The 60,948-nt window shown below is 58.2% G+C and overlaps 4 protein-coding genes across 5 annotated transcripts; 1 reads left to right on the top strand and 3 right to left on the bottom strand.

The window, feature by feature from the left end:
* The first annotated feature begins 10,466 nt into the window (after positions 1 to 10,466).
* LMTK3 (lemur tyrosine kinase 3) lies at positions 10,467 to 29,447 on the top strand. Its single transcript, XM_045890418.3, is given in 16 exon segments — positions 10,467 to 10,761; positions 11,658 to 11,791; positions 12,044 to 12,194; positions 12,716 to 12,792; positions 13,276 to 13,394; positions 16,928 to 17,015; positions 17,356 to 17,504; positions 18,084 to 18,168; positions 18,246 to 18,367; positions 18,539 to 18,688; positions 19,130 to 20,234; positions 20,236 to 21,661; positions 24,249 to 24,667; positions 25,914 to 26,049; positions 26,415 to 26,552; positions 29,295 to 29,447. Coding segments are annotated over 16 exon segments (4,392 nt in total). The 5' UTR covers positions 10,467 to 10,685; the 3' UTR covers positions 29,312 to 29,447.
* Positions 29,448 to 33,710: 4,263 nt separating this feature from the next.
* Positions 33,711 to 42,035, bottom strand: CYTH2 (cytohesin 2). 2 transcript variants are annotated; one of them, XM_045891865.3, is made up of 12 exons: positions 41,815 to 42,035; positions 40,830 to 40,977; positions 40,674 to 40,740; positions 39,518 to 39,636; positions 38,421 to 38,501; positions 37,813 to 37,925; positions 37,579 to 37,727; positions 36,984 to 37,095; positions 35,025 to 35,101; positions 34,332 to 34,403; positions 34,078 to 34,232; positions 33,711 to 33,989 (listed from the first exon to the last, which is right to left on the bottom strand). In XM_045891865.3, exons 1-12 carry the CDS (start codon positions 41,831 to 41,833, stop codon positions 33,902 to 33,904), a joined length of 1,200 nt encoding a protein of 399 aa, XP_045747821.1. In that variant the 5' UTR covers positions 41,834 to 42,035; the 3' UTR covers positions 33,711 to 33,901. The 2 variants fall into 2 exon arrangements, with proteins under 2 accessions (XP_045747821.1, XP_064437525.1); XM_064581455.1 differs by lacking the exon at positions 41,815 to 42,035 and adding an exon at positions 41,278 to 41,466 and having other exon boundaries at positions 35,025 to 35,103; positions 36,983 to 37,095.
* A 2,121-nt stretch (positions 42,036 to 44,156) lies between these two features.
* Positions 44,157 to 48,550, bottom strand: KCNJ14 (potassium inwardly rectifying channel subfamily J member 14). Its single transcript, XM_045891864.3, has 2 exons — positions 47,849 to 48,550; positions 44,157 to 46,097 (listed from the first exon to the last, which is right to left on the bottom strand). The coding sequence occupies exons 1-2, from the start codon at positions 48,548 to 48,550 to the stop codon at positions 45,501 to 45,503; spliced, it is 1,299 nt and encodes a 432-aa protein (XP_045747820.1). The 3' UTR covers positions 44,157 to 45,500.
* A 4,583-nt stretch (positions 48,551 to 53,133) lies between these two features.
* On the bottom strand, positions 53,134 to 60,532 carry GRWD1 (glutamate rich WD repeat containing 1). The gene is made up of 7 exons (XM_045891863.2): positions 60,207 to 60,532; positions 59,888 to 60,005; positions 59,573 to 59,732; positions 57,256 to 57,469; positions 56,993 to 57,135; positions 56,628 to 56,825; positions 53,134 to 55,236 (listed from the first exon to the last, which is right to left on the bottom strand). The coding sequence occupies exons 1-7, from the start codon at positions 60,391 to 60,393 to the stop codon at positions 54,916 to 54,918; spliced, it is 1,341 nt and encodes a 446-aa protein (XP_045747819.1). The 5' UTR covers positions 60,394 to 60,532; the 3' UTR covers positions 53,134 to 54,915.
* Positions 60,533 to 60,948: the final 416 nt, after the last annotated feature.

Raw genomic sequence — 60,948 nt, 5'->3', positions numbered from 1 at the left:
ACACAAACGTCTCTCTCCCTCGCTAGATAAAATCCAGCAGGCCAATCTGAATTTGTGGCATAGCCTTTGGGCACACCGCCTTCGGGCTTAAGGTCAAGCCCCAGCTTTGTCTTTTCCTAAGTGTGTATGGCCATGGGCCAGCGTCTTGAGCTCTCTGAGCCTCTATTTTCTCTTCTGTAAAATGGGCTGATAAAAATATCTACCTCTGAGGCCTATTAGGATGACATCAGAAGCCTGGTGAATGTTCAGAGGGGTATAAACACTCCAGCTGCTACTTTTCTTATCAAGCTAAACATACCCCCACCCTCCGACCCAGCCATCCCGCCCCTAGGTATTTACCCGAGTCATGACAACATAGATCCATGTCGAGACCTGTACAGAGCTTTGTTCATCATTGCCCCAAACAAAAAGACCCAATAGAAGATGGATACACCTCAGCAATAAAAAAGGAACAAAGTCTTGACACATCCAACAACAGCGATGCATTCCCAAATAGTTGTTCTGTGCAAATGGAGGCAGACTCTAAAGATACGAACTGTATGACCACTCGTGTGAGGTTCTGCCATAAGTGAAATTGATGCACGGTGAAGACAGGCAGACTGATGGTCACCGGGGGGTTAGGGGGCTGATTGGGAAGGGGTGCAAGGAGATTTTCTGACTTCTGCATTGCAAGGAGACTTTCTGGAATGTTCTATATCTTCTTTGGGGTGGTGCTTGCATAAATGTATGCATTTGTTAAGATCCAGCCAACTGCACTCGTAAGATCTGTGAGTGTGACTGTATGTAAATTACACCTAGATAAAAATGAAGTAAAGGGGGCGCTGGTTGAGCATCTGCCTTCGGCTCGGGTCATGATCCCAGGGTCCTGGGATCGAGCCCCACATCGGGCTCCCTGTTCCGCGGGAAGCCTGCTTCTCCCTCTCCCACTCCCCCTGCTTGTGTTCCCCCTCTCGCTGTGTCTCTCTCTGTCAAATAAATAAATAAAATATTAAAAATAAATAAATGAAATCTTTAAAAAAAAAGAGTATCCAATGATAGACCTGCACCATTCAATGTCGTAGACGTTAGTTCCATGTAGCTGTGTAAATTTAAATCTAATAACATGAAACAAAGTTAAAAATTCTGGTCCTGGGTGCCTGGGTGGCTCAGTCGGTGAAGCTTCTGCCTTCAGCTCAGGTCATGGTCCCAGGGTCCTGGGATCGAGCCCCGCATCGGGCTCCCTGCTCAGCGGGAAGCCTGCTTCTCCCTCTCCCACTCCCCCTGCTTGTGTTCCCTCTCTCACTGTGTCTCTCTCTGTCAAATAAATAAATAAAATCTTTAAAAAAAGAAAAATGGAGGAGGTGGCTGTACGCCCCGATCCTGGTCACCCTGGGCAAGGGCCCCTCCCAGCCCTATAGATGCTCAACAACTTGGCTCAGCAGACAAGACCTTCTGGTAACCTCACCCCTGCCCCCTGCTTGGGCTCTTCTCCCCTGTCACCCCAGGCTCACCCCTCCGATCACTAGACACAATTCCCAAGCGCCTCCTGTGCACAGGCACCAGGGAGAGAGCTGGACACAAGATAAGCAATGATCCTGCCCTAATGGGCTCCATAAACAAACGTGCAGGCAGAGCTAAACACAGTGAAAAACCGGGCTAAGGACCCGGAGAAGGCCAGAATTGGGGCTGCAGCTTTGGTGGCCAGAGATGGCCCCTCTGGGAAGGTCACATGTGGGCAGAGAGCCCTGGTTGAAGCAAGGAGACCAGCCAGGTGGAGATCTAAGGAAAGGGCATTCCCTAGAGAAAAAGAGCCAGTGCAAAGGCCCTGGGGGCAGTTTCCTATTACACTGTGTGATTCAAGGAACAGGAATGAGGCCTATGTGGCCGGAGGTGGGTGAGGGAGGGGAAGAGGACCAGACATGAGGGCAGAGAAATATTGAGGGGAAAACCATTTAAGGCCTCATGCGCCATGGGTAAGGAGCCAAAGGGCTTTTACTCTGAGTGGGATGGGAGCTGCAGGAGAGTTGGGAGCAGAGGGGGGTGTGAGCTGACTTAGGTGTTAGCAGGTTTTCCTGGCTGCCATGGCAAGAAGAGACTGTGGGTATATGTGTGTGGGGCCAAAGGAGGGAGGCCCCTGGGGAGGGTACTGCAATAGTCCGAGCAAACTGTGATGGTGGGAGCAGAGGTGGTGAGAGGTGGTCAGGCTCTGGGAATATTTTGAAAGCAGAGCCAGCTGACGGATTGGGTGTGGGCGTGTGAGAAAAAGGCAGGATTTGACAATGACTGTGAGGTTTTGGGTGCGAGCCACTGAACTGAGGGAGGCAGTGGGTGGGGCGGGTGGAAGTCTCCTAAATGTTCCAAGCTGTCTCACACCTCCAGACCTTTGTGCACTCCATCCCCCTGGCCTGGAATGTCCTCCCTTCTCCACTTCCCACCCCCGTCCTCAGCCTCGCCCCTGCTCCTGTTATAGCTGAGCCCAAATACCATCCTTCCCGGAAGCTTCTCTTTCAGTGACCCTGGCTCAGTGCTGAGTGGGTGACTCTCGAGTGACTGGGCAGGGGCCATGGCTTTAATCCAGCAGCAAATGCGTCAACAGGAAATGACCTCGAATTCTTTTCTTCATTCAGCAGATATTTACTGTGGCAGAAACTCTCACAGGCACTGGGAAAACAGCAGGGAACAAGAGAGACAAGTCCCCTGCCCTCAGGGGGCTCTACTGGGAGAGAAAACAATAACCAAAGCAAAGAAGTAAAGATCTAGCATGTCACATCGTGAGGGAGAAAAAAAGAGGGATTCCGTACGTGAGATGAGGGGGAGGATGCAGTTATTAATAAGGTGATCAGGGAGGGCTTCACCGAGAAGGTAACATTTGAGCATAAACTGAAAGGAGGTAAAGAAGGAGACAAGTGGATATCGAGGAAGAGAAAACAGCAAGTGCAAAAGCCCTGGGGTAGGACTGAGCTTAGAATATGGGAGGAACCTGGAAGTTCATCCGGCCAGAGCACTTGAGGAGGGGGGCAGAGAGAGTAGGAGCTGAGGTTCAGAGGGAATGGAGGGAGTCGGGACAATCTTCAGGGCCTTGAGGGCCACTGTAAAGATTGCTTTTACTCTGAATAAGTGGGAGCCACGGAAGGGTTCTGAGCAGAGGAGGGACAGGATCGGATTCAAGTTTCAACAGGATCACCATAGTTGCAGCAAGAATAATTGACATTTGTCGAGCACTTCCTGTTAACCAGGAAATGTGTGAAGTGCTTTGTACCAGTGATGTTGGCAGAAGGCCCCTCTGTCTATCCAGTTGTCTAAGCCACCCTGGTGAGCAATCTAGACACTTCTTTCTCCCTCAGGCCCTGTGCTCAAACCATCACCAAGATTGGTCCAGCCTCCTGTCCAGATAGTTTTCAACAGCTTAGAATTCACACACCACGCAACTGGCCCCCTTAAGTTGTACACTTCAGTGGTCTTTAGTATATTCACCGAGTTGTGCAACCATCCCCACCGTTCATTTTAGCACGTGTTCGCCGTCCCCAGTGAGAAATCCCTTAGCGCCTCCCTTCCCAAGGCAACCACTAACTGACTTTCTATCTGATTTGCCTATTCTGGACATTTCCTATAAATGGAATCCTACAAGACGTGGCCACTCGTGCCTGGCTTCTTTCACTCAGCACAGAGGGGTCGATGTTCATTCATGTTGCAGCGCTCAGCCCGAATTCACTCCCTTTGGTGGCTGAATGATGCTCCGTTGTCCGGATCCACCACGCTCCGTCTGCCCGCTGCCCAGCTGACGGGCACCGGGGCTGCTCCCAATCATGCTGCTGGGAACACGCACACACGGGTGTTCGTGTCACTCCTCGTGGGTAGATGCCTCGCAGGGGGGCTGCCGGACCGCCGAGGAATTCTGTGTGTAACGTCCGAGGCGCCGTCAGACCATCTTCCAAAGCGACTGCACGGTTTCCACCGGCCGTGTGTGAGGGCTCCGATTTCTGCACATCCTCCTTGACGCCTGTGTTTGTCCCGAAGCCACCTTGCTCCTCTCCACTCCCACCTCCAGTAGCGTCCTGGGGCTGCCACCGTCTCCCACCTGCAACTGGAAGTGGCCCCATCCCTGGGCTCCCGGTTTCCACCCTGTCTTTCCTCACACCATCGGCAGAGGGAGCCTGTTAGCCCCGAGGTCAGATCCCTGGGGCTCAGCTCAAGATTCTTCCCTAACTCTTCATTGGCTGAGAATAAACCCCAAGTCCTCACCCTCTGGCCCAGTGAGCCGGCTCCTGCTCACCTCTCTGACATTACTCCTGTCCCTACTTCCCAACCAATTCAGACCCAGCCGCACCAGCCCCCTATTCACTTCTTTTTTTTATTTTTTATTTATTTTTTTTTAAAAAAGATCTTATTTATTTATTTATTTGAGACAGAGAGAGAGACAGAGAGCATGAGAGGGAGGAGGGTCAGAGGGAGAAGCAGACTCCCCGCCGAGCAGGGAGCCCGATGCGGGACTCGATCCCGGGACTCCAGGATCATGACCTGAGCCGAAGGCAGTCGCTTAACCAACTGAGCCACCCAGGCGCCCCCCCTATTCACTTCTTGATGCCCCAAGGACTGTCCAGCCTCACAGTCAACATCCCCCCTTCCCGTCACCGCGTGCTATTCCCTCTGCCCCAGTACTCTTTGCCCCGCTCTCTTCCCAACTCTTTTTTTTTTTTAAGATTTTATTTATTTATTTGAAAGAGAGAGAGCATGAGCCGTGGGGAGGGGCAGAAGGAGAGGGAGAAGCAGATTCCCCGCTGAGCAGGGAGCCCGTCGCTGAGTTCGATCTCAGAATCCTGAGATCATGACCTGAGCCGAAGGCAGACTTTTAACCGCTTAACCAACTGAGCCACCCAGGCACCTCTCTCTTCCCAACTCTTTCCTTCCCCTCTCAGAACCGGGCTTTACTGTCACCTTTCTAGAAAAGCCTCCTCTGACTCCTCTGAAGCATAAGTCACACCCCCCATCCTCCCCCTCAATGCATTTGGCAGAGTTTATTTTATTTTTTTTTTTTAATATTTTATTTTATTTATTTTTTTTAAAGATTTTATTTATTTATTGAATGAGAGAGAGAAAGCACATGAGAGGGGGTAGGGTCAGAGGGAGAAGCAGACTCCCCGCCGAGCAGGGAGCCCGATGCGGGACTCGATCCTGGGACTCCAGGATCATGACCTGAGCCGAAGGCAGTCGCTTAACCAACTGAGCCACCCAGGCGCCCCGCATTTGGCAGAGTTTAAAGTCGCATGTCTGTGTGACCGTTTGCCCAGTGGCTACCTCCACCCTAGGTGGGTTTCCATGAAGATGGGCGAGCATCAGTGCCTGGCCCACGAAGAAAGCAAACTAAAGGGGCGCCTGGGTGGCTCAGTCTTTAAGCGTCTGCCTTCAGCTCAGGTCATGATCTTGGGGTCCTGGGATCGAGCCCCAGTCGGGCTCCCTACTTGGTGGGAAGCCTGCTTCTCCCTCTCCCACTCCCCCTGCTTGTGTTTCCTCTCTCGCTGTGTCTCTCTCTGTCAAATAAATAAATAAAATATTTTAAAAAAAGAAAGAAAGCAAACTAAACCATTCATTCTCACTTCACCCTCCTCAACAACCACCTCCTACCCTCCCCTTTGCATATGCAGTTACCTCTGCCCAAACACACTGTTCCTTCTCCTTTTCTCTAGCTGACTCCCAGGGGACCTCAGGTTCATGTCACTTTTCTCTTGACAGTATTTCAGTTTTTACTGTGACACAGGGAATGAATGAATGAATGAATGAATGAATGAATGAATGAATGATTTTCTTCTGATCGGGACATACATATAGACACAGGGCAGCAGTTCTCAAACCTTCACACTCTTTAAATTATGAAGGACCCCAAAGGGCTATTATTTATGGGGGTTATGTCTATCGATATTTACCATGTTAGAAGTTAAAACTGATAAATGTTCGCAATGTTTATTATTGCATTTTTAAAATAACAATAATAGGGGTGTCTGGGTGGCTCAGTTGGTTAAGCATCTGCTCAGGTCATGATCTCGGGATCCTGGGATCGAGTCCCGCGTCAGGCTCCCTGTTCTGCAGGGAGCCTGCTTCTCCTTCTGCCTCTGCCTCTCTCTCTCTGTCTCTCATGAAGAAAAAATAAATAAAATCTTAAAAAAAAGGGGCGCCTGGGTGGCTCAGTCAGTTAAGCATCTGCTTTGGCTCGGGTCATGATCCCAGGGTCCTGGGATCGAGCCCCGCGTCGGGCTCCCTTCTCCACGGGAAGCCTGCTTCTCTCTCTCCCGCTCCCCCTGCTTGTGCTCCCTCTCTCGCTGTGTCTCTCTCTGTCAAATAACTAAATAAAATCTTTTTTAAAAATCTTAAAAAAAACCCTCCTACTGCTAATAAATAAACAAAATAACAATAATAAACCCATTGCAGTTAACATATAAACCTATGTTAATACAAACAGGGCGCCTGGGTGGCTCAGTTGGTTAAGCGACTGCCTTCGGCTCAGGTCATGATCCTGGAGTCTCGGGATCGAGTCCCACGTCGGGCTCCCTGCTCAGCAGGGAGTCTGCCTCTCTCTCTGACCCTCCCCCCTCTCATTCTCTCTCTCAAATAAATAAATAAAATCTTAAAAAAAAATACAAACAGTAAGTTTTCCAAACAAACAAATGAACAAATGAGTGATGGGGCGCCTGGCTGACTCAGTCAGAAGAGCATGAGACTCTTGATCTCAGGGTCGTGAGTTCGAGCCCCACATTGGGGGTAGAGATTACTTAAATAAATAAATAAATAAATATTTTTTTTAAATAATAAAAAAATATTGGGTGCCTGGGTGGCTCAGTCGTTAAGCATTTGCCTTCGACTCAGGTCATGATCTCAGGGTCCTGGGATCGAGCCCCGCATCAGGCTCCCTGCTCAGCGGGAGGCCTACTTCTCCCTCTCCCAGTCCTCCTGCTTGTGTTCCCTCTCTTGCTGTGTCTCTCTCTGTTGGATAAATAAGTAAAATATTTTTAAAAAAATAACAATAACAATAATAGGGGTGCCTGGGTGGCTCAGTTGGTTAAGCATCTTCTCAGGCCATGATCTCGGGATCCTGGGATCGAGTCCCACATCAGTCTCCCTGTTCTGCAGGGAGCCTGCTTCTCCTTCTGCCTCTGCCTCTCTCTCTGTCTCTCATGAAGAAAAAATAAATAAAATCTTAAAAAAAAAAAAAAACAACTCCTACTGCTAATAGATAAAATAACAATAATAAACCCATTGCAGTTAACATATAAACCTATGTTAATACAAACAGTAAGTTTTCCAAACAAACAAACAAACAAATGAGTGATGGGGCACCTGGCTGACTCAGTCGGAAGAGCATGAGACTCTTGATCTCAGGGTCGTGAGTTCGAGCCCCACATTGGGGGTAGAGATTACTTAAATAAATAAATAAATAAATAAATAAATAAATTTTTTAAATAATAAAAAAAATTGGGCGCCTGGGTGGCTCAGTCAGTTGAGCATCTGCCTTCAGCTTAGGTCATGATCTCAGGGTTCTGGGATGGAGCCCCACATAGGGGTCTCTGCTTCGCGGGGAGTCTGCTTCTCCCTCTCCCTCTCCTTCTGTGTTCTCCCTCTCTCTTTCCAATTACATAAATAAAATCTTTTAAAAAAATATAATAAAAATTAGTGAGAAGAGTGGCATTGTTTTTACCATTTTACAGCTACATCTGTAATGTCTGACTCAACAGGAAGATTTGCTCCTTGTACCTGCTTGTGTTTACTCACGATAGTGCACCCCGTGTGGCTTCTAAGACCCCAGTGTACGCTCATGGATATTTCCCCCACACGGTCGGGCACTCCGCTATGTTCTAGCGTATTCTATTTTATTTCCCAAGAAAACTCTGGTCACAAGCCACAAGTTTGATGTCACAGCTCAGTAATGGCTCACAGCTCAGTTTGAAAAACTCTAGCGGAGGACCTTTCCGTAAGCCCCTGTGACGACCCTGCCTCTGAAGGGCAGGGAACGGGCTTGACTCGTTCGTTGCTGCAAGCCCAAATTCTGGCATAGGGCCTGGCTCAGCACATAGTAGGCATTGAACAAATGTTTGTGGAGTGAATAAATGAAGAGTGAGCCAGGGACAGGGCTAGGACTGCAACCCCGTCTGTGCCGTTCTCTAGGACTCAAAAATTCTGTCCACTTTGTTTTCCAAAGACCCAGGCACCTGCTAACTCTGCTTCTCCGGGAGGCGATGAACCCGAGCCGCCCTTCTGGCTGAACCAGAACTACACTTCCCACAAGTCTCAGGGCTGGGACTACACTTCCCATAAGCCCCTGCTCTCGCCAGGTTCTGTGCCCTTCAGCCACCGGGGTAGTTAATTGCATCTTCAGAGTTCCCTCCCCAACCCCCCCCCAGTTTCGTTCTCTCTACCCGCCTCCTAGTCATTTCACCTTCCAGCCTTGGTCCCGGCGCCCTCTAACCCCCACCCCTCCTCGCGCGATGAACCTGCTTCAGTTTCCCCAAGTGAGACCCCCCCCCCGAGAGGCGGCCCCTGCCCTTCCCCGGCCCCCCCCCCCAGCCCCGCCGCCACGATGGGGAGGGCCGTGAGCCGCGCGTCAGTGCTGCGCCCCTAGGGGCGGCGGGGGCGGGGTCTTGGGCCCCCCCGCTGGGGGGCGGGGCGGGCGCGCAGGGGACCGGGGGGGCCTGGGTCGCCGCCGCCGTGCGCTAGGAGGCTGCGTCGGGGCGGCGCAGCTCCGGCCCGGCCTCACGCGGGAGGGACGCAGCGCAGGTGCACCCGGACGGCGGGGACGTCGCGCGCGGGGTGGGAGTCCGTGCTTCCGGTGTGTCTGCAGCTCGGGGTGCTGTGGGGTGGGGTGTGAACCCCCCGACGGCGGCGGCCTGGCACGTGACGTGTGCGTCCTTGTCTGTCTTCGTCTGGGTCCCTGTCGGACCGAGTTCCAGTCCCCAACTCTGCCACTGCCGGGCTGTGTGCCTTGGGGCAGGTGACCTCACCTCGCCCTGACTCAGTTTCCTCATCTGTACGATGGGGCTGATAAAAGTCCCTGTCTCAGAGGGCCGTTGTGTAAAGCGCTGGGAACACTGCCCGGCGCGGAGTAATTGCTCAGAAGAATAAATGAATAAAATAAACTATGACTGTGTATCTTTTGTATGAAGCCAGCGTCTCTGGCTATGTCATGGCTGCGTAACCTCGTAGGGAGTGTGGGTATTTGTGATGTGTGCGTTTTTGGAAGCGTAGCGCTGGCCTGCCTCTTGGTATGTGGCCTGTGTCCCTGCGTGTGTTTATGGATGTGATGTGTGGAAATGATAGCTGAGGTGTCCTTGTGACCTTGTATGAAACGTGTGCATATTTGTAACGTGTCTGTCCATGTGTTTAGGTATGTGATGTATCTTTGTGTCCAAGTATCCGATGTGTGTGTGTGTGTGTGTGTGTGTGTTTATGTATAAAGCGTATGACTGAGTAGATTTATAAGCGATATGTTCTGTACCGGTCGGTGCGCGATGTATTTGTGTGTGTTTGTACAGCTTTGTATGCACGTGTAATTCTTTGAATGCGTTGTGTCTATGACCACGTATGAGTTGTGACTGGCGACGTGTGACTGGGTATGTGACATGTGTCTGGGCCTTCAGGTGAGTCCAGTGTGGGTCTGTGGGAGAGATGTGTATCTCTCGTGTGCCTGTGAATATGTGTGTGTTGTGTGTGTTTGTGTGTCTGTGAAAGGGGTGTCTGTGGGTATGTGTGTGTTGTGTGTGTCTGCATATCCGTGTATGGGATGCTGCCATCAGTGGGTGTTCTTTGTCGCCCGTTCGTGGAATGTCTGTGTGTTGTGACCGTGTGCCTCGGCATGTCACCGTGGTGTCCGCGTGGATCTTTGTCTGTGGCCTGGGTGTCTGTGTATTCGGGGCTTTACTTTGTGGCAGGTGTGGGTCTTTGTGAAGCTTTGCCGTTCCCGTGTGACGGGGTGCATCTGTGCCGGGGGCCGGCCTGCCTGTGCGTGCCCAGTGCAGCCCGTCGTCCCTGCGTCTTTGTGTGTGACGTGGTCGTGTCCCCGTCTGCCGATGGCTGTCCACCTTTGTATGAGATGTGCTTGTCTATGAGGGTCTCTGCGACGTGTGCCAGGCGTGTGCAGCCTGCGTGTGCCCGCTTGACATCTGCGTCTCGGCGTGGAGCACACGTGTCCATGCTGGTGGCGTGTCACAGCAGTGTCCGGGGCCACGCACTGTGGGCGCTGCGCCCCCCCCAAGGGTCTGCTGGTCCCTGTCTGTCCCTCCTCCTCCCCTCCCTCCTGGCAGCCAAGGCTACTGGGGAGCCAGTTGCCATGACGACGCTCCATCCTCCCTCCATCCTCCCTCCTCCCACCCTTCCTCTGACAGGCTCTCTGTTCCCCCAATCCTGGCTGCCCTCGGGGGCGGGGCCCTCATTCTCCCCCCCCATCCTACCCTCTCCCCCCCCCACCCCAGCAACCCCGGCTCCCCAGCTCCTCTCCTCTGTCCGCCTCTCCATCCCTTCATCTGTCTGTCCCTTCAAAGAGGGGGAGGGGGGTACCTGAGACAGTAAGCAGCCCCTCCCTCCCCCTGTCCTGCGTCTCCTGCCCCTCTCCTGGGCCGGGGGGAGGCCAGGGTCGCGCGGGTCCCCATGGCTGGGGGCTGAGGGCCCGCCCCCCCCTCCTCCCCAGCCGCCACCACCTCCACCTCCCTTCCATCCTCGACAAGATGCCTGCCCCCGGCGCCCTCATCCTCCTCGCGGCCGTCTCCGCCTCCGGCTGCCTGGCGTCCCCGGCCCACCCCGGTGAGTGTGTCCGGCCATCCGGCTGTCCGGCGGCCCCCACCCCCACCCCGGGCCTGCCCGGGGGTCGGTCCGCTGCGCCCCGGCTCCATCACCTGCGTGCGCGTCTCCCCGCAGCCGAGCCGGGGCCTGGGGAGCCGCGGGGACTGTGCCTCTGTCAGCAGGGCCTGTGGGAGGGAGGAAGGCTGGGGGCTGGGTGGGAAGGGGGTCCGTTTGGGCAACATGTGTGTGTGCACACGCATGTGTGTGTGCAGGTGTGTGCAGGGAGCCGGGAAGGACGGGGCCTCTGGGAGAATTGGGGGCAGAGGGGAGGAATACTATTTCTAAGGGGGACACAGCAGAGGAGGCTGCCTCTAGCTTTGGGGGAGACCCAGGGCTTGCGGAGTTCCCTTCTCAGGGGCTTGGGCTGGGGACACAGGACATGAGTGTGCTCCACGAGTCCCTAAAAGAGACAGGCCTCAACCCCCGTAACTAGGGGGTTCCAGCGCGGGGCAAGAATCTTCTCCCCGCCTGCAGTTAGGGGGCTCATCCTCTTGCCCAAATAGGGGGTAATGAGACTGTCCGTTGGAACGTATTTTAAATTCTGAGAGCTCCAGCCTCCACTATTACCCCTCCTTCCTTCAATCCTCACTGGAATTCATCCAAGCCTGCGGTGCGGTGATGGGGGGGGGGTCCCAGATTGGGCAGAGAGGAGGGACCCCACCCCCAACCCAACCACCTGAGAAGGCCTCAAACTACAACTCCCACAATGCCCTAGGCCATCCGGCTCCGCTGCCAAGGAGCCCCTGGTTGCAGAGCATTGTGGGAGTTGTAGTCAATCCTGGCCAGGATGGGAGGGGCATGGAGTCTGGGAGCTTGGGGCTGGAAGCCGGGACCCCAGCCCAGCCCTGTGCCCGCAGATGGATTCGCCCTGGGCCGGGCCCCTCTGGCTCCTCCCTATGCCGTGGTCCTCATTTCCTGCTCCGGCCTGCTGGCCTTCATCTTTCTCCTCCTCACCTGTCTGTGTTGCAAACGGGGTGATGTCGGCTTCAAGGTGAGGTGCATGCGGGGATTCAAGTGGGGAGGAAGACTCCAGCAAGGCCTTGGCCCCCCAACCCAGGTAGTTGGGGGGGAGGGGGGCAGTAAGCCTGAGAGCACCTTCTGGCCTGAAGTTCTGGCAAGATCCGGAGTCTTGGGATGAAAATCGGGGGACAGTTATAAGAAAGACGGGGAGACACACTGACGAGAAGGGTGATGGTGTGTCTCAGCCCTGTGTTCTCCCACCCCTCACCTCTCCCGGCCCCAGGAGTTTGAGAACCCTGAAGGGGAGGATTGCTCCGGGGAGTACACTCCCCCGGCCGAGGAGACCTCCTCCTCACAGTCGCTGCCTGATGTCTACATTCTCCCGCTGGCTGAGGTCTCCCTGCCGATGCCTGCCCCGCAGCCCTCCCACTCAGGTACTCTCCACACCTTGACTAGGATCCCACGGTCCCACGGGACAGAGTGGCAAGCCCTGAGGGTCTTGCCTCAGGGGCCGGGGAGCTGAGGTCCCCCCGCAGCCAAGGGGAAAGGCAGAGGTGGGAGCCGCAGAATCTTGGAAGCGGCCTATAGGGAGCAGAGATCATCTTGATGGAAGCGATCGCTTAATCCAAAACCAGATTGGGGGATTCTTGTGGGGCAATCAGTGGTGAGGTCAGCCTAGATCTCAATCCCAGAGGCAGCCAATGGCAGGCTGAAGTCAAGTCACAGGATCGCGAAACGCCAAAGGGAAGGACGGATTGGATGCTGGGAACTTGTGGGCAGCCAATGAGGAGGCTGAGATCCATCAGGGAATGTTGGGGCAGCCAATGAAAAGAGATTGGTATCTGCTTTGACCCCAGTCCCCACTGAGTTGGAGGGTGGGGGTTGTAAGTGGCACTTGGAAGGGGAGAGAGGCTAAGGGGCCTCCCCTTTTTGCCCCCCCTCCCCCCCTCCCCAGACATGACCACCCCCCTGGGCCTTAGCCGTCAGCACCTCAGCTACTTACAAGAGATTGGGAGTGGCTGGTTCGGGAAGGTGAGTGGGGCTGGGGGTGGGAGGGAGGGGGTCCGTACAATCCAGGGCTGTGCTCCTGTTCTGTGTCCATCCCCCATCCCCACCCCGCTCCCACCACTTCTCATCTGTCCCCCAGCCCACCCAGCGCCCTCGCCTCTGTCCACCTCTCACCTGCTCCCACCTACCCCATCCCCCCACATCTGTCAGTCAGCGCCTCCCTCCTCACTCCATTGACCACTCTGCCTCGCCACCTGGCTCTCCACGCGTCCGTCTGTCCATCCTTCCATCCGTCTCTGCATCCATCGGACTCTGGGCCCGTGAGTCTCTCACCCTGCCTCTGTTTGGTGGTGGTGGTGGGGGGGGGGGCGCAGACAAGGGTGGTGGGATCTGAAAAGAGAGGCTGGAAAGAAGGGGGAGGCTGGAGCCATGCAGTGGGGTGGCGGTGGTCTTGGGGCTGGGGCTGGGGAGACTGCAGGCACTGACTCCCCGGTCCCCCCTGACCAGGTGATCCTGGGAGAGATTTTCTCAGACTACACCCCAGCCCAGGTGGTGGTGAAGGAGCTCCGAGCCAGCGCAGGCCCCCTGGAGCAGCGCAAGTTCATCTCCGAAGCACAGCCCTACAGGTATTGGGGACTTTTCAACGGATGTGGGCCCTGGAGGCCCCAAGATACGGGTTTGCACCTCAGGGAGGTGACATTTGGGAGTGGGAGGAGTCTAGTGTGGGGTCAACCCTGGTTTGAATCCTGGATCTACTTCTTCCTGGCTGTGCGACTTGACGGTCAGGTTCCTTCTTGGTGCAGAGCCAGGGGCCGGATGACGAGGGGGAGGGGAGGACACAGAAGCTGAGCTAGAGGCCCGCCCCTCTCCACTCTGAACCTCAGAATCTTCATCTAGGAAGTGAGTCCGGGAAGCCCAAACATCCTCACGTAGAAGACAGCTGAGAGGATGTGAGGTTTTGTGTTAAGCACTGGGTACATAGGGGTTGTTCCCTTCCTCAGGCCCTTGCTTGTGGGTGAGGAAGGCATCACGGACTGGGGCCCTGAGCAGACACCCAAAATGACCCCAAGGAGCTTTGTCACCTCACCTCCCACCTCTACTGGATTGTTAGGTCTGGGAAGGCAAGACCCTGTCCCGCCCCTGCTTGGTCTCCCCTCCCCTCTAAGGGCTTCTAGACAAGAACTAGATAAACATTTGCTACCTCAATGCCTCATGAGGTAGTAATTGCCCCGTCATCGAAAGGATATGTATACAGAGAACCTTTTTCAAACATTTATAAAAGTGGAACCTACCCTGAGGGATACAGACACTGGACTTTATCTCTCATGCTTTACAACCTCCCATGGCACCCTATTGCCTGCAGGACAAAGTCCCATGCCTCTGTGCAGCCCACACACCCTGCAGAGCCTGCCCCTGTTCCCTTCCCGCCACTGAGCCCCTTGGCCCAGCCATCCTGGCCTCTTCACTGATCCTTTCCCATAACAGTCTCTTTCCTGCCTCAGGACCTTTGTCCTTGCTGTTCCCTCTGTCTAGAATATCATTCCTGGCTACTCAGCCCCAGCTCCAGATAGTGGGCTCCCTTCCCCTCCTTAGGTCTGTGGTCAGAAAGGCCTGCCCTTACACAAACACACACACACACACACACACACACAAGGAGGGCCCTGGGATTCTCCAGCACACCAATTCATGCGTTTTCTTCATAACACGTATATTTCATAGGCTTACTTGCTTATTTGCCTGCCTCTCCCTAGACCCCTGCTGGCAACCGCTAGCCACATATGGCTATTTAAATTTATGTTAAATAACATGAAATCGAATGAAAAATTCATTTCTTCAGCTACACGCAGCACATTTCAAGTGCTCAGTAGCCACATATGGCCACTGGCTCCCATGTGAGACAGCTCAGATCTAGAACATTTCCACCTTCACAGGAGATTCTGTTGGAGAGCGCAGGATGACACTGGCAGTTCGGGGTGGGGGGGGGAGGAGAGGGGGGTGTCCGTCCTCCCTTTGTAGACGTTTGCTGAGCGAGCCAGCAACCTGGGATCAAGTCCCCACGCCACCACTGTTACCAGCTGTGGGACCCTGGGCGAATCGCTTTACCTCTCTGAGCCTCTATTTCCTCTGGATTCAAAGGGAAAAGGCATCCTGCCCAGCACGGTGGCCGGGGAGGATTTGATAGCAGAAGCGGCCGGCCTTGGCTCAGATTAGTAGGCGTGCAGTGCATCCAAGCATTCTTCCACATCCTCCAACCTAAATCCCACCTTCAGAGCTCCAGGTGTATGTCAAGTTCCCAGGACACGCCGGGTGCTTTATGACTAGTTGGCCTCATGATTCTTGGACCAGGCAGGGGTGCGAGGCACAGTTCTCCCAGGTGGAGAAGGTTGGAACACAGGCAGTGAGCCCTGGCCCCTGGCACCAGCCCCCCGCACACCAGTGGCCCCTGCCCCCGGCCAGACCCGAGTGGGACAATTACTCACTGTACCTGGGGCCAAGCCTGGCATGTTTTCACCTTCCTACAGACCCCCAGGCCGGGTATCAGGGCAAAATCCTGCAGTGTGACCATTTTTATTGCGCCCCTGTCCAGGCACTGGGGATGCGCGGCCACCTGAACGGAAAGCCCCAAATTCTTGTCCTAGTGGGGCCCCCTAGTGGAGGAGATACGCAATAAACAAACGAAGAAGGAAATTTTAAGAAGAAAATGTCAGAGACTGACAAGTGCCAGGAGGAAATAAGGCAGCACGTGACAGAGGGGAGCTCTGGAGGATCCTGGGGGAGGTGGGGTTGGCTGGGAGGGATCAGTCGCGCAGGCGTGGTGGGAAGCATGTTCCAGGCAGAGGGAAGAGCAGCTGCAAAGGTGGGAAGGCAGGAAAATGTGGGGCCATGTGAAAATCAATGTGTTGACATGGGAACGGAAAAGCAGTAATAATAGCGAGGATCTTCCACTGTGTGGCGGCTCCTCTCTGGTCTCATTAAATTCCTCTCTACAACCGTCTGGGGGAGTTGCTATGACTGTGCCCATTTTACAGCTGAGGAAAATCGAGGCGGGAAGAAGTGAAGTGATTTCTCTGGGGTTACACACCTGCCAAAGGTGGACTCAGGGGGCGCCCGGCTGGCTCAGTGGGAGCATGTGACTCTTTTTTTTTTCTTAAGATTTATTTATTAGAGAGAGAGAGAGAGAGAGCATATAAGCAGAGAGGGGCAGAGGGAGAGGGAGAGAGAGAATCCCAAGCAGGCTCCACGCCCAGCACGGAGCCCCGATGCGGAGCTCCATCCCACAACCCTGAGATCTCCGCCTGAGCTGAAACCAAGAGTCGGTCGCTTAACCCACTGAGCCACCCAGACGCCCCAGAGCATGCGACTCTTGATCTCGGGGCCGTGAGTTCGAGCCCTACGTTGAGGGTAGAGATGACTTAAAAAAAAAAAAAAAGGTGGACTCAGGATTCAACCCTCCCCTGGCCCCCCAGCCTGACTCTTACCCCCAGTGTGAGGATAAAGGAGGGGGCTTGAGGGCACTGAGGTTTCTTGGGGAAATGTTGAAGCTGAGGCCTGAGGGATGAGGGATGAGGAGGACTCTGCTGAGTGGAGGGCTCGTTACCGAGGGAAGTGTAAGTGCAAAGGCCTGGAGCCTCAGCGGGTGCCTGTGTGTTTGGGGAGATGCGCAGGGCAGGGCGGGGAGAAGCGATGCTGAGGAAGGGCAGGAAAGACCCAGGAGCGAGCCTTGCTCTGTCCCTGGCTGCTGGGGGAGCCACGGAGGGCTGTGAGCAGGCGAGTGGCGTGTCACAGGCTGACCTGCAAGGGAGAGACCGGAGGCAGGGAGGCCGGGAGGAGGCTGAGAAGAGAGTCCAGGAGGTGAGGAGGAGGCTCCAGCCAGGCTGTGGGGAGGGAAGGGGCTGGAGGGGCGGTGAGGTGAAGAGGAAGGGGAGCAAGGAGGCACCTGGGGGTCTGGCCTGGGAACTGGGGGATAGTGGGGCGGTCCTGAGATGGGGACCAGGGGAAGGAGGGTGTGCATTGAGGGGGGAAAGAGTGTGGGGGTGTGGCCGGGAGTCGGGAGGTGGAAGAGAGATTTTGGTGTCGCGGGGATCCTGGGGCGGGACAGGGGTCTGCGGTGGGATGGACAAGGCTGTTTCCTGACCCTGCCGCTCCCCGACCCCCCCAGGAGCCTGCAGCACCCCAACGTCCTCCAGTGCCTGGGCGTCTGTGTGGAGACACTGCCTTTTCTGCTGATTATGGAGTTCTGTCAACTGGTGAGGGTCTGCGGAGGGAGGGCAGGGCGGCGGGCTGGACGGGCTGGGGGCTGCCAGCAAGCCTGGGGTCCTGGGAATCTTTGGCAATAACACGTGTGACGTGCGCTAAGGTCTCTGGAGAGCTTACTGGAGATGAGCTTTTTGCTCAGAGGGCGGGCAGTGAACTAGCATGCGAGGTGGGTTATGTTGTTATGCCCTTCTAAGCAGCAGGGGAAACTGAGGCTCAGAGGGGCTGCCCACTGAGTGCAGAGGCCGCCCCCCCATCCTCGCCTCGGATAGGCTGGATGTGTGGGTCCCTGGAAGGGGGGATGGTACTGACCCCACCCCCCCTCCCTCCCAGGGGGACCTGAAACGTTACCTCCGGGCCCAGCGGCCCCCTGAGGGCCTGTCCCCCGAGCTGCCCCCTCGAGACCTGCGGACGCTGCAGAGGATGGGCCTGGAGATCGCCCGCGGGCTGGCACATCTCCACTCCCACAACTACGTGCACAGGTGGCTGCCGGGGGGGCCACGGGGAAGAGTGGGGGGGGTACTACGTAGGGGAAGGAGGCGAGGCTATGGGGGGTGGGAGGTAGGGCCGCAAGGAAGGGGCTCAACGAGGAGAGAAAGCCAGAGAGTGGCAGAGTCAGGAGGGGAGGAGTCCTGGAGGGGAGGAGTCAGAAGAGGAGGGGGAGGAGTCAGGAGAGGGGGGCGGAATCGGGAGAGGAGGAGTCATAGGGGAGGGGGAGGAGTCAGGAGAGGGGGGCGGAATCGGGATAGGAGGAGTCATAGGGGAGGGGGAGGAGCCCTGGAGGGGAGGGGTCAGGAGGGGAGAGGGAGGAGTTAGAAGGGGCGGAATCGAGAGGGGAGGAGTCATAGAGAAAAGGGGGAGGAGCCCTGCCGCGGAGGGGTCACAAGGGGAGAGGGAGGAGTCAGAAGAGGAGGTGGCATGGGGAGGCGGGGCAGGGGAAGAGGAGCAAAGCAAGGAGGGGCGAAGGGGCGGAGCCTGCAAGGTGGGCGGAGTGCAGGCGAGGCGGGCAGTCCGTCCAAGGCTGTGTCCCCTTCTCGCCTCACATCCTTGCCCGCCCCCAGCGACTTGGCCCTGCGCAACTGCCTGCTGACCTCCGACCTCACCGTGCGCATCGGAGACTATGGGCTAGCCCACAGCAACTACAAGGTGGGGCTGCCCTCCATCAGGGCGGGGGGCGGGGGAGGGCCCCGACCCGCCTGACCCCGCTCCGGCCCGCCCCCCAGGAGGATTACTACCTGACCCCGGAGCGCCTGTGGATCCCGCTGCGCTGGGCGGCGCCCGAGCTCCTTGGGGAGCTGCATGGGACCTTCATGGTGGTGGACCAGAGCCGCGAGAGCAACATCTGGTGAGGGGGTCCCCCCACCCCGGGGCCGCGCGGAGTCGAGGGCGGGAAGGAAGGTGGAAGGGTCACAGGTCCTATGGCTGTGGAAATGGAGGCCGGGGGGGGGCGAGGGGGTAGGCCCCCAGGCGGGGCAGGGCAGGGCTCTGACCCCTCTCCGCCCTCTGCTCCCCACAGGTCCCTGGGGGTGACCCTGTGGGAGCTCTTTGAGTTTGGGGCACAGCCCTACCGCCATCTGTCCGACGAGGAGGTCCTCGCCTTCGTGGTCCGCCAGCAGCACGTCAAGCTGGCCCGGCCGAGGCTCAAGCTGCCCTATGCGGACTACTGGTGAGGGCAGGGCCTGACCTCCGACCCCTGGCCCTCCCATCCCACCCCAGGATGTCCCAGAGCCCCTCACCTCTTCGCACCCCACCCACAGTCTCAGCACTCGCTACACCCCACACCTTTTGCTGTTGGAAGCATCTGCTGCTTGGGAAGGGGTGACACTGAGGCGGGGAGTGGCAGACCTGGTACTTGAACCTGAGTTTCTCCACTCGTAAAAGACCCCTGCTGCTTGCTTGTCTCTGATTCCAGAACTCACAGCCCAAACAGGAAGGCCACCTAACCATCATTTCCTCACATCTGCTTTGCTGTCCCCACTTCTAGGTCTCTGCCCCCCCCGCCCCCCCCCCCCCCCCCCCGTCACACACACACACCCTGGGTCTCTCCCTGCCCCCTCCACACGCACACTGGGACTCTACTCACCTGCGCCTCCTCCCTGTCCCCCAGGTACGATATCCTGCAGTCCTGCTGGAGGCCACCTGCCCAGCGCCCTTCGGCTTCTGATCTCCAACTGCAGCTCACCTACCTGCTCTCTGAGCGGCCCCCGCGGCCCCCGCCCCCGCCTCCCCCACCCCGAGACGGTCCCTTCCCCTGGCCCTGGCCCCCGCAGCACAGCGTGCCCCGCCCAGGGACCCTCTCCTCTCCATTCCCCCTTCTGGATGGCTTCCCTGGGGCTGACCCCGACGATGTGCTCACGGTCACTGAGAGCAGCCGTGGCCTCAACCTTGAGTGCCTGTGGGAGAAGGCGCGGCGGGGGGCCGGCCGCGGTGGGGGGGCGCCCCCTTGGCAGCCGGCATCCGCGCCCCCGGCCCCCCATGCCAACCCCTCCAACCCTTTCTATGAGGCGCTGTCCACGCCCAGCGTGCTGCCGGTCATCAGCGCCCGCAGCCCCTCGGTGAGCAGCGAGTACTACATCCGCCTGGAGGAGCACGGCTCCCCGCCTGAGCCCCTCTTCCCCAATGACTGGGACCCCCTGGACCCAGGAGTGCCTGCCCCCCAGGCCTCCCAGGCCCCTTCCGAGGTCCCCCAGCTGGTGTCCGAGACCTGGGCCTCCCCCCTCTTCCCTGCAGCTCGGCCCTTCCCAGCCCAGTCCTCGGCATCAGGCAGCTTCCTCCTGAGCGGCTGGGACCCCGAGGGCCGAGGTGCCGGGGAGACCCTGGCGGGAGACCCTGCCGAGGTGCTGGGGGAGCGGGGTGCCGCCCCGTGGGCAGAAGAGGAGGAGGAGGAGGAGGAGGGCAGCTCCCCGGGGGAAGACAGCAGCAGCCTTGGGGGTGGCCCCAGCCGCCGAGGCCCCCTGCCCTGTCCCCTGTGCAGCCGGGAGGGGGCCTGCTCCTGCCTGCCCCTGGAGCGGGGGGACGCCGTTGCTGGCTGGGGGGGCCACCCTGCTCTTGGCTGCCCCCATCCCCCAGAGGACGACTCGTCCCTGCGGGCAGAGAGGGGCTCCCTAGCCGACCTGCCCCTGGCCCCCCCCTCCTCGGCCCCCCCCGAGTTCCTGGACCCCCTCATGGGGGCGGCGGCGCCCCAGTACCCCGGGCGGGGGCCACCTCCCGCTCCCCCCCCCCCCGCCGCCACCTCCCCGGGCCCCCGCGGACCCAGCCGTGTCCCCCGACCCTCCCTCGGCCGTGGCCAGTCCCGGCTCAGGCCTGTCGTCTCCGGGCCCCAAGCCGGGGGACAGCGGCTACGAGACCGAGACCCCTTTTTCCCCCGAGGGAGCCTTCCCAGGCGGGGGGGCAGCCGAGGAGGAAGGGGTCCCTCGACCGCGGGCTCCCCCCGAGCCCCCCGACCCGGGAGCGCCCCGGCCACCCCCAGACCCGGGTCCCCACCCACTGCCGGGGACCCGGGAGAAGCCGACCTTCGTAGTTCAAGTGAGCACCGAGCAGCTGCTGATGTCCCTGCGGGAGGACGTGACAAGGAACCTCCTGGGGGAGAAGGGGGCAAACCCCCGAGAGACGGGACCCAGGAAGATGGGGAGAGGCCTCGGGAACAGAGAGAAAGCCCAGGGCCCGAGCAGGGACCCCACAGTCCTGGGCAGCGGGAAGAAAGCCCCAAGCCCGAACAAGGACCCGAGCCTCCCCATGAACGGGGTGACAGTGTTGGAGAACGGGGGACAGAGAGCCCTGGGCATCGAGGAGAAGGTGGCGGAGAATGGGGGCCCAGGGACCCCAGAGAGAGAAGAGAAAGTGCTGGAGAAAGTGCTGGAGAATGGGGAGGTGACACCCCCAAGGAGGGAGGAGAAAGTGTTGGAGAATGGGGAGCTGAGGTCCCCCGAGAGAGAAGGGAATGTGCTGGCGAATGGGGGGCTGACACCCTCAAAGATCGAGGAGAAGGTGTCAGAGAATGGGGGCCTGAGACTCCCCAGGAACACGGGGAGGCTGCCAGAGACTGGGCCTCGGAGAGCCCCAGGGCCCTGGGAGAAGGCGCCCGAGAGTGGGGTGCCAGCCCCAGAGACCTCGCTGGAGAGAGCCCCCGAGCCCGGCGCAGTGGCCTTGTCCCGGAACGGCGGGGAGACAGCCCCTGGCCCCACTGGCCCAGCCCCCAGGAGCGGGGTGCTGGAACCCGGGACCGAGAGGAGAGCCCCCGAGACTGGGGGGGCACCGAGAGCCCCCGGGGTTGGGAGGCTGGACCTCGGGAGTGGGGCCCGAGCCCCAGTGGGCATGGGGATGGCCCCCGGCGGCGGCCTCGGAAGCGGCGTGGACGCAAAGGCCGGATGGGTAGACAGCACGAGGCCACAACCGCCCCCGCCCCCGCCGCCGCCGCCGTCGGAAGCACAGCCGAGGTGGCCGGAGCCAGCGCCACAGAGAGCCAGGCCGGAGGTGGCCTCCTCCGAGGGAGAGCCCGGGGCCCCAGACAGCAGGGCCGGCGGAGACACAGCACCCAGCACAGACGGGGACCCCCCCAAGCCCGAGAGGAAGGGCCCCGAGATGCCACGACTGTTCTTGGACTTGGGACCTCCTCAGGGGAACAGCGAGCAGATCAAAGGTGAGGAGGCCGCTGGGAGCAGGGGGGCGAGGTTGGGGGCCGAGGCCTGGCTGCTTCCCAGGTGCACAGCTGAGCTGAGAATCTCGGGCTCCCGGGGAGCACGCAGGTCAGGCCGGCCGTAAGGAGAGCAGACCCTGGGGCCGCACCGCCTGGGCTCAGACCCGGGCTCTGCCCCCTCCTCGAGCTCTGTGGCCCTGGACAAATGACCTTACTTCTCTGTGCCTCAGTTTCCCGCCAAGAGTGGACGATGAGGATAGCGAGCCCACCCAACAGAGCTGAGGCTTCAGAATGTTAAGACTTCTGAAGACTCCAGCGCAGCCGGGCACACCCGAGCTCCTGCTTTTATTGCAATTCCGTTAGACCCAGGGTCTCAAACTCGGACACTCCCTGGGGGCCAGACAGTACTGGGAGATGAAGGAAGTCGCCTGGGAAAGGTTGAGGGGCGGGGGCCAGGAAAGGAAATGCGGCCACTTTTTTCAGCTCCGGTCGGGCGTGCCCACCTGGCATTGCCAAACGTGCTGCTTTTCCCTTTTAAACCAGAGTTCTGCGTGTTTTAATGGTTGAAGCCAATTCACGCGAACCTTCTCTGTGTGCCGGGCCGAGCTGCCCAAAGCTGGGACCCAGGGAGCTTCAGACTCTGCCCTGCACCCCCCCCCCCATGCTATTGGTGACCTGAAAACTAGAAATGCCTTTTCTGGAAACAGTTTCGGTAGGAACACAAAGTGTTTTGTCGCAGAGGGGGATTGATTTAAGAGAAAGATGAATGGCCCCTGGTTAGAGGTGGGCATAGGGACGGTGGTTCCACCCGAATCACCCAGAGGCCTGATTTCCTTAAACAGTGGTATGGAAGTTCTCAATGGGCGCTGGTTTATATTGGCAATCTCACAGCCCCCCTTGAGGGAAAGGGTATCAGATCTGTTTGCCAGAGGAGACTGCAGCTCAGGAGGGAAGGGTCAGGAAGGGGGCTGGGCACAGAATTCTCCTTCCTTCGAGCCCATGGTATTAGTACACTATCACTTCTTTGAGATTGTTGTGGGGAATTTGCAACCAGCTGTGTCAGGAAAGGCCCCAGACAGCATGAAAATGTCAGGGATGAGCAGCTAAGATACCTCAGAGGATGGAGGGGGGGGGGTGGCGTGGGGAGGGTGTTGCTGGGTGGGAAGATGCTGGGAATAGCCTGCTGAAAAAAAAAAAAGTGCATGAACTCCTACTCATCCTTCAAGACCCCACTCAAATTTCCCCTTCCCTGGGAAGCCTTCCTGATTTCCAAAGGCTATCACCCTGTCCTTCCTGAGAGCTCCTTGAGAGCTCCCTCACAGCCCCCAACCCCATCGCCCTGAGATGGATGGTCAAGGAAGGCCTCAAGGAGGTGACTTTTGAGCAGATGTGAAGGAAGTAAGCTGGGTGGACATCTGGGGGAAGGGTGTTTCGGGTGGAGGGCACTGAGATGGGCACTAACTTGGCATGCTCGGGGAAAAGCAAAAGGCCAGTGAAGCTGGAATGGAATGAACAAAGGGAGGAGAGTGACCCGATCCACACCCAGTCTTTCTCCCTGCTCTGCCCTGACCCTCCTGTCATCCCTACCATTGCCCCGCACAGGGCCCATCACACCATTTACTTATGCACTAATGGAGGAATGAGTGGCCTCCGTTAATTTCCCAGGGAGGAGACAGAGGCTCAGAGAGGTGGATCTGCTTGCCCCGGGGCACACAGCAAGCAAGCAGGGTAGGCTTGGTATTTAAAGCCAGGTTTCCTCCTCCAGGGACTTGGAGTCCTTATCTTCCAGCAGGCTGAGATCAGGGAGTCTTAGGGCAGGGAAAAACACCTGGAGATGGTTAGACACCCCAATTTAGTCTGGCAATTGAGGGCCAGAGAGGGAAAGTACCTTGGTCAACATCACATAGCAGGGAACATGCATTCATTAATCCCACTAATGTTGGCTGAGTACTTCTGTGTGCTTGGGGATGCAGCCAGAACGAGCCCAAGTCCAGTCTGTTCCGTGGCAAGGCAAACATGAATCACATGACCACAGAAATACAGCTACATGCTGAACTCATCTGCTTGGAAGGAGCGGTGCTTGGTGCTATGGGGTGCAGAGCGGGTGGCCCTGCCTGACCTTCTGGGAGAACTGAAGGCTTAAAGCCCAGGCCAGAGCTGGGGGAGGAACAGGACTCGAATTAGAAAAGGAACTTCCAGGCAGAAGGAACAGCCTATGCAAAGGCTCAGAGGTGGGAGGAATAGGGGGGTGGCCCAAGTGGCTGGCTGGAGGTCAAGTCAGAATGAGGTGAGGAAGAGAGCCCGGGGAGGTCAGCAGGGCCAGGGCACTCGGGCGTGGGGCGCGGCAGAGAGAAGTTGGGGCTCTGTGATGTGGACACTGGGGAGTCGTGGGGAGCGTTAACCCCTGGAGTAGGGGGAAGATCCCTCCTAGCCTGCGTGGAGAAAGGCCCCAGAGCAGCCCTTTGGTTCACAAGAGGGGAAACTGAGGCCCATACTGTGGCCTGAGATTACTTGAGGACACACAGCTGGGCAGGAGGGCATGCCTCAGTTTCCCCGGGAGCAGGGGCTCACCGGGTCTCTCCCCTCGCAGCCAAGCTCTCGCGGCTCTCTCTGGCGCTGCCGCCGCTCACGCTCACGCCGTTCCCGGGGCCGGGCCCGCGGCGACCCCCGTGGGAGGGCGCGGACGCCGGGGCGGCTGGCGGGGAGGCCGGCGGGGCGGGGGCGCCGGGGCCGCCGGAGGAGGACGGGGAGGACGAGGACGAGGACGAGGAGGAGGCCGAGGAGGCGGCGGCGGCGGCGGGCGCGGCGGCGGGGCCGCGGGGCCCCGGGAGGGCGCGGGCAGCCCCGGTGCCCGTCGTGGTGAGCAGCGCCGACGCGGACGCGGCCCGCCCGTTGCGGGGGCTGCTCAAGTCTCCGCGCGGGGCCGACGAGCCCGAGGACAGCGAGCTGGAGAGGAAGCGCAAGATGGTCTCCTTCCACGGGGACGTGACCGTCTACCTCTTCGACCAGGTGAGCGGCCGGGGGTGGGGCCCGGGGCGGGGCGGGGCCGGGGCCGGGAGGGGCGGGGCCAGCCGGGTGGGGGCGGGGCTGGGGAGCGTGAGGCCCCGGGAACAGGGCAGGCCTTGGAGGCCTTGAGTGTCGGGGTTGGCGTCTGGGAATGGGGCGAGGCCTGGAGTGAGGGGGAGGGTGCGGTCTGTGGGGAGGGCGCTGGAGGGCATGGGTTGGGGGCGCTGCAGGGTGAGACTGGATCTGGAAGGACGGCGGGGGGATACCTGGTAATCAGGAAGGAGCCCGGAGAGGCTAGGGAGAAAATGCGGAGAAGGTTGGGGCGTGGTCTAGAGGCGGGGGCGGGGCTCAGGTGAAGTTCGGGGCGGGGTCTGCCGACCAGCGCTCTCGTGGTAGAGGCTAAGGGCCGGCTCAGGATGAAGCGGATTTTACCCGCTAGGGGCGGGCCCTGGCGAGGCTGCAGGTAGGGCTTAAGAGATGCGGCTTGTAGTGTTAGAATAAGTGCAGGGGCGGGTTCAGAGATGGGCAGAGCTAATGAACTGCGGCGGGGCTTAGAGAGATGGGAGGATCGTGTTAAGAGTAACTAGGGCTGAGAGGATAGTGTTGAAAAGAAAAAGGAAGGGCGGGATGATGCTTGTGGACTGGGGCCTAGATGGGTGTGGATGGGTCTAGATGAATCTGGAGCGGGGCACACCGGGCTGAGGTCCTGAGATGTGACTCATGAACAGGGTCCTGGGCCCCTGAAGCAAAGGCAGGGTTTGGAGGGCTGGAGCGGGGCCACTTCAGAGGACGGGGCTTAGGGGCTTGGGGGAAGATCGGGGTGCGCAGGATGGGCTAGGGGTTTGGAGGACCAGAGGAGTAAGTAGTTCTGCGCCCCGAACTTGGACGCCTGTGGCCGAGATATCGGAAGGAGTTAGGGGTCATGGAGACAAGGCGGGACTTACGGAGACGGTATTGGGTTAGGGGGCTCCCATGGAAGCATCGCGTTAAGGAGCAAGGAGAGAATTCCTGCGGGGGGCGGGGCTTAGCTGTGGGCGGGACTCCGCGGTCGGGGGAGGAGCATCGGGCCGGGGTGGGGTTAAGGCTGACCTGAGGTTTCGAAGGCCGATCAGGGGCTCCAGCCACCTCTTCAGAGACTGCGATTGTAAATTGGGATACCTGAAGCCCCAGAAGTGTTAGCGGGCTTTGTCGCTCGCTGGGAATACAGTGGGTGGGATGTGACGGTTCGCCCCCTAACCCACCTCTACAGGAGACGCCAACCAACGAGCTGAGCGTCCAGGGCCCCCCCGAGGGGGACACGGACCCGTCAACGCCCCCAGCGCCCCCGACGCCTCCCCACCCCGCCACCCCCGGAGATGGGTTTCCCAGCAACGACAGCGGCTTTGGTGAGGGGCTGGGCGGGGCCTGGAGGCGGGGCAGGGCTGGGGCGGGGCCTGGAGAGGGACAGGACTTAGTCGGGGTCTGGAGGGGGACAGAGGTGAGGCGGGGTCTGGAGACCGGGCCTGGAGGTGGGCAGAGCTGGGGCGTGGCCGGGAAGCGGGGCGGAGCTGGGGCGGGGCCTGGAAGTGGGGCGGGTCTGGAGGCGGGGCAGAGTTGAGGCGGGGCCCACGGTGTAGACAGCTGGAGACAGGTGACTGCGGAGGGGCGGGGTTGGGCGGCTGGAGCAGAAGGTGAGCAGCTCCAGAAGTGTCTGGAGGATCTGACCGCGTCTTCTCCTCTTCTTCCTCACTACCCCCGCCCCCGCCGTTAGGAGGCAGTTTCGAATGGGCGGAGGATTTCCCCCTCCTCCCCCCACCAGGCCCCCCCCTGTGCTTCTCCCGCTTCTCCGTCTCGCCTGCGCTGGAGACCCCGGGGCCCCCCGCCCGGGCCCCCGACGCCCGGCCCGCAGGTACAGTGCTTCAGACCCTCGGGCCTGCCCCCACTTCTGCCTGTCTTCCTCTGTCCCCATCTGTCTCCCCACTTTCTTGTCCCCATCCCTGAATTTCCCTGCCTCGCTCTCCTCAGTCTCTCCCCCTTCCCTCTAAGTCAACCCTGGCTGCTCAGCATTGAAACCTCACCCAATTCGAACCAGCTCAGACTAGGCAGTGTCCTGATAGACCAGGGCAGTCACGCCCTTGCCTGAGCCTCAGTTTCCCTTTCTGTAAGGATCCCCTCAGAGTCTTGCCCGTCTTTGCACCGTCTCTTGCCTGGCACTTGTCAGATCCTGATCCCACATCCGTTTGGGGGCACAGGCTGATCGGAGGCCGACAAGGGGGGAGGAAAGCAGTGTGCTCAGAGCTGGTTAGTTGAAGCGGAGCAGAGAGAACATGGTCAGGGAGTCCATAGCAATAACAACAACGTCATTACTACTAATAGTAACAGGCACTTACAGAGGCCCTACATTGTGCTTGCCCACCTGAACCCAGAGAATCCTGCCGCGACTCTGGAGAATACCCCTGGATGCAGAGCTTGCGCTGGGCTGGGCGGGCGCAGGTGTTCCCGGAGGATAGAGCTGAGAAGGTGGAAGGGGCAACCCACCCCTCTCAGGGAGGGTTGCATTCCTGCTCCCCCAAATCGTGCCCAAGTCCAGTTGTTGGCCCTGCCCCTCCTCGGCTCTGTGACTTAGAGCAAGTCACTTTCCCTCTCTGTGCCTCAGTGTCCTCATCTGTAGAATGGGGATGATCACAGGATCTAACTCATAAGATTCTTGAGGGGATTGAATGGTTTCATCCTACACACACACACACACACACACACACACACACACACAGCACAGCCTGGTCATGCGCAGTGGTCTCTAGCTGGTAGCTCTCACTGCACCTAATGAAGTAGATACTCACTGCGCACTGGCTAAGTGCAGGTGCTGTGCTGGGCACGGGGGATTCTGTGCTGAGCAAGATCCATGAGCCCCACTCCACCCTACCCCACCCACAGACACTGACCCCACAGTCTCGCAGTAAATAAGTGCAAACTCAGGGCTGCTGGAGAAGCAGAGGACAAGGGGAAAGGGCTTCATCTGTGTGGCAATGCCCCTTCATCAGGTCCTTGAAGGGCTGGCCGTTCTGAACTAGGTGACTGGGAAGGGGGCAGCGCGCTAGCAGATGGAACAGCTTGCACAAGGGCCTGAGGCAGGAGAGAACGCGGCCAGTTCAGAGAATAGAAGGGAGGCGGTGTGTCTGGGGGTTACATAGGGAGTGGGGGGGATCATGGGGGGAGGGCGGACCATGTAGGGCTTTAGGGTGGGCTGAAGAGAGGGACTTTGTCCTGGGGGCACTAGGGAGCCATGGGCCAGCTGTGACCAGGGGAAGGGCGGCAGCGGCCTCTCCCTCCGGGGCCACGTGGGGGCCGACCGGAGGCTGGGAGGCTGGACAGGAGGCCGGCGCCAGGGTCCAGGAGGGAGAGGAGAGTACAGGCGGGGTTCGGGCAGGAAGGACAGGGCCGAGGGCAGACTCTTCACTTGGCTCCATCCTCAGACTCCACCTCAAATGTCACTTCCTCCCAGAGGTCTTCTCTGAGGCCCCCATGAGGACAGGGAGGGTGGGTTCCAGGGCATGGGGACACCGCCAGGTGGTGAGTCAGGGCTGAGGCCGGCGGGGCTAGCTAGCCTGCCAAGATGACTTCACCTGTAACCACTGGGAGAGGAGAGGGAGGGCCCAATCGTGTGAAACCCCAAATCCCTTCACTCCGCCGGCAGATACTCTTGCTACAGCCGGGCAGGGAAGCCGCTGAGCCCTTCTGTCTCCCACGACCCTGGCGTGGGGTGCAGGCCGGGCCCCCTTCCACACAGACTCCTATGCTTGCCGTGGCTCTGCCCACTTACCCCGTGTCCACTGGGTGCTGAGTGATGCCACATACCCCAGCATCTCTCCACTCCTTAGAAGAGGACACGAGGGGCATGCTCCCCTTTTAAAAAGAGGGAAACTGAGTCTCAAGGACAGGAGCGAGGGCCACGACTTCACCCAGGCCACTCAAGTAGGAGTTAACTGTGGGAGGCAGCGTGAGGGCGCCCACTGTGTGGCCCGCGGTGAGATCGTCCAGCCCACAGACCTTGGCTGTCTGGATCTGTGGAATGGGCGGCGGCTTTCTTTCCACTGGGATACGAGGGGTCATGGGACAGTTTGGTGGGAGGGCCAGGCCAGGCCCTGTGCTGGACGCTGGGGATGCAGCAGTGACCAAACACAGTCCTGTCCTCCCTGAGCTTACGTTCTAGGGAGGCAAGCAGACAGGAAGCTGGCTGACAGTGACTGGGATTGTCCCACGGGAAAAGCGTGAAGAATAATAGCCATAGTGCAATGAGACAGAAGGACTTGGGGTCGGGGTGCGACTCCTTGACCGAGAAGGGCCAGGGAAGGCCTCTGAGGAGGGGGCCTGCCTTACATGGGAAGGGGTAAGGAAAGGGCTTTCCAGGTGGTTGGAACAGCCATGCAAAGGCCCTGGGGTAGGATGTGCTTGGAGCCAAGGAGGAATAGCAAGGAGGCCGGCGTGGCTGGGGGGGGAGTGAGTGAGGGGGATGGGGGTAGGTGAGGACAGAACTGGGACAGAGCACATCATGTGGGGCCCTGCGGGCCCCGGGTGAGGGCTTTGCTTTCGCTCTGAGAGAGACAGAAGCCATGAGCCTGTCTGCCCAGTAATTCACCTCCTCTGTCCTCAGGCCCCGTGGAGAACTGACTCCCCGACGACCGCACCCCCCTGCACCTCCAGAAGAGGGGTTGAGAGTAGAATCCTCTGTGGACGACGGAGCCACTGCCACCACCACAGACAGCGCCTCTGGGGAGGCTCCTGAGGCTGGGCCCTCCCCCTCCCCCACCATGTGCCAAACGGGAGGCCCTGGCCCCCCACCCCCTAGCCCCCCGGACGGCTCCCCTGAGCCCCCCGACCCCCTCGGTGCCAAATGAGGCAGGAAGCCCCTCATCCTTCCCTGGAGAGCCGCCTTTCTTGGAACTGAACTGAACTCTTTCGGGCCTGGAGCCCCTCGGCACAGCGGAGGCCCCTCCTCGCCCACTCCTGGCCCCAGAGAGGGGCTGCAGGCTTCGGGGACCTGGGCCCCCCATCTCGCGTCTCCCCTCCCCGCCCCAGCCCGGCCCCTGGAGGGGCCTCTGGTTCAAACCTTCGCGTGGCATTTTCACATTATTTAAAAAAGACAAAAACAACTTTTTGGAGGAACGCGGGGCCTGTGTGTGTTTCGGGGGCAAAGAGGGCAGGGTCCGGAAGAAGTCGCGGACCGCCGCCCACTTCACAGATGAGAACATCGAGGCTCAGGCGGGCGGAAGCGCTGTGGCTTCGCTTCTCTGGCTCCCGGAGCCGTCCGCGGCTGGCAGTGCTGACCTGGGCTAAGAGGCCGCAGGGGGTGGCCAGAGGCCGTCGGAGGGTCAGGGCTGGGGACGGGGTGACCTCCCGGCACCCACGTGGCTTCTACCACATTCCCCACACCTCAGAGCAGTGCTGCCCCGTGCCTGGGCGGCCGGCCGCTACCTCCACGCCTACGGTGGCTGTGCCTCAGTTTACCTGTGTCTGCACATGAGCGCCCACCTCCCAGGAGACTCATCTCTCCACCTGGCCTGAGTTCTGGGGCACTCTTCCTAATTCGACTTCTATTTCTTTGTGTTTCTCCATCTGTACATGTTTCATCTCTGTGCCTCCCTGACGCCTGCCTGTCTTTCTGCCTTGTCTGTTTGTCCCGATTTTTCTCCCTTTCTCCGGGGCTCCCGACTGATTCTGCCTCCTCATCTTTTTCCTCTGACTGGGTCTGTTGTATGTCTGATCTCCTGGCTTCAACCTGTTCCCCCATCCCCTGGGTACCACATTCATTTGCATGTTTGTGGGGCCTACTTTGGATGAGAGCAGAGGGAAGGGGCCGAGAGTGGGGACCCAGCTGGGATCCTGTTGACTCCTGGCTTAGGAATTGAGGTGATGAAGGCATTAGGGTCACTTGTTAAGTCCGGGGGTTGGAGAAAGGGAGAGTGAGGATTAGATTCTGCCTCTTCTCAGAGGCACTGTGGGTAGGTGGGGTGGTGCTTGAGCTGATCTTAGGACACACCTGCCCAGGGTGGGTGCTGACAGAGCCAAGACTGGCAGGGTAGTGAGGGCCAGGACTCCCGGGTCTGAGGGAGGAGGTGGCTGGGGACCAGGACCCCTGGGTCTGAGAGAGGAGGCGCTGGGGGCAGGAGCCCTGGGTCTGAGGGAGGAGGGGGCTGGGGGCAGGACCCCTGGGTCTGAGGGAGGAGGGGCTGGGGGCCTGGACTCCTGGGTCTGAGGGAGGAGGCGCTGGGGGCAGGACCCCTGGGTCTGAGGGAGGAGGGCTGAATTATTAGTTCACTAGGGCTGCTGTTAACAAAGTACCACAAATCAGGAGGCTTAAGCCACAGACGGCACCTCAGCTCTGGAGGCTAGAATCCAAGATCAAGGATCAGTTCCTCCTGAGGCTGTGAAGGAGACCCTGTTACAGGACTCGCCCCACTTCCGGTGGTCGGCCGGCAATCTTTGGTGCTCCTTAGTGTGTAGAAGCATCACCCCAATCTCTGCCTTTGCCTTCACAAGCTTTCTCCCCGTGTGTGTGTGTCTGTGGGTCCAAAATTTCTCTGTGTAAGGACACTAGCCATATTGGATTAGTGCCCACATTAATGACCTCATCTTACCTGATTATCTGCAATGATCCGATTTCTAAATAAGACCACGTTCTGAGGTACCGGGGGTTAGCACTTCAACATACTGATTTCAGGCCAATGTGATTCAACCTGTAACAAGGAGGCTGGGGATTTGGGGTCCTGGGAGAGGTGGGAGCTAGAATTCTCAGACTTTGGGGAGGAGATGGATTTGGGGCAAAACTGAAGGACAACTTTGAGGTGACGAGTCTGGTTTGAACGTCCCACAGGCAATTCCAGCTTAAGTTGGCCAAACCAGAGCCACCAAGCCCCACCCCCACCCCCACAATTCCCTCTCTAACCGTCCCGATAAATGGCATTGCCATTCACCAGTTGCTCAAGCCAGAATCACAGAGTTGGTCCAGCATTCAGTAAATCCTGCTGGCTCCTCTTCGCGGGTCCACTTCTCTCCACCCCCTCAGCCCCAGGGTAAAACTGCACAGCGACCTAACTCCCCTCCCTGCGGCTCACCCCCTCCTTTCCAAATTATTCTCTTGCAGCAGGCAGAGGTCCCTCCTACAGCCTCCATCCAAATACGTCATTTGCCTTCTCCGCACCGTTGGATGGCTTCCATGAACTAAAAATACATCCGAAGTCCCTACCATGGCAGATTGGGTTCCAAATGATCAGGCCTATGCATCCCCTCTGACTCCCACGTCTTACCAACTTCCCTCCTCAATCACACCGTACAGGACACAAGCCTGCCGTCCGTTACTCCAACACACCAAGCCTTTTCCTGCCTCTGCTCCTGCTGTTCCCTGTACCTGCAATGCCCTTCCAGGGCATCTTTGCTGAGCCAACTACTTCCCCCGCTAGTGGGCACTCAGTACCTATGGGTTCACTCCCTGGAGGAGGGCAGGATAAGGTGAGGGAGTGGTGGGACCCTCTATTTACCCAGAGACCTCATTTCTCCCTGGGCTGATGACCCCAATTTCCCTGGAAAGTTTGGAATAGAGAATCCTACTGCCTCATTTGGGAACTCCACTTCCCATCAGTGCCTGGGGGTTAAAGTGGCCAGGGCCTCTTTCCCCAACCTGCACGCAAGGGTAGGAGACCGGGCTAAAGTAAACCCCGCATTGGAGCCTGGGGAAACTACAACTCCCAGGAGGCCTCGAGACTGGTTCTCCTGCGGGCGGGGCAGGCAAGCGGCGGCGCCAGCAAGCTGCACAGCTTGCTGGGAATCGTAGTCCAAGGGTCTTGCGGGGAGATGGGCGCCACCTCCGAGGACGGCAGTGTTGCCATAGCGCTCCGGGGGAGGGGGCAGTGTGCTGGGCGCCGGTGAATGCCTGCGGCCCAGGGCAGAGCCAGGCCCAAGGCCCAAGATTCCCACACCACCAGGAGCACTCAATTAGGGGTTCGACCCTTTGAAGACACAGCATGTGGGAGGGAGGAAATGCAATTGGGCACCCCTGCGGGGGCAGGCTTCCAGTTCCGGGTGGTCCTGGGACCTGTCCAAAGTCCTGGTTTCGCTCACTCAAGTCTCCACTGCAGATTTGGGCATAGGTGACCCGGGGTCTCCCACCCTGCCAACCCACCCCCCTCAGGATCTCTGTGCTTTTGTTCTTTGGGGACGCCAAGCATACCCCAAGCTGGAGGGCCAAGGGGAACAGGCCTGGACCTGGGGCTCAGGGGTACCCCACCCCTCAAACCTTGGCCCTCAAGGAAAGACCACACACTTCAGAGGCTGATTCCCAGGACAGGAGACATAACGCGGGTTCCCAGAGCTATCCTTGCTTGGTGTAAAATGTCCTCCAGAAGACCAGCCACTGGTGGCTAAGAAATGGGCCAGATGGCCCCACAGTCCCCTACCCCCACCCACCGCTTCCATCCAGCCCCCATCCGACACCAGCTACCTCTTGCTGAGCCCCGGGGACAGCCCAGTGGCAAGGCCTTCCGCCTTCTTTTTTCTGGGCTCATCCGCCCCATGTGCTCCCCCGAGTAGGTCCCCCCACAACTCGATCAGCTCTCTAGTTTTCACACTCAAAGCGCCGGCCCAGCTTGCAACCCCATCAGCTACTATCTGCCGCCCCTCCCAGACCACGAGCCGGGTGAGAGCAACGAGGGAGGACCGGCACCTGCCCGGCTTCTGGCTGTCAAGTCGCATCTGGAATGAATGCTAGGCCTCGCCCCCAAACCTCTGCCTGCCCGCACGCTCAATGCCATGCAATTCTAACTCCACACCGACTGCTGCCACACTGAACGTCTCCCTTACTCCAGCCCTGCAGGCTCGGGGTGAAACCCGAAGGGACGGACGTGGGAGGCCCCCGCTCGGCTGCAGCCTCCACCGGCATCCGTCCCTCACGCACGGGGACAGCCCACAGCAGAGACCGGTGGCTCCTGGCCCCGCTCATGCATGGGCTGCCCGGAGGGCTACGCTAGGCACCTCAGCCCTGTCAACCCTGAGAAAGGAGGGGTCCCAGGCCGCGAGTGGTTAAATAATTAATAAGATTACCAACAGTGTGTTAATTACAAATAACGAGAGAGGAGCTAGAGGTGGTGAATTTTCCAAACAGAGAACCAGGATTGGAGAACCAGGATCCGCAGCCCCGGGGCCCAGGGGTCCGGCCACCCGGGTGGGGCAGCTCCGTAATAAATAATGGGGTTGGGGGGCGGGGGGTCAGGGCTGCTCCTGCTTCTTCTTGACAGAAATCCGCTTCTTCCTTGCTGCCAGCATCTCATAGAAGGGGTCCACACTCACGGCTGCCCTGCAGAAGGGGAGGGTACCAGGGTGAGGGCCAAGGAGCCCAGGCCCCGGCCCCCTCCCTGCCTGAGGACCCCAGAGCCTGGGCTCACTGGATGGACTTGATCCACTCCTCCTTCTCCTCCTGGGTCGGGGCCGAGATCCGGTACACCATGTGGTTCCCCTCAACCACCCGGCCATCCGCCTCCGTTTTACAGGCTTTGATGAGCTGCCCCTTGTTGTTGGGGATGTAAAGCTCAAAGCAGTTCTGGGGAGACACGAGAGCAGAGGAACGGTGGGTAGGAGTGGCCCTGGGACCAGAGGCGGCCCCCCACCGCGGAAGGCAGGGATACGGAGAGGGCCTTACCGGTTTTCGGGGGTCATCCACTTCTCGGATGCTCAGATTCTCCAGGGGGATAATTCCGCGGGGTTCCTTGTCCTTAAGGAACAAGTGGGACAGGACTCAGACTCCCCAGTTCTTGCCCAGCCCCTCCTCCAGAACCCCAGCAACGTCTGTGTTTCGAGCCACCGATTCGTGGTACTTTGTCACAGCAGTCCTAGTGCACTGATGCAGCCCTCCTCCCTCAGACCCGGGAGTCCCGGCCCCAGGCCCCTCCTCCCTCAGACCCACGAGTCCCGGCCCCAGCCCCCTCCTCCCTCAGACCTGGGAGTCCCGGCCCCAGCCCCCTCCTCCCTCAGACCCGGGAGTCCCGGCCCTCAGCCCCCTCCTCCCTCAGACCCGGGAGTCCAGACCCCCAGCTGCCTCCTCCCTCAGACCCGGGAGTCCTGACCCCCAGCCGCCTCCACCCGCAGACCCGGGAGTCCAGACCCCAAGCCACCTCCTCCCTCAGACCCAGGCGTCCGGGACCCAGCCCCCTCTTCCCTCAGACCCAGGAGTCTCTGCCCCCAGGCCCCTCCTCCCTCAGACCCAGATATCCTGGCCCCCAGGCCCTCAGACCCAGATGTCCCAGCCCTCAGGCCCTCCTCCCTCAGACCCTGGGCACCTGACCCCCAGCCCCTCCTCCCAGCGCCCCAGAGCGAAGCCCAGCCCTGCCCTCACCGTGGTGTACTCAAAATAGTAGAGGCAGTTGTCTGTGAGGATAAACCAGCGCCGCTTCCACGTCTTCACCCGGCCCCCTGAAAGGGAAGGGGTGGGAGGGGGCCTGGGCTCAACAGGGGGACAGGGCCTCTGGGAGGACAGGGAGGGGACTGAGAGGCAGAGCGAGTGCAGGGAAGGCGGGGCTGGCGGGGCTTAGGACAAAGCAGTGCATGGGAAGAGAGACAAGCAGGGACAGGAGGTTTTTTGGGCCCGAGGAGCCCGCCCACCCCCAGCATGGGGTTGCACGCTTTCTAAGCCTGTCTGTCTGTCAGCCTGGTGGGGCCCCCTCCCGAGTCCAAGTCCCCAGCCTCCTCCTGTGGGCCTGAGGCCGGGGCAGCCCCCTCCCCTGATGTCAGGCCGGGCAGCAAGGACGGGCAGCGTACCTACCTCCTGGGGCAGACAGCGAGAAAGCAGGCAGGACCAGGCGAGGAGAGGGGAAGGCAGGAGAATGGGGTGCCCCCAGAAGCCGCAGGCAACAGAAACAGGGTGGGCAAGGGCAGGAAAGCACAGGGGGTGGGACAGACACGGAAACAGCAGAGAGGAACACGCAGAGATGGAGGAAGGGAGGGAGAGGGGAAGAGAAGGAAGAAAACCAGTTACATCGACATGACCCTCTCCCTCCCGGGGAGGCCGCAGATCAGTGCCCGGCTCCAGCCCGCCCCCCAGGACAGGTCCTCGGTCAGGAGGGCCCCCCCACTGCCACGGCGAAGAGATCGTCCCAAAGGGAGAAGACAAAACCCCCGGCTGCTTGGCCCGAAGTGGCTGGGTGACCTCAGGACCACCTCTTGCCCTCTCTGGACCCCAGTCCGCAAACCCACTTGCATCCACACCTTCCTGCTTCAAGGTGACCTGCTCTGGGGTTCCCTGTAGTCCCCGAAGGATCAGACCGTTACAGCAAAAATGGCTTTCATTAAGCATCTCTGTGACCACGGCCTCCAGCTACCCTCTGCTACGCGTCAGCATTTGAAGGAGAAGGTGCCTCTCTCTGACCGCACGGAGTGGAAAGCTACACTCGGTCGGAGATCTGGGGACAAGGCCACCCCTGCCCGGGGACTGCTGCACAGTGACTGAGCCTCAGTGTCCTCTTCCGGGAAATGGGAAGCATCCCCGCAGATGGAAAGGTCTGCCGGCAAGCCCGCTTTCCTGCCCTCTCCCGGCTCGGGGCACCAGAGGCCTCTATGGAATCTAAGGGTCCCCCAACCCATCTGCCTCCCCTTGGAGCTGATGCAGGTATCTGTCCCCACCCCCACCCCCAGCCACCCACTGCCTCTCCGCTCAAAGGCCGCATCGAGCACTCCCATGGCACCTACCATTACGGTGCAGAGCCCCCAGCCAGCAGCTTGCAACCTTGGCTCTGCCCCGGAAGGCGGCCGGGGAGCTTTCAACACGACTGACAGCCCATCCTGCCCCAGAAATCCTGGCTTTGTGAGTCTGTGGCTTGGCCGTCAAGGTTTTAAAAGCTCCCCGGTGAATCTCTTCCGTGAAGCCACAGATGAGAACCCCTCCCAAACCTCAGATAACCCCCACGAAAGGGGCACCTGCTTGACCCCTGCTAACTTCTCCGGAATCTGCCGGCGCTCCGTGTTTCCGGGTGGATCGGCCCCACCCCACCCATTCCATTCCAGCCGGGGATTCTGCATTCATAAGCACAGAGGCTGGCATTTAGTCAGTGCTCCCTAACGCCTACCCTATGCCCATGGGTATTTATGGGGCCCTTCCTCTGTGCCCGTGCTCGGGCCCAGCACACAGGCCTAATCTTGTTTTCAGCCCCATTTTGCTGATGTGGCAACTTAAGGTTCAGAGAGATCAGATCATTTGCCTAAGATCATACAGCAGGTGCGCATGGCAGCCAAGTCCAGAGCCCGGGGCCCCCTAACTTCCCCCTGCAGAGGCAGCCAGCGGGGTCAGGAGGGGACGTACCCAGCTTAAGGAGCCAGCCCTCCCGATCCGGGTTGAAGAAGGTGTGGGTCAGGTCATTCCCATCATCCTCAGGAATCTTGAAGGGCTCATTTCGGATGCTGTCGTAGAGGTTCTGGGGGGCGAAGGTGCAGTCAGCAACTCCAGGTCCCAGGGGCCCTCCCGGGGTGACCTGGCCATGGTGGGGTGCTCCAACAGCCAGGGAGGCAATGGGACCACGGGAGGAGCGGCCCTGGGAGGAGGCAGAAGGGTGGAGGGAGCCCCGGGGAGCAGAGAGAGGAGGAGAGAAAGAAAAGATGCAGCGTTGCAGCGGCCTGCAAAGTTCTTGAGAGAGATGGACAGACGGGAGAATCAGATGGACCGAGATCCCGAAAAAGCCAGAGGGCAAGAGAGAGACAGAAAAGAGAAACAGAGAGATGAAGACTGAGGTAGGCCCGGGAGCGAAAGAAGAGAAAAGAACCAGACAGGTAAGCATGACCGCACTCGCCAGCTCGGGCAGCGGGAGACACACGGGGAGGAGGGCCCAGGGCACGGAGAGGGACGGCGCTGGGCAGGCGGGCGGGGTGGGGACTGTAGGGAGGGGAAGAGGGGGTCTGACCCTGAGCAGCTCCTCGGGCAGGTCCCCACCCTCGTTGATGCCCCGGTTCATGGCCACGAAGCGCTCCAGGCCCGGCTTGTCCCGGACGTTGGGATTGTGAAGGCTGGTGTTCAGCATGATCACGGCGAAGGACAGCACGTAGCACGTGTCTGCATCAGACAGTCAGGTGGTGATGACACAGGTAGGTGGGCCCCCGGCCCCTCCTTCCCAGGCCCCAGGAGTCCGGGCCCCCACCTGTGGACTGGAAGACCCCAGGGTTGCACAGGCAGTACCGCTGGGCAAAGGCCTCCATCATCCGGTCAATCTTCTGGGCCTCTCCGGGGAGGCGAAAGCTCCAGAGAAATTGCCTGCGTTAGAGAGGAGCTGGGGGTGGGTGCCAGGACTGGAAGAACCCCCCTCCCCGCTCTCGGTCCGTGTGTCAGGAGCCAGCCAGTAACAGCCTCGTGGCCTCAGCAGTTGTCTCGGGTATGGATCCAAGCTGACCCACAAGCACTGGCCGTGGGACTTTGAGCGAATTTATACAGAAAAAACCCTTTCTTTCTTTCAAGTTTGCTAAACAAGTCTGCCAGGGGCTTCTTTTGCCACACAAAAGGAGGGTCTAGAGACAGCAATGCCAACATAGTGGCAAGCATAACCCAAAGAGAGAGAAAATTGACCTTCTGACACCAGCTGAACACCTGGATACAGCTATGCCTGAAGCAGGCCCTACCACGGACTTCTGTGTTCCATGAGACAATCGAGTCCCTAGTTTTTGTTTCTGTTTTTATTCTGAGTAGGGTTCAGCAGTTGTAAAGAGAGCCCTGGCAGGTACATCCCTGCCCTTCCAACCCCATCCCTCTCACCTGAGGGCCTGCACCAGATTGAGGTCAGTAAATTCGTGCAGATCCACAAAGGCATGCAGCACTGCCAGGTTCAGCTCTTCCCTGAAGGGTGGACAAAGACAGAGTCATGCACAGGAAGGAGTCTGGGGAGGCTGGGGTGGGAGTGGACTGGAGGGGAATGCTGGGGGCAGAGTGGCTGCCTCTGGAGCTGGTGAAAATTTGACCCCGGCCCCATCACAGGCCTGGCACCGGGACAGGAGGACTCAGAACATGCTCTTGGGAAGACCATCTGCTGCAAGGTCATCCCTGGTCTAGCTGAACCTTTGTCGTCAAGGGAAACCCAGCAAATGTGCTCTACCTGCTATCACCTCCCTGCTGACCCCCAGGTTCTGCGGATGTCCAGAAATGGCTTCCATCTACCCCAGGCAGTCCCCCCGCAGCCCAGCTGTTCACAGAACAATCCCCACACCACCAGCTGTCCCCAGATGGTCCCTGGACATCTACAGAGGGCTACCACCTCCCCGCGATGTTCAGACAGTCCCCCACATACCCCAGATGTCCCCACAATCCCCAGACGACCAGATAGTCCTGATACAAGCCAGACGTCCAGAAAGTCCCACACATCCCAGATGTCCACACAATCCCTCAGCAACCCAGACATCCCAATGGTCCTGTGCACCTCACATATTCAGATCACCCCCGATGTCCACAAATCCCTAGGTACCCCAAATGTCCACAGAAAATCCTCATGCCCCAGACGTCCATGGGTCCCCATGCTCCCTGACAATCGCCATACTCCCTAGCTGTCTATGTAGTTCCCATGCATGCCAGTTGTCTACACGATTCTCACACCCCCACAATGCTCACAGTTGTTCTCCGCTGTCTCCACACCTAAGTGGATGGGCCTCGACTTTCCAGGTGTCCACAGATTCCCATGCCCCGCCCCCCCGATGATCAGACAGCCCCAAGTTCAGGCTTCCACAGACCCCTCCATCAGTCCATTTCTGTCACAATCCAGTCAGAAGGCTGGTCTATCAGGGCCTCTCCTCGGGAGAGGAAGTTGGCAGTAAGGGCAGGAGCTGGGCGCAGGGGACTATGGGAGCTAGGTGGGGTCTCACCTCTCCCCCAGGTAGTCCCCGATGGCTGTCTTGTTCAGGCCCTCGCCCTTGTACAGGAAGCGGGCGATCTCCTCGGGTGTGTTCTGCAGAAGTTCATTCTCCACCAAAAACTGGATCCCCTGGTGGGTGGAGGCCGGGTCTCAGCCCTGACAGCCAGAAAGCCCTGCCCCCCACCTCCCCAGGGACCTCAGCATCCACACCCACCCCCGCCCTCAACAGAACTGGCCAGGTCTTGTTTTCAGGCTTCACTCAGGTCCTTAAATACCGGCCCTCCCACCTCAGAGCCTTTGCACCTACTGTGCCCTCTGCCTTTGCCTGGTTAGTCAAGCACCAAGAGCAGGGTCCCGCAAGGAACAGGAGCCCAATGAGTTTGTTGAATGTCTGACAAACTGCAACTGCTTTGGCCCAGAAGAATAACATCTGAAACTGTTCGCAGACAGCAGTACATCAAGGGCTGTGAGGGCCAAGCCTCACGCCGGATGGGGTGTTCTCTGGCTCGCCCTGTGCCATGAAAGCTACATCTGACTCTGGAGTGTGGTATCCACGTCTTGGGACTCGCCGAGGGCAAGGTAAGGTCAAGTCCTCTCTGGGGCTCCAGCGCGGCCCACAGCACAGGGGCAAGCCTGAGAGGGCCTCAGAGAATGGGAATGACCGAATGAACAAACACCTTTCTCCACCTGGTGAACACGGACTCGTCCTTCAAACTGGACCTGACTGTCCTCTCCTCAAGGAAGCCCTCCCTAACTTTACAAGGCTCCCACCGTGAGGGTCCACAGCCCTGGCAGCTCTCTGAAGTGGCCCTGGTCAAACCTCCTTTGCGCATGTCCCCATCCGTGTTCCCTACCAGACTCGAGCTCCTCCTGAGCCCCTAGGTGGCCCCACAAGAGGGTCCAGAAATATGAACAGAAAAGGGAAGAGAGCCTCCCAGTCAGAGGACACAGCACGCGCAAAGGTCAGGAAGGTAGAATGCCTGGTGAGTGTTCAGAGAACAAATGGACAGCCTATATCTGAATGTGGGGATTAGGACCACATCCGTCCACCTTAAGTAGATCTTTACCTAGCACACTTCTGGAACCTAAAGGTGCCAGACCCCCACCCCCCCCACCCCCGGGCCTGAAAATCGGCCTGATGGATCCCAGCCCTATGGCCCAAGCACCTTCTTGGGATCCATGTTGAACTTCTTCCTGCCCATTGCCATCTTCCGGTTCCGTTGCAAGGTCTTACTGCAGGAGAGAGCAGGGGATGGAGGCTCAATGCCTGGGCATCCCTGGCCTGGCCCCATTACCCCCAAGTTCCCCACCCCAGCCCTCACCTGCCCTCATTGGCCTCCAGACCCTCCACCTCGCTCATGGCTTCACTGAGCTCCTCCCGAAGGCGCTGGATCTCCACCAGCAGCTCTTGCTTCCGCCGCCGGATGTTCTCCAGCTCCATCCGCTCCTCCGGTGTCAGGTCTGGGGGCTCTGAGGGTAGGGTCAGGGGTTGGAGGTCAGTTCTGGGGACTGGGAGCCTGGATTCCTGCAATCTGGGGGAGGACAGGGCTGGGGCCGGCAGGACTAGATTGCAGGGGAGGATGAGGATGAGCGTTGGGCCTCCACTGTCTGCTGGAAGAAGAGGCTGGGGGTCTAGATTCCTCAACCCAGGGGAGGAAGGCCTGCGGATGTGGACACTTAAGTCCTGGGGGAGGAGGGGGAGGCTAGGGGTCAGGACTCCTGAGTTTGAGGGAAAAGGGGGCTGGGAGGCCAAACTGGTGGGTCCATTACTTGGAAGGGGGCTGAGGCCTTGGTTTTCTGCCTCCATTCCTGGCGAGGTAACTGGGAGCTTGGGTGTCGGGACTCCTGGGTCCGCGGAAAGTAACTACGGCTGGGAAAGCTGTGGACAGCTCGTAAGAGTTGGGGTTGGGGGCGGGGCATCGAAGGCCCCCGCCCCCGCCTTAGCGGGATCTCGGCAGCCCCCAAGATTTCTCCCCACCCAACCGCCCCAGAAGCCCCCCTCCCGGCTCCCAGCAGGCACTGGGCTCGCCCGGCCCTTCCAGCGGGAATGGTTCCGCCCCGGCCTCGCCTCCACCGCTCCATCCCGCCCCCTCCCGCCGCCACCGGAAACAGGCTCGGCCCAAACAATGGCCTGGAACGCCCTGCTCTCGGGCCCCGCCGGAAGCCCGTCCCGCGCCCCACAAAAGCTAGGCGACGACGGGGCCGAAAGGCTCCGCGCAGCGCGCGCCGGGAGGGATGTTCGCGGCGGAACGTTGGGGTCGAAACGCTCCATCCGCTCCCAGCCGGCCCCGCCCCTCCCTGACCTACCATAGACACCGTCCTCCATGGCGGCTAGGAAGGCCCGCGGGGAGTCCGGGGCGGTCCCGCCGGTCGGGCCTGGATCCGCGTTGGCCCGCGGGCTCGGATGAGCCCGCTCAAACGCCCCGGGAGCCACCGCCGCCTCCTCAGCGCCAGTCCTCAGCGCTGAAAGGACTCTCCTTTCGCCTCCCAACCGCCCCGCCAATAGGGACCGCCCCTCGTTTTGACACCGTCCAATCCACGGAGGGCCCTCTCGTCTGCTCCGCCCCCGACCCCGAAGGATCGTCCTCCAGGGCCAATAGGCACACAAGGAGCAGACGTAGCACTGTCCGGCCGGAGCTAGACGGCCCGTGGGGCCAATCGGAGTGCGGCCAGAGAGCCGGGCCCCGCCTCCGAAACAAAAGATGGCATTTGGCTGGTGTGCCCGCCAATGAGAAGGCTCGGAAAGGAGTTGCATGGAGGTGGGACAATGCGCGAGCAGAGAGGATTGCGCCTGCGCAAGGGCACGGGGAGGATGCTAGTCCAATCCAGCCCCGCCTCTAGTAATAGGTTGCTGGGGAGCGGTACTTTGTTAGTCTCGTTGCCAGGGGGCGGTGCCACAACTGTCTGCTGTTTCCGGGAGCCACACCTCCTTGGCTGGCCAAGCAGGCTTTTGACCGCAGCGGTTGCCAGGCAACTGGGAACGGCTTTGGCGCGTCTTTTGGCCTCTGTCCTTCTGGTTCTGGCCCCTCTGATCTCCAGATCCTTTCCTTAACCCCTCTCAGGACTTTCCCGTCCACTTCAGCCTCTTGAGAGTCAAGGAGTGGTGAAACAAAAGACTTATTCTTTCTACGCTATTGGGGGTCTGTCATGGAGAATGGGACGTTAGGGGAAGGCCAAATATAGTGAAGGCTCCGCCTCCCTGGCGCCTTCTGCCTCTCAGGCCCCTCCCCCTCTCCCTCAAGCCCCTCCCCCTATAACAACTCCCTTTACTCAACATCCTTCCACCTCTCTGGTTCCTTCCTCGCTCTCAAAGTCCCTTCCCTCCTCTGTGACTCCCCTCACTTCAGGTCCCCGCTCTTCTTAAACTCCTCCCTCCTCTCGGAGTCTCCCCACCCCGCTCCGCCCCAGCCTCTGATTTCCATTCCTTGCCGAAAAAGCAAGTGCCGGCCGCTGGCCCGGATGGAGTACCTGGGCATCCCTGTCATGGGCGGGTCCCTAACTGGGTCTCAGGTGGTGTCTGGGCCTTGTCCTCATTTGCCGTCCCTGGCCAGGCAGGTGGGGGACAGACTCAGGGCCAGGACCTGGTTAAGCTGACAGATTAGACACGGAGCCTCTTAATCCCCTCCCTGACCTTTATGAGCGGCCCAGGTCTTGTCCTTCCCACTGGGAAGTTAGGCTGTACCAGCTTTGCCCCACTCTCTTTCCTTCCAAACAGAACCCTCTTCCTGTCCCTTCACCCCCAACTTAACATCCTTCTCCATGTGTTTCCATTACCCCCGTCCCTACCCCCAGACACCTGCACTGGGAGAACAACTAGCTAATTAATCCCATCCGGTTATTAAGTGGGGATTTTGAAGGATAAAGGGAGGTGGGGAAGCCAGATGCAGGGACCTGGGTTGTTGCCGCACTGGGGCAAGCTAATGGGCAATGTCAGTGCCTGCCCCCAGTCCTGGGACACAGGTGGGAATGTGTCCTCCTCCCTGGCACTGGCTCCTTCTGCAGTTGGCTCCCAGCCTGCTGGGCACTTAGATAGCAGTATGGTGGGGGTTGGAGGACAGGCGTGACAAACCATGCCCCAGAAGCACACTCACAGACACATCACCCAGGGCTCCCACTGATTTGATCTGGGGCACAATTCTCCCCCTGAACACATACTTTCACCTGGCATTCAGAGCTACGTTTTCCTTCCTCTGCCCCCTAAGCGGGACCGGCGGGGGGGCGGGGGGGGATTCTGGCTATTAGCCACAGCCCACACTACCCCTTGCCTGCCTTGTTGTTCACACATCCAAGTTCATAGCTGGCCTCCGAGAGTCTCTCCCGTCCCAGTTGCTCCTGGAAGGCCATGCGTTCCAGCACCAGGGAGAGCTGGGAAATCTGTAGGACCCTCACCCCCACCCCCAGCTGTCCTCTTCAGTGAAGTGAGGAATCACCCTAGTGGCAAAGTCCTTGGAGAACTTCAAGTTTCCAGTGCCCCATTTTTACAGATGGGGAAATTGAGGGAAGAAGGAGGGGAATGATTTGCCCAAAACCATGCAGTAAATTGCGGCAGAGTTGGGATTTAGAGCAAAGCTTCCTGGATCCTCGTAAAGGACTCTATTCCAATTAGCTCAAGCTCAGTTTCTAATCCTTTTGTATGAACCACAGGAAAATATAGACAGATATCTGTATTTATATTATATATATATAATACACATATGTGAAACATCTTTAAGAAAGAGACACACATTGCTAGGTGTAGGATTCCAGAGCATCGTAGACTCATCAGCCTTGGGCCTCTCCTTCCCTTGCCCAACAACTAGCCCTGTTATCCACAGGGTCTTGCCTGGGCCCTCACTTTCTAGGTCAGCCCAGAAATGCTGCCGATCAAGTCCCAAGTCCACCTCCCTAGAACTGCCAAGTTCTAGGAGCTGATTAGACCTTCCAGGTTTTAATAATGGACAACCCTTGATCCCTGGAGCCTTGATTCCTTTTGGCATTACAGAACCACAAAGAATCATCGAGATTCTCAACTCCACTGGGCAAACTGGAACCGGCAAATCTCAGTCATCTAGCATCGCCACTCCTTCCTTGACTCTGTGATCACTCTAGAGCCACAGAATCCTGATTCCTTTGGACATTCTAGAATGGCACTTAAAAAAAAAAGAAAACAAACCCCATGGATCATAAGGAAGTATTGATTATCCCTTTGGTTTGATATTCTACAGCCAGTGGTCTGGAGTTATCTAATATCAAGAACTCCCAAGCTGTCACTGTCGCCCTTCCAGACCCACAGACACTCTTTCGTTTTGTGCATTCTAGAAACATGACTATTTCATTTCCTCAGTAGCTCAACATTCTAGCTTCAACGTGTTCTAGAACCACCAGTGCTTGCCTCTGTGGTCAATCTAGATTCACAGAATCTTAACTCTTGGGTCTTCTGGAACCACAGGGTCTTTTCTTGACCTGTAGTCAACAATCTTTGTCATTGGTTAATATAGTCTTGAATTCTTGGGGCATTCCATAACCCTCCCTCCTTACATGGTCTAGAAAAAAATGATTTGCTATTTGGTTAGCTGAGTCAAGAAGCAACAGTCCCTTGAATCTTAGGTCAATCCAGACCTGCAAACTCTTAATCTCCGTTCCGTCCCTGGAGACAGTATATACCACTGATTCCTGACCCTGCTCGACAAACCAACCCAGCCACATTAGAGGAATCTAGAACCACCAGTCCTTGCCTCTTGGGTGGTCCAGAATTCTGGATCCCTCAGCTCTGGGGAGACTCAGGAATCAGGCTGATAAAGGGGTCTTGGGAGGGAGCATGGGCCGCAGAGGAATTAAGATCCAGTATGTCTGTGGTGGGTCCACTAGGCATGGCAGAACTTCACCAGCTAATAATTTACCCAGCAGGTCTGTCGGGCTTGGGAAACACCTGCCCCCATCCCAGGAGAGGGCCCTAACTCTCCATCTTGCTATCTCTGGGAAGGGGGTACAAATAGGGAGACACCAGCTGGGCATCACGGGGGCAGGGTCAGTGCCAGGGTTGGTGTGAGTACTTGGGGGCTGGCAGTCCCATCTTCTGCCTCCACCCCATCCCCCTCCTTGGCCTCCTCTTCCTCCTCTTCCTCCTGGCAGCAGCTCAGTGCAAGTTCATTCTCATAACAAAATGCAGCCAGAGAGCCGGGGAAACTAGATTTGGGGCTGTGGGAAGCCCGCTCTGCCTGTTCATCCAACTCCTTGGCGCTGCAGACTGGTGTCCCTGGGACCTCGTAAGTGCGGTGGAAGTGGCGATAGTCAACCTCGTACTGGGAGCCACGCTGGAAGAGGACCGGCTCAAAACGATGGCCCCAGAGCAGCTCACCAGGGAGGTAGGAGGAGCGACACTGTGTGGTCATGGCCGTGGCCTCCACCATGCCTTCGAGAATGACCACCAGCTCAAAGTCAGCCCGGGCCAGCTCGGCACGTCCTAGTTCATACAGAGGACTGGCAGAGTCGATCTCGTGCACGATGGTGATGGGAGACACAAGGAAGATTCGATCGGTGCCACCATCAAAGCCCACGTCCACATCCTGATGATCCAGTGGTATGTACTCACCCTCCGGGGTCACACGAGGCTGCAGCAAGAGGAGAGGGGCCAAAGACAGCCGGCAGGGAGCATAGAGGTGAATGGAGACAGAGATGACGAGATAAAGGAACGGAGATGCCAAGGAAGGGGAGAGCAGAAACAGGCAGGGGTGGTGGGGTGAGAATATGGACCCAGAGAGGGGAATGGAGGCCCAGAGAGAGGAGCATGGAGGTCCAGAGAAAGGGGGGGGACAGAACCAGAGATAAAGAGTGAGGGACAGAGACTCAAAGAGTTTGGGGATAGAAACGCAAGAGAGAAAAAGAGAGGGGACAGAGGGGCAGAATGATATTGGTATCAAGTCACAGAAATCAGCAAAGCAGAGACGAAGTTAAAGAGACAACAGAGGTAGGGGTAATGTCCAAGCAGCAATTGGAGAAGGAGGAGAGGGACAGAAAAATGATTTTCAATATATGGCCATTGAGCTATAAATAAGGATGACAACCTAGGTCCCACACTCTGTATTCTACCACAGCCTCAGGCTAGCCCCTGGCTTATCTATCCCCCAACACAACTAGAAGCCCCTCTGTCCCATTGTGCGCGCGTGTGTGTGTGTGAGAGTTTGTATGTGTGAGTGTATGTGTGTATGTGTGTGTGGGAGGGGACAATGCAGTCCCCAGGCCAGGTATTGGTAGTTTCCCCCCACCTTCCCCCACTGGTTCCATGCCCAACCTCCCAAACCATGTCAGCGCCCCACAGACTTCTGGGAGAGAGAGTATCTCTCCCACTCATGAATCCAGGAGCCCCCAGATGCTGCTGGGAGTTGTAGTTCTCACCACCATTCCGTCCTCCCTCTCAGCAAAGTCCAACCTCACCCCGGGGTTCTTAAGTGTCTTTACTTGGGCCAGGACAACTACTGCCCTAGAATTTGGGCAGTTTGACCACAATTCTAGAGAAACACTAGGGCGCCTCCCTCAGGGCACCAGAGGGAGCTGCTACCCCAGGCGCCAATGGGGGTCGTAGCCGGTTTGGTTTTTGTTTGTTTGTTTTGGCGGTAAGGTACAATTCAAGGGTGTTTTCCAGCCCTGTACTCCCCTGAACAGGAGGCTGGTGGGGCCAACTGGGCCACTGACACGGGGAATGAAGTCTCCCGCAAAGGCTGCGGGACCCCGTGCCCAGAGGCCACGGAGGATTGCGTTCCACAGCTCTTCTGCGGATGTGACCTGCGCCCCATCCTTGGGCCTACATCTCCCACAACCTCATAGGGGCCTGGCCTCAAGTCACAGGCCACTCTCGGTACCGCTGTGTGGGCTGGTAACTGAAAACCCGAGCCATGGTTTACACCACCCACAAACTACATCATCGGCTCAGACCATCCCTTCGGAATACTTTCCCTACCCACAGAGGCTTCTGGGAATTGTAGTTTAGAGCCTTTACACGACAGACGCGGCCTTCTCAGGTCTAGATATCCCACAACCCCACTGGGGGCCCACCCTCAAGCCACAGGAACCTCTTTATGTCTCAAAATCTGTTTCAAGCCAAGGTCTCCAGTTAGCACTGGTCACAGACCTCTCTCTTGGGTTTCCATCTCCCACAACTGATCCAGGAAGGAGCCTCAGTCCACAAAGGCGGGGGGGGGGGGGCGACAGGGTTTCTGCCCGCGAGACTGCTGGGAATTGTAGTCCACGCACCGGCCAGGCCAGCCACACACCCCAGCCTCAGGCCTCCATCTCCCACCATTCCCCCCGCGACAGGTCCCTCCCTCCTGCCCCGGCCTGGCCCTTGCAGCCCGGCGGCCCGCACCTGCAGCAGCTGGGCCCGCACGTGGGCCTCGACCAGGTGGCTGCGGCGGAGGTTCCCGACGCGCCACATGAGGCAGAGGCGGCGGTCGCGCAGCGCCACGACGGCGTTCTCGCTGAACACGAGCGTCTCGTTGCGCTTCTTGGGCTTGGCCATCTTGGCCATGACGGCGCCCACGACGAAGGCGTCGAGCACGCAGCCGGCGATGCACTGCAGCACCACGGCGGCCACGGCGGCCGGGCACTCCTCGGTGACGCTGCGCACGCCGTAGCCGATGGACGTCTGCGTCTCCAGCGCGAAGAGGAAGGCGGCCAGGAAGCTGGCCACCTGCGAGAAGCAGGGCGCGGGCGGCGGCGGGGCGGCCAGGTCGCCGTGCAGCGAGGCGATGAGCCAGAAGGCCAGGCCGAAGAGCAGCCAGGAGGCGAGGAAGGAGCAGGAGAAGAGCAGGCACATCCAGCGCCAGCGCACGTCCACGCACGTGGTGAACAGGTCGTTCAGGTAGCGCGCGCCCTGGCCGCCCAGGTTCACGAAGCGCACGTTGCAGTGCCCGTCCTTCTTGACGAAGCGCCCGCGGCGCCGCCCGGCCGGCGACGGCGCCCACCCGTTGCGGCACAGCCCCGGCCCGGCCTCCTCCTCGTCGCCGGCGCGGCCCTCCCCTGGCTCCAGGGCGCCGCTAAGGCGGCGCAGGGCCCAGGCCAGGCCCATTGGGCGGGGGCACCCCCTCCACTTGGCCTAGTGGGGGGCGGGCGCCCCGAACCTGCGGAGACGAGAGACGGGCAGCAACGTCAGGGGTGCCAGGAATGGTGGGCTCCTCAGCCAGGCGTGTTCCCTGGGCCGCGGTGGCCTCATCTGGCAAATGGGCGGCCTAGCACTCACGCTGGAAGTCGGAACAGTACAGCATCGAGGACCATGATATTATAGGAGATGCTTGTGTAGCAACGAAGTCAGGGCCGTGATAATATTATGGCAAGCACCACAGTAATTAGAGCAGACATCTGCACGGCGCCAGACACCGTTCTGAGCGCTTTACAGGAATTTACATATTTGAGCCCAACACCGTTATCATCCCCATCTTATAGATGAGAAAACGGAGGCACAAAACGTTTAACTTGCCCAAGGTCAGAGGTGAGTAAACTAGGATTTGAGTGTCACCAATCCAGAGTCCATAGAGTGGTGACTGTTTCTCAACTTGGAATCCGCATGGAGAGATGAACCCGGGCCATCTATGGCTCGAAAACAGGCTCAGAAAGCAGAAGCAACAAAGGGAAAATGGTGGGTGAATTGAACTTCATCAAAATGAAAGACTTCTGAAGGGCACCTGGCTGGCTCAGTCCCTGGAGCGTGGGACTCTCCATCTTGGGGTTGTGAGTTCAAGCCCCATATGGGGTATAGAGATTGCTTAAAAATAAAATCTTTAAAAGAAAAAAACTTTTGGGCTTCGAAGGACACTATCAAGAAAGTGAAAAAACAAGCCACCAATGGGAGAAATTGTTTGCAAATCATATATGTAAGAAGTTTTTTATCTAAAATATCTAAACGGGCGCCTGGATGGCTCAGTTGGTTAAGCGTCTGCCTTCAGCTCAGGTCATGATCTTGGGGTCCTGGGATGGAGGCCCACATCAGAGTCCCTGCTCAGTGGGGAGTCTGCTTCTCCTTCTCCCTCTGCCCCCCACTCGTGCTCGCTTGCTCTCAAATAAATTTTTTTAAATCTTAAAAAAAAATAAATAAAATATCTAAACACCCCTTACAACTCAATAATAAAGACACCACAATTTAAAAATAGGCAAAGGAGGGGCACCTGGGTGGCTCAGTTGGTTAAGCATCCAACTCTTGGTTTCAGCTCAGGTAGTGATCTTGGGTCTTGAGATAGAGCTTTGCGTCAGGCTCCGCGCTCAGTGCGGAGTCTGCTTAAGACTCTCTCTCGCCCTCTGTCCCTCCCTCCTGTGCTCTCCCTCTCAAATCAACCAATCAATCTTAAAAAAAAATTCACAAAGGATCCGAGGAGACACTTCTCTAAGAAAAATATACAAGTAGCCAATAAGATAAGCTCATAAAGCACCTAAAAAGATGCTTGATGTCATTAGCCATCAGGGAAATGCAAATCAAAACCATGAAACGCTATTTTCCATCCACTCGGAAAGATAACCTGTGTTGACAAGGATGTGGAGAAGTTGGCACCATCGTACATTACTTACTGGTGGAATGTAAAATGGTGCAGATGCTGGGAAAAATAGTCTGGCAGTTCCTTAAATGGTTAAACATAGCTACCCTCTGACCCAGCAATTCCACTTCTAGGTATCCCCTAGAAACAAACGTCCACACAAACCACTGGTACACAAATGTTCATGACCATGTTATTAGAGATAGCCACCAACAGATGGAAACAACCCAAATAGCCATCAGTTGACGAATGAATAACTAAATGTGATATATCCACACAGTGACGTGCTACCCAGCAAGAAAACAAAGCGCTGACACGCTACAACATGGATGAACTTTGAAAACATCATGCTAAGTGAAGGAAGCCAGATACAGAAGACACATTTTGGGGCACCTGGGTGACTCAGTTGATTAAGAATCTGACTCTTGGTTTTGGCTCAGGTCTGACCTCAGGGTCGTGAGAGTGAGCCCCAGGTTGGGCTCACTGAGGATGGCATCTACTTAAGACTTTCCCTCTCCCCCACCTCTCTCAAATAAATAAATAAATGTTGGGGCACCTGGGTGGCTCAGTCATTAAAAGTCTGCCTTCAGCTCAGGTCATGATCCCAGGGTCCTGGGATCGAGCCCCGCATTGGGCTCCCTGCTTGGCAGGAAGCCTGCTTCTCCCTCTCCCCCTGCTTGTGTTACCTCTCTCGCTGTATCTCTCTGTCAAATAAATAAATAAGATCTTAAAAAAAAAAATCTTTAAAAAAAAAAGGACCACATATTGTATACTTTCATTTATATGTCCAGATGGGCAAATCTGTACAACATTGAGAAAGGAGACTAGTTGTACCTAGGGCTGGGAGGTGGGGGGATTGGGTGGGGAGTGATAGCCAGAGGACACAGGTCTTCCTGTTGGGGTGATGAAAGTGTTTGAAAACTGATTGTGGTGATGGTGGCACAACTCCATGAAAATACTAAGAAACACTGAATTGTATACTTAGTGTGTGGGTTGTATTCTAGGGCTCGAACTCATGACCTCGAGATCAAGAGTCGCATACTCCACTGACTGAGCCAGCCAGGCGCCCTTTTTTAAACTCCTATTTTAACGAATAGTTACAACCACCACCACCAAAAACAAAACAAAACAAAACCCCACAAAAAAAACAAACCAAAACAAAACCCAAGCTCAGCCCTGACCCTCAGATCTTAGGCAAATCTAAGTAGTTTCTTCAACTGTAAAAGGGGGGAAATTGGACTTCTTCAAGGTCAGGAAGTCTCCCATTTAGATCAAGGGCCCAATCCTGGCTCAGTGGCTGACCCACTATGTGCCCTAGGACCACTGGCTTCCTTTTCTGGAGACTCGTCTGTGGAAAGAGCCTGGGTTTTTGAATCAGGCAGTTCTGGGTTGAATCCGAGCTCTGTCACTTCCTAACTGTAGGACTGGTGGCAAGTCCCATCCCTGCCTGAACCTCAGCTCCCTTCTCTGGGAAGTAGAATCTCGGCTGCTCAACAGGGTGGAGAAGAGAGGAAGGAAAGCACAATGCATGGACCCGGGGACTTCATAACCCCCTACCCCAGGAGCTGCAGAGGCGGCTAGAGTTTAGATATGTGACAGTCAGTCCCATCAGTATTTACCAAGCACCCATGTACTGTGTGGCCCCTGCACCAAGCTCTGGGATCCCCATGGGCTTCTTGGCAGGGCCAGGGGTGCTCAAAATGAGAGGGCTGTTAGTCGTTAAGTTCAACATCAGTGGGTCCCCACATTACCCTCCCCGCCTCACTAAGCTCTGCACCTGGACAGCTTTGCGTGTTGCATTCTAAGGATGCAAAGTTGCAGCTCAGATCAGAGTGGACTGGGCCTGACCGTGCTGAGCATCGACACCGTGCCCCAACCTTGACTCTTTTCTCACCCTCAACAACCCTGGGAGTTGGGAGATCATTCTTCCAGAAAGGGGTTAACTGAAGCTAATGGTTGAAGGGCCCAGGTTTGAATCCAAGCTCTGTATTTGCATTTGCAGCCCTCTCCTCCCCAGAAGGCCCCACTATGTGCTGGTCCCATCAGGAGCCACCAACAGGGTAGGGGAGGTGGTCCGCAGGCTGGGTCCTTCCATACCCACTCACCCATCTCTAACCACAACCCTTGGATGCGTGGGGCGGGGGGCTGTTTTTCACAGAAAAGTGAACTGAGGCACTGAGGTCTTTGACTCAGGCACCCATCCAGGCTTCTCAGGTGCCAGAGCCTGGGCGATGACCCACGGACAACCTTATCAGGGTTCCTGATCAGGTTCCTGAGCACCTACTAAGTCCTGGGCCTTGTATGGGCTCAGGGGATGCCTGCAGCCTGCCCACTGGACTCCGCCAGACCCCACTGCTCACCTCACCTTGACTGTCCAGGACACTGGGAGGTCAAGATCACTGCCCCACTTCACAGGTTGGGGAACAGGGTAGGAGACCTGGCCAGACCCACGCAGTGCTAAGGTTGGGGTGCCGGTTTGGGTCCTGAGCCTTTCCAATGCAGGCTTCTGCCTCATCAATCCCCCCACCTCAGCCCTGTGAGGTGGAAATGGCTGTGTCCATTTCACAAAGTTGATGGAGTTCTTCACCTCCAGAGGGCCATGTCTGCATCCAACATGGCCCAGCTCACAGAGGGTGGATGGGACACGGGTTCAAGGCCTCCTCCCCCCACCCCGCCCCTGCGAAGGCAGGACAGGAGGGAAAAGGATCCAGAGTCTCAAGTCCTCCCCCTGACCTGCCAGAGCAGCTTAATGTTTCCATATAAAGGAGACACGGGGCTTAAGGTGTATCAACTTGGGTGTCAAAGTCACTGTCTAATCTGAGGCCAAGAAGCTCCACCCCCAGGCCCCAACCTCCCTCCCCCTCAAAAAGGAGCACTTTCACACTTCCGGAGACCCTGGGTGTCACCCCCGCCCCTGCTTTTTCCCCATCTACCAACAGGGTCTGAACAGCAGGTTGAAGGGCAGAGATCGACAGAGTGGGGGGCTAGGGTGTGAGGGGACAGAGGCTCAGAGTGGACAGGAAGGGTTCTGAGATGGGGAACCTAGAGAGAGGGAAAGACCCCGCACAGGGTACAGGGATCCAGAGGGAGGGGGACAGAGACCGGGTGGTGGTGGGATGCATAGATACCTGGGGGGGGGGGTGTCAGAGACCTAGAGAGAGGGGACAGAGACATAGCAGGAGTGGATAGAGAGCGGGAGGGGACAGGAGAGACAGGCTGACTAGGAAAAGTTGGGAAGGGGAGATGATGTGTCAGGAAATGGGACGGCAGGGAGCTGGAGTTGTGGACAGAGAAGGGCGAGAGAGGCTTGCGATGACAGGGACAAGGGAGCAGAAGGCAGATGGAGACAGGGTCAGAGACGGAGGCACCCAACCAGGGGGAGAGGTTGTTTGGGGGCTGGACTTGGTCACCGAGGGTGAGGAAGGACCTTCCTGGGGGGAACACTGAGGATGGGGAATGTGGAGCAGAGGAGCCCAAGCAAGGAGGGTGCAGGGTAGGGGTGTGGGGGGAGGTGCGGGAGCCCCCCCCACCCCCGGGGTCTCTGTATGGAGGCACATACCTGGTGGGGCAGCCCACCCCCATGCCCTCCGCCGGGGGATCCTCTGCTAGGGCCGCAGGGAGGCCTCTGTGGGTGCTGAGGGGCAGTGATGCGTCCTGGGCCCCGGGGGCCTTGTGCCGGGCGCCCGACCTCTGTGTCCACAGGCGGATCAGAGGCCTGGCTGAGGGGGGGCAGGGGGTGGGGCCAGCTCAGAGCCGCAGAGGGGGAGCCAGGGAGGATGGCCAGGCAGGGCAGCTGGGCCGCAGCCCAAGCAGGCTGGAGGAGATGCGGTGGCAGACACAGAAGGGGGAGGGGGCAGGGAGACACGGGGAGGTGGGGACACAGATGAGGGAACAAAGAGATAAAGGGGACAGAGGTGGAAAGACAGAGAAATGGGGGGAGCCTCCCTGGTTCCTTCTGAGATGAAGCCTTAAAAAGTTAGGGGGACACAGGTGAGCTACCCCTCCAGAGACTTGGACTGAGGTCCACATGGAATAAAATTTGAGGCAGGTGGATCTGAACAGCACCTGATGGGGGCTGAGAGACCACAGGAAGCAGGGATTCCCACTGGCCTCTCCCAGCTCGGTGGCCTCTGAACAGCTGGGGTGGGGGCCCGGTTCCCGCCTCCTCCTCCCATTTCTTCACAGAGAAGCAGCCAGCAGATGAGTCCCACACACATCAGGCCTCCTTCTGGTCCTTTACTGCCTCAGGAGCCCCGGACCTTCCTCCCCGCACAGCGCCTGCCTTGGATGCAGGATGGAGGGGAGGAAGACCCCCACAGCCCCCCACTGGGAAGTCCGGGCCAAACCCTGTTTGGCAGGAAGACAACGGGCAAAACCAGATTCTGCTGGAGGAGCCCAGCCCACCCCTCAACTTCAGCCCACCCACTGTAAAGTGCTCGAGTTCCCGGGGGGGGGGGGGGGGGGAAGACCAGAGGCCACAACTGGGTCCTGGGATGGAGAGGTCAAAGGGTCAAGCCAGGTGCCAGAGCGCACAAAACATCCACAGTGACACTGGGAAACAGGCCAGCAGGTCCTCAAACAGGTGGGGGGGGTGGGGGGGGCAGCCTGGGCCAAACCAAGTCTTTCTGCAGGAGGGGTCCCCGGTGCCAAACCGAGCCCTGTGGTTGGAAGGCTCCCTGGACTGAACCAAGTAGTTCTACAGTCATGGGTCAAACCAGATCGTTTGGCAAGAGGGGTCGTGGGACCAAATCAAGTCCTTTCAAAGAACAAAATGTCAAACAATCCGTCATGGCGGCTGACAGGCCAAGCCCTTCTATCGGAGGAGGGCTGGTCAGCTGACCTGAAGGAGTCCCTCCTGGCGGAACCAACGCCAACCTCGGTGGCCAGGGGAAAGGCCAGGTGGGGCTGGTCAGACGCTGATGGTGCGGAAGACGGTGAAGCCCGACAGGGCGGTGCTAACGAGGAGCCCGGGGCACTGTGGGTGCCAATGCAGCTCCTTCAGGTCGGTCTCGCCCTGGTGCACAAACAGGAGCTGCTGGGGGAGGTCCGCCAGCCCGGGGTCCACGGTCTCTGCGTCGCCTGCCTCGGGGTCGCGCTCCACGGCCAGGTCCCACTGTGTGATCTGGTTGTCTGCACCCGAGGCCGCGAAGACCCCGCTATCCTGGGGATGCCACTCGACCGAGGTCACGGGGGCCACGTGCTGCTTGAAGGTGGCCACCGGGGAGCCAGACTACGGGAAGAAGGGAGTCCGGGGCTCTGAGCACCTCAGCCTGAGTCCCTCGGGTGACCCAAGCCGAGCCCTTGCCACTCTCCGGCCGTCGGGTTCCACCAGGGCGCCACCCCTGAGACCCCCACAGGCCCAGGTTCTCTGAAGGGGACAGAGGGCCAAGCACAACTGGTGATATGGGGCCTAACATCCTAGGGGCTGCTGGGAACCGTGGTTTCACCTGCAAAGAAGCCCCTTCCAGCTCCAGGTCACAAAATCCCCACCGCTGGTCCTCCCTGGGCATGCCTCAGTTTCCCTTCCTATAAAAAGGGGTGGTTCTCGGGGCCCCAGCGTGGCTCAGTTGGTTAAGCACTGACTCTTGGTTTCAGCTCAGGTCATAATCTCAGGGTCCTGAGATCGAGGCCACATTGGGCTTGATGCTTAGCTGAGAGTCTGCTCTCCACGCTTAGCTGAGTCTGCTCTCCCTCCCTCTTCTTCTGCCCCTCTCCCCGCTCGTGCGTGCACTCTCTCTAAATAAATAAACCTTAAAAAAAAGAAGGGGGTACTTCTCAAACCTGCTGATTCTATGAAGGCCTTAAAGAGGGCAGAAGCACAGCTCCCAGGTTCCAACGGCAGCCGAGGAAAAGATACACAGCACTTTTACTAAAGCAAAGGTGCTGCTGGGAACCGGAGTCTCTCTGAATTGGAGACGTGGGTCCAAAGTTCCAGTGGCCAATCAACTTGGTCATGGATGCTGCCCATACACCTGCCTTGGGGGCTGGAACCTGTTTCTAGAAGCTTCCTCAGGCTGACGCTATAGAACTCATCATACCAGAGGGGAGAAAAGATTACATTGTGGGGGGCCCGGGAAGGCACAGAGCCGTATTTAATGGTGGCTTTGGCCAGAGGGATGCCAGAGTTGCAATTCCTCCTGCCCAGAACCCCTCTCGGCTCTATGAAGTCAATTCTTGGCTGGGTGGTGATGTCACCTCTGCTCCTGTCCTTTCTGTACCTGTTTCCTCTCCTGTAACCAACGACGTGGCCTCCGATTCTCAGCTGATTCTACAAAGTTCGCTAACAAAGAGTCTACAACTCTGAGGTGCCTGAAGCCTCGGGCTGCAGTCAGCTGCCCGGCTCACCAGCGGGTAGACGGGAATTGGGAATCGAGGCTGCCACTCAGCTTCTTGTCTCCTGTCACCTCTCCAGCTAGGGGAGTGAGCAACCCTACACCAGTCACAGCCTTCCTTCCACTGAGCCCAATTCCTCATCTGCCCCCCAAAAGGGCTGGACCCCAACTCGACAGGCCTTCCCAGCTCTGGTACAGACAAGCACCTAAGGAGGGAAACCTGCGAATCCTAGCGGCTGCTGGGAGTAGGCGTTCCCCGGGCTGGGGAAATGTCCAGCTGGGGAAATACCTTGAATTGCCGCAGGTCCCAGATCTTGAGGGCCCCGTCGTCCCCGCCGCTGAGCAGGAAGGGTTCCCGGCGGCTCCAGCTGATCACGTTGACATCCCCGTCGTGGGCGGCGGCGGTAGTGAGCATGCAGGCCTTGCTGGGCGCGGCCCGGATGTCCCAGATGCGAATGGAGGCATCAGCTGAGCAGGAGGCGAACACCTAGACCACGCAGAGTCTGAGTGACCCCGGGGTGCCTGCCACCTCACCCTGGAGACCAGGGATGAGTGGTGGGCTGCCCTTTTTTTCAGTGTCCCCCTCACTGGGACCTAGCCCCGGGCCCCTCCTCTCCCAAGACCCAGGAGTCCAGACCCCCAGCCCTCCCTCACTGTGTCCTCAGTTGGGGACCACTGCAGGTCCTCCACAGAGCGTGTGTGGCCCACAAATGGCCGCTGGTCCACGTGCCAGGAGCCGCCGTCCGTGGGCGTCCAGAGGTGGATGTTCTTCTGACAGTCACCAGTCAGTAGTCGCCCTAGAACCAGGAGTCAGGAAACTGCCTGGGCGTGGCTGGCCACAGCTCCCTCTCCTCCCTGTACTCTTAGCCCCCACTCTTCCTACAGACCCTGCTCCCTCTCACCCCCCGGAGACTCACCAGACACCCGGGGGGACCAGTCCAGTGCAAAACCCTCGCCCATGTGGCCCGCGAAAGCGAAGATGGGCTTCACATGGGCCTGCTCGTCCCGGAGGAAGGTCGCCAAGGCCTGGGGGTCATCCACCACCTGCAGAAGCCGCCGCAGTGCAAACACCTCCACCTGGCCCTTCTCTGACCATATACCAGCCACCGGCTCCTCACCCAGCCATGATACCTGCAGGGGCAGGGAGAAGGGAAAGGGAGGTGGGAGGGACAGGAGGCTCAGGGTGGTGACCACAGCTCCCAGCATCCGTGAGAACCAGAACTGCAGCTCCTCAGAACTCCCATCGCCCCAAGGCTGGGACACCGGCTCCCAGAAGCCTTTGTGGGGCCTGTAAGACCAGCATGGTACCTGGGACAACTTCCCACATTGTGTAGGGGCAGTGATGTGGGTTGGAAAATGCCTTCCAGACCCCCAGGAATGGAGGCTGTTAACTCCACCAACCCTCGGGAGGGGGTTCAGACTACCAGTCTCTGTAAGCCTCTAATGTCTGCTTGCTAGGAGATCCCATTCGACCTCAAGAGCTTCCAGTAGCCCCTACACCTGACCTCTCTCCTCAACTCCAGACTCCTATCACACCGACTGTTCAAACACAACTGAAGCCAAGCTCCCAACTGCCATCAGCAACCACCTCCTTTCTGGGGCTCCCCACCTGGCGACTCAATGACTTGTCTTTTCCTCTTCACACTCACTGCATGCTAGCTACACTCAACAATGCACCACTTCCAACTCCTCACAACCTCTGTCACCACTCCTGCTACCCCTGTCATCCTTTCCCTTGAATTATGGCCTCCCCACAGGACTGTCCTTCCCCCTTGCCTTCCTGCAGTCTATTCTCAATACAGCAGTCAGAGGGAATCTCTTTAAAACACAAGTCAGGTCACGATTTCAGGGTGTTGGGATCAAGCCCCACACTGGGCTCTGCGCTAGGCATAGAGCCTGCTCAAGATTCTCTCTCTCCCTCCCTCAAAAACAAAAAAAAAAACAACAAAAAAACAAACCCCGTAAGTCAGATCCCATTTGTCCTCTGCTCTAAACCCTCCAATGGCTCACAATTACTCCCCAAGTAAAAGCCAAGTCCTTAAATGGACCTACAAGCCCCACACAACCCATCACCCCCCTCCCCCAAATGCTGTCACTCTCCCCTTCGTCCATTTGCTCTAGTAGATGCACTGGTCTCCCTGCCTTCCCCTGAACTTCCTCAAACATGCCACATTTGTCCCAGGGCCTTTACACTTGTGCTTCCTCTGTCTATAAACCCTTTCCCGACAGAGAGCTTTGGCTCATTCCCTTACTTCCTGTGGGTCTCTGTTCAAATGGCATCTTATCATAAATACTTCCCTGCCAGCACTATTTAAAATAGCAAATTCGGGGCGCCTGGGTGGCTCAGTTGGTTAAGCGACTGCCTTCGGCTCAGGTCATGATCCTGGAGTCCCTGGATCGAGTCCCGCATCGGGCTCCCTGCTCGGCAGGGAGTCTGCTTCTTCCTCTGACCCTCCCGACCCTCCCCCCTCTCATGTGCTCTCTCTCTCAAATAAATAAATAAAATCTAAAAAAAAAAAAAAAAAAGGCAAATTCACTCTAGGAACATCCTAATTCCCTTCCCTTACCTTTACTCTTCTCCACAACATTTGGCACCTCTGGATGCATTTAGTTTCTGCTTGCTCCCTTCCCTGCTAGCATGTAAGTTTCACAAAACCAGAGACCTTCTGCTCTCTGTTAAATCCCCAGGGCACAGAACGGTGCATGAAACATGGTAACTCCTGTCTACAGCCATACCACCCCGAATGTGCCTGATCTCGTCTGATGAAAACTGGTAACCCTTGAATGGGAACAAGCACTGCCCTGAATGCTGCTCATGCATCGTTTCATTTAATTCACACATCAGCCTGCTCCGAAGGCGCTGTAAGTCAGCAGCACAAAGTGACCCCACAGCCCAGGACAGTTACTGAGCAATAACAGAAAACACACATCTGTACACTAGAACCAGATGCTGTCTCTAGACACCCAAAACAACTGTAGGTTATTCCCTTTCACCCTCCAGTCACCTCATCAGGCAAGTTCTGCAATTTTCACCATTGTACTGAAGAGGAAAGAAGGTAAAAAACAGCCCCCTTATTTCTCCTAGCACACAGCGCCAATGACGATAGCTAAGACATATATAAACTAACATATTAAAATTACGTGCCAGTACTTTTCTAAAAGCTGAAAGGCATGGACGAGGGGGTTGAGGAGGAGGTCAGAGAATGTAGAGAGGGCTCCTGGGACTGTATCTACCCGGACTCGGTTGATGCCGCCATAGTGGGGCACCATAGCGAGCTCCAGCTGAGGCTTCCGCTCTTCTTCATCCTCTTCATCTTCCTCCTCCTCCTCATCGCTGCCCTCCGATGGCGGGGGCTTTGTCCCATGCAGATTATGCATCCGAAGCATCATCAGTCTGGGGGAAAGTGTGGGGTGAGTGAGGCACTGGATGCCAGGGTCCTTAAGAGGGAGGGAGGAGAGAAGCTGGAAACCCCGACTTCTAGGTCCTGGGGGAGGGGGAGCTGGGGGCTCAGGCTCCTGGTCCTGGATAAAACCTCAGGTCTCACTCACCTGTTGCTCTGGGCGCTCTCCGCCTGGGTCCCAGCACACAGGTAAAGTGTAAGAGGAAGCTCTGTCCGGTTGTCTCCCAGGTGATCCCGGACTATGTCGAAGCTAAGACAGGGGGCTCCTGGGGATAGAAGAAGGGGTTGGAAAATCAGGATGGGACAGAGATCTCAGCCGCCTCGCGCGTGATGTTTTCATCCGTCTTACAACACAGCCTTTTCTCAGAGTGCCTCGTAAGTTAAAAACTCGGAACCAGCCCCGCTCAGGACTCAGGATTCCGGTCCCCTCCTAACTCAGGGCCCAGGAGCCCGGTGCTCAGCCCTACCAGTCTGCGCTCGGTGGTACAGCACGTAGGCCTCCTCGTCCATGACCAGCTCCTCTCCTTCGCGCAGCGGTGGTCCGCGGCCGGGCAGGTAGACCTGGGCCGGGCCTTCGGTCCCTGCGTCGCTGGACTCGGCCTCCATGGGTTCCCCGGTTTCACACGTGCGCCGCCTACCCTTGCGCGCCGCCATCTTCGAACCCTCTCACCGCGGGCGCGAGGTAAGGACGTCACTTCCGGGTTGCGGTTTTCTCCTTCGGAGAGCCGCCCGGCTGCACGGTTGCCTTGGAAACCACCCAGCTCACCAATTTGAGAGGGCGGTGGCGAGAGGGTGAAGGAGAGCTAAGGTAACGGCGTCCCAGCCTAGCGACCGAGGCCTGCGGATGCGAAGAACTCTACACCCTTCGCGTGACTTTGCGGCGCTTTTCCGCAGAGCAGCGGCAAGGCCTCATGGGAGTTGTAGTTCTGTACCAGGCCAGTTTTCTCCTACTGGAGGAGTTCCGAGCTCCGACTCCATCTTCCACCTTTGACTCTCATTGCTTCCTTTCTGCTACATTATTCATTTATGCAAATAAGAGTTCTTACTGGCAAGTAGACTTGAGTTTTTGCTCCCCGAGGACCCATAAAGCCCGTTTCCTTTCCCCTCCTTTTTATGATGGCTTTAATTCACTTCAAAATGCTTTAGTGTAGACAGGATGATATGTGTAAGTTGGTCGGTTGAATCTACCCTCTTGGGGCAGTCAATTGC

This window comes from Mirounga angustirostris, unplaced genomic scaffold, assembly GCF_029215605.1.
Source record: "Mirounga angustirostris isolate CCGP_5_RB_7025 unplaced genomic scaffold, mMirAng1.0.hap1 SCAF_16, whole genome shotgun sequence".
NCBI classification, from domain to species: Eukaryota; Metazoa; Chordata; class Mammalia; order Carnivora; family Phocidae; genus Mirounga; species Mirounga angustirostris.
This window is presented reverse-complemented; position numbering and strand designations above follow the sequence as displayed.

Bases quoted from the DNA above. Each gene is read 5' to 3' on its own strand.
- GRWD1 (XM_045891863.2), bottom strand. From the start codon at position 60,393: ATGGCGGCGCGCAAGGGTAGGCGGCGCACGTGTGAAACCGGGGAACCC. The intron at 57,470-59,572 runs GTAGATACAGTC...CTGCCCCTGCAG, and splicing joins GCGGCATCAACCGAGTCCGG to GTATCATGGCTGGGTGAGGA. The intron at 57,136-57,255 runs GTGAGTCTCCGG...TCCTGGTTCTAG, and splicing joins CTGGTCCCCCCGGGTGTCTG to GGCGACTACTGACTGGTGAC.
- CYTH2 (XM_064581455.1), bottom strand. From the start codon at position 41,314: ATGGAGGCAGAAAACCAAGGCCTCAGCCCCCTTCCAA. The intron at 37,096-37,578 runs GTCAGACCCCCT...TTCGCCCCCCAG, and splicing joins TGCCCGAGGAGCTGCTCAGG to AACCTCTACGACAGCATCCG. The intron at 35,104-36,982 runs TACGTCCCCTCC...CCCTTCCCTTTC, and splicing joins GGCTGGCTCCTTAAGCTGGG to AGGGGGCCGGGTGAAGACGT.
- KCNJ14 (XM_045891864.3), bottom strand. From the start codon at position 48,550: ATGGGCCTGGCCTGGGCCCTGCGCCGCCTTAGCGGCGCCCTGGAGCCA. The intron at 46,098-47,848 runs GTGCGGGCCGCC...CTCTTGCTGCAG, and splicing joins TGCGGGCCCAGCTGCTGCAG to CCTCGTGTGACCCCGGAGGG.